The 67,922-nt window shown below is 45.1% G+C and overlaps 11 protein-coding genes across 11 annotated transcripts; 5 read left to right on the forward strand and 6 right to left on the reverse strand.

The window, feature by feature from the left end:
• Positions 1–19,370: 19,370 nt before the first annotated feature.
• On the forward strand, positions 19,371–21,233 carry LOC128731495 (uroporphyrinogen decarboxylase). Its single transcript, XM_053824619.1, has 2 exons — positions 19,371–19,498; positions 19,865–21,233. Exons 1-2 carry the CDS (start codon positions 19,490–19,492, stop codon positions 20,918–20,920), a joined length of 1,065 nt encoding a protein of 354 aa, XP_053680594.1. The 5' UTR covers positions 19,371–19,489; the 3' UTR covers positions 20,921–21,233.
• A 204-nt stretch (positions 21,234–21,437) lies between these two features.
• Positions 21,438–22,437, reverse strand: LOC128730312 (60S ribosomal protein L31). Its single transcript, XM_053823353.1, has 3 exons — positions 22,384–22,437; positions 21,848–22,092; positions 21,438–21,788 (listed from the first exon to the last, which is right to left on the reverse strand). Exons 2-3 carry the CDS (start codon positions 22,069–22,071, stop codon positions 21,638–21,640), a joined length of 375 nt encoding a protein of 124 aa, XP_053679328.1. The 5' UTR covers positions 22,072–22,092; positions 22,384–22,437; the 3' UTR covers positions 21,438–21,637.
• Positions 22,438–23,758: 1,321 nt separating this feature from the next.
• On the reverse strand, positions 23,759–25,109 carry LOC128726416 (uncharacterized). Its single transcript, XM_053820228.1, has 2 exons — positions 24,438–25,109; positions 23,759–24,358 (listed from the first exon to the last, which is right to left on the reverse strand). The coding sequence occupies exons 1-2, from the start codon at positions 25,107–25,109 to the stop codon at positions 23,759–23,761; spliced, it is 1,272 nt and encodes a 423-aa protein (XP_053676203.1).
• A 1,474-nt stretch (positions 25,110–26,583) lies between these two features.
• On the forward strand, positions 26,584–33,319 carry LOC128726427 (nascent polypeptide-associated complex subunit alpha, muscle-specific form-like). The gene is made up of 3 exons (XM_053820239.1): positions 26,584–29,938; positions 30,032–30,748; positions 32,361–33,319. Exons 1-3 carry the CDS (start codon positions 26,584–26,586, stop codon positions 33,317–33,319), a joined length of 5,031 nt encoding a protein of 1,676 aa, XP_053676214.1.
• Positions 33,320–38,063: 4,744 nt separating this feature from the next.
• Positions 38,064–44,032, reverse strand: LOC128720363 (protein mahjong). Its single transcript, XM_053814029.1, has 6 exons — positions 42,276–44,032; positions 41,704–42,188; positions 40,465–41,612; positions 40,075–40,365; positions 39,338–39,983; positions 38,064–38,301 (listed from the first exon to the last, which is right to left on the reverse strand). Exons 1-6 carry the CDS (start codon positions 44,030–44,032, stop codon positions 38,096–38,098), a joined length of 4,533 nt encoding a protein of 1,510 aa, XP_053670004.1. The 3' UTR covers positions 38,064–38,095.
• A 1,208-nt stretch (positions 44,033–45,240) lies between these two features.
• Positions 45,241–46,394, reverse strand: LOC128730912 (26S proteasome non-ATPase regulatory subunit 7). Its single transcript, XM_053824002.1, has 2 exons — positions 46,223–46,394; positions 45,241–46,155 (listed from the first exon to the last, which is right to left on the reverse strand). Exons 1-2 carry the CDS (start codon positions 46,392–46,394, stop codon positions 45,311–45,313), a joined length of 1,017 nt encoding a protein of 338 aa, XP_053679977.1. The 3' UTR covers positions 45,241–45,310.
• Positions 46,395–46,956: 562 nt separating this feature from the next.
• On the forward strand, positions 46,957–47,786 carry LOC128730832 (probable 28S ribosomal protein S25, mitochondrial). The gene is made up of 4 exons (XM_053823913.1): positions 46,957–47,093; positions 47,156–47,262; positions 47,331–47,418; positions 47,482–47,786. The coding sequence occupies exons 1-4, from the start codon at positions 46,957–46,959 to the stop codon at positions 47,654–47,656; spliced, it is 507 nt and encodes a 168-aa protein (XP_053679888.1). The 3' UTR covers positions 47,657–47,786.
• Positions 47,726–48,764, reverse strand: LOC128730831 (probable RNA-binding protein 18). Its single transcript, XM_053823912.1, has 4 exons — positions 48,652–48,764; positions 48,529–48,587; positions 48,299–48,419; positions 47,726–48,237 (listed from the first exon to the last, which is right to left on the reverse strand). The coding sequence occupies exons 1-4, from the start codon at positions 48,664–48,666 to the stop codon at positions 47,824–47,826; spliced, it is 609 nt and encodes a 202-aa protein (XP_053679887.1). The 5' UTR covers positions 48,667–48,764; the 3' UTR covers positions 47,726–47,823.
• Positions 48,765–49,523: 759 nt separating this feature from the next.
• LOC128722173 (60S ribosomal protein L21) lies at positions 49,524–50,658 on the forward strand. The gene is made up of 3 exons (XM_053816013.1): positions 49,524–49,565; positions 49,883–50,051; positions 50,169–50,658. The coding sequence occupies exons 2-3, from the start codon at positions 49,923–49,925 to the stop codon at positions 50,526–50,528; spliced, it is 489 nt and encodes a 162-aa protein (XP_053671988.1). The 5' UTR covers positions 49,524–49,565; positions 49,883–49,922; the 3' UTR covers positions 50,529–50,658.
• Positions 50,659–51,799: 1,141 nt separating this feature from the next.
• LOC128720049 (ubiquitin carboxyl-terminal hydrolase 46) lies at positions 51,800–53,410 on the reverse strand. Its single transcript, XM_053813695.1, has 5 exons — positions 53,308–53,410; positions 53,094–53,174; positions 52,237–53,025; positions 52,010–52,153; positions 51,800–51,947 (listed from the first exon to the last, which is right to left on the reverse strand). Exons 1-5 carry the CDS (start codon positions 53,308–53,310, stop codon positions 51,840–51,842), a joined length of 1,125 nt encoding a protein of 374 aa, XP_053669670.1. The 5' UTR covers positions 53,311–53,410; the 3' UTR covers positions 51,800–51,839.
• A 449-nt stretch (positions 53,411–53,859) lies between these two features.
• Positions 53,860–57,357, forward strand: LOC128721597 (eukaryotic translation initiation factor 3 subunit B). The gene is made up of 4 exons (XM_053815366.1): positions 53,860–54,023; positions 54,255–55,801; positions 56,078–56,396; positions 56,461–57,357. The coding sequence occupies exons 1-4, from the start codon at positions 53,933–53,935 to the stop codon at positions 56,553–56,555; spliced, it is 2,052 nt and encodes a 683-aa protein (XP_053671341.1). The 5' UTR covers positions 53,860–53,932; the 3' UTR covers positions 56,556–57,357.
• Positions 57,358–67,922: the final 10,565 nt, after the last annotated feature.

A 67,922-nucleotide genomic window follows, 5' to 3' on the forward strand; every position in this document is an offset into this window, starting at 1 on the left:
TTTTGGTCGCGAAATCATCCCGTTCGCATCCCAGCAAGCCCTCCAATTGGTTGCTAACCACCCGTGAGGTATTCAACCCGCCTACTGCGTGTAAGAGTGTAGCTTTCCATTGCGCAGCATCCGTGCACGGGCTCCGGAAGCCAACAAGGACGCGCCAGAGCGCAACAGAGAGAAAGAGAGAGAGAGGGAGAGAGCGAGATTGCGGCAAATTGCTACATCGAAGGGGAAGCTGGCACTCGCACCGACCGATCCCTTCGGTGTCCTTCCGAAGGGCTGCAATTTTCTCGCCGACCCCTTGATTGCGGTGCCCGACAGGAAGTGCGTCCGGGGTGGAAACACCGCCAATAATGATGGCGTCCGGGGGGCGCATAAATTGCGCAACGTCACAGGCGGCGCAAGTGGCGTACTGCCGGTTGCGGGCAGGATGACGTGGTGTAACAATTTTTAATTGGCTGAAGAAAAAAAAATTGGAATCCCTGAAGGGTCGAAGGGCGCAGCGATCGAGTGTTTCTTTTCAGGGGTTGGCTTTTCCGGTGATTTTTGTTATTTTCCTTTGCGATGGGATAAGGAAGCACGAAGCGAGCGAGCTGGGAGTAATGGCGAATAGCACTCCCTGGGATCCCGGTGTGGTTGGAAGGGTTGGTTGATTCTCCTTTTTTTTTATTATTTACCGAAAGGAATAAAAAAGCAACGAAAGTGAAGCTGCTTTGCTGCAGCTAGCCAATTAAAGCGGCAGATGAGCTGATCGATCTGCGCTGCCTGCAATATAACCCTCGTTCTAGTCTTATTCTTAACCTCCTGTTTCTCAGCCGTAAGGATCGCCTCCGATCGAAGGACACACCGCGGGCGGTCGGGCGATCATTTATCATGTGGCTTCGCGAGCCCGCGAGAAACGAACAAGAAAAGGGCCCTCCAGCAAAAGGATGCGGGTGACAGACCCGCGGAATTCACCTTCCTTCCTATTGCGGTGGAGCGAAAGAAGCGAAGGAACCACGGGAACGCAGCCGATGTTCTTCGATTTGTAACGAATTATAAAACTTCCATCCCACTCCCGAAGCGATCGTTTTGGGGTGAAGGATAATAAAATCATTTGTCGAGGGTCGTAAACCGGCGGTGGAGGGATCATTTCATAGAAAAAGAGGGAATAAAACCACCGACCTTTTGGCCAGCAAGTGGTAATATTTTCAAACATTCTCGCCATCCTGCGAGGAATCCGTATTCTTCTCGATTAACTTTATTGGCCGATAGACACGATGGATGAATTACGATGGAACATTGATAGTTGTTATTGTATATTCGATTTTCCCATCGATGTTTGGTTGCTTTGAAATGTACATTTTATCTATTTTGCTGCACATACTACAAAATAAGGTCGTTTCTTTGAAATGGCAGTTAAATTAGTTTTTTTTTTATTCAAATTAGTAATGTATATTTTATCCCACGTCTTTACATTTGAATGGGAACATCCTATATGAAGCTTCGCTATAATTGCGAATGATTTTATTATCTAAAAATCACACAATTTGTTAAGGAAACTTGTGACATCATTACATCACAGCCCAATTTCTTAGATTCATAGAGGTATGCCTCTACAATAGCTCTAAATTAAACCGTAGTTAAACATCTAATAGGAAATTAATATCCTAGAAATTGGAGTAACATGTGTTGTCCTGCATCCTGTCGGTTGGTTGCTATTTGCATGCTGGCTCCAAACGGCTTCACTTTTTCCCACACCATCTTCTCAACATCCGTCCGATTCGATGCACGAACGATCGTGGACATTTGTTCATCGATCCTCGGGACGTCCATCCCACGGAATCCCACGCTCTCACTCTCGATTAAAGGATGCAGCAATGAAAAAAAACCTTTACATACACATCCCTTTAGCGCATCCTGTCGGACCGGCCGTGTAACGCGACCATATGCATCAACTCCTCGAGATGCACTCCAGCTGACACCTCGACGCGATCGCGTGAACGAACTCGCGATCCCCAAAAGGAAAGGGAAACCCGTCGGCGTGATTTAGTTCGCATCGAGAGGGAAAATCAAACTTCCGGTGCGTCTTCCCGGCCGTTCAATAAAAGTCGCTCCCGTCGTCCAGTTGATGAGCCCGAACCAAGCAACATCTGACGGGATGCAGGACGTCCTGGGAAGCACCATCTCAAGGCTCCCACGCGTCCCAGGCCGATACAGGGAAAGAAAAGGGAAAAGGACACGGAAAGGGTTAAACATGCATCACCCTGCACGCACCCGTTGGCGATTCATTACCCAAACAAGCGGGACCCCGTCGTAACGCATTCGCACTGAGAATCCTTTTTTTTCGTCGAGCCTCAAGAGCAAACAGACACCCGAAAAAGGATGGCCGAGAAATTATGGATATACGTTGGTTGGTTTACCGAGCTGAAACACGAGCACAAAACAAGTCATATTTTGACAACGGGCTGGAATTGAAACGGGCGTAGGATAGAAAAAAAGCCACCCTGGGACCATCAACCTACCCCACACCCGTTCACGGTGTCGCCCGCGTTTGGGTCCTGCGCGATGATGCATCAAGGATGCGCAAGCGAGTCTCGATCCACAGCCTGCCCAGAGAACCAAGTAAACAAAGCGAAACGAGCAAGATGTGCGCTTCGGAGAGCCTGGGAAAAACTCCTTCCAAACACCTGCACGCGATCCTGGCTGTGGATCGGGGTTTGAAACGAAGAGAAAAAGCCTGCCCCGTCATTGCGATTGTGCATTCGAAAGGGAACCGCAATGCATCATTTATAACGAAACGAGAAGGCCAGTGTTTGCGGAGGAGATTTTGTATGGTACCGAAGGGAAAATCCTTTCACCGAAACGCTGGAAACGACAATCGAAGGGAGCTTGTGAAGGGTTCGCGCAGTCCGAAATAGAAAGCCCCGTGGAAAGTGGATGAAAGCGAAAATGCAACCGAAACGTGCGCATTTCAGGTGCGTAACCTCAATAAAACCCTAAGCGGACGCAAAAGAGACACCTCAAGTGGAAGATCACCAAATTGGGGTTCCCTTTTTCTTTCGGGGGAGGTGCGCGCTTTATTTGCACACGACCTGAAAAAAGGGTTTTCGAAGCCATTGTCAAACAAAACGTCCTGTCGGTGGAGTGAGATTTGAGAAGGATTATGTTGAAGCGCATTCAGCGGTCGTTGACCGCACGTAAGACGTTTAGAAGAGTCCCAGAGGGATGAACACGCACACACCTTAAAGGAATTATGCAACGTCTTTTTCGATTGCTTCGATTGGATGGTTATTTCTCAAGAATCTGTTCCGTTGCAGCGTGGTTTGGTTCAATCAAAGCAAACGTTTGTCAACAAACACGATGACGCTGGATCGCTTCTTCGAGCAATTCTTTTCCTATTTCGAGGCTTGTTATCACTCACCGTGGCTGTTTCGTATCGCATCCGCATCCATTCCAGCCGCAGCCATTTGCCGAATCTAACGATGCAGCTGTCACGCAAAGCCACCGCTCGTTTGTGGCCTATTTGTGGCACATACTGCCCTAGTTTTGGCGCCGGTTTCGAGCTAAATGGGATGTTCCGTAACGCGATCCGCAAATACAAAACAGAGAGCGTGAGGAGAGGGCGGAAAAAAACAGCAATTGCCGCAATCACACGATGTGAGGCTGTTTGAGGCCAAAAAAGGCGGACGCCTCAGAACACAAACAGTCGAGTTGTCTGCTGGTAGAAACGGTTTACAACTGGTCCGGATTCGACATCCGGATCGACATCGAGTTGGTGGTTCGGCCTACCTGTGGGGGTGGTGTGGGTGAAAAAAAAGAAAACCCCTTTCATTTTTCCTTCCACACAAAAGCGAGCTCTATGTTCTCGATAGCTCAATGTCTCAATGGTTCGATCGTATCGTTCGATCGCTCTGTTCACGTCGATAGAAACGTCTTCTCCGGCTCTGTCCCTTCGAGCAAACACCGAAACTCGCCTCGCAGCAAGACGGCCAACATGTGCATGCCAAAGCCAGAGTTCATCGACCTACGGTGCCACCCATGCCCACCCTGTGCAGTGCTGCACCTCCGGCAAGCTTCGCTCATAAAGCGATAAAGCAAAAGCAACATCGATGCGTCGAGTCGGTTTTATTTGCTTCCAAAACCCCCCAGCGGGCGATGACGAAAAGTTCCCCCCGGTTACGGTTAACGTTGATAACGCGGTGTGCGTTACGCACAACCGAAAGTGCATCATATTTGCGCCGTCTTCCATTCGCAGCCAGCGCCACGCAGTGTCAAACTTAACTGTCAGTGCACTCGCGTGACGTTTCGGCAGTGTATGGCTGACAGCGTTGATTGCGTGGTTCGTTAATCGGTTGATGGAGCCGATATTTTATGCCTCTTTTTTTTCAGCAACCCACCGGTGCAAATGCAGCGATTTCGATGCCCTTTTTCTTCGCGCGCGCGCGCGCCCCTCTCGGCAGCTGCATTTGACTTTCACTTATCAAGCCGGCCGGTAGGGAGGCGAAAAAAAAAAGGTGCAAACGTGACGCACCGGAATAGGGAAAAGGGCACCACCGTATAACCCCAAAAATGTGCCTACACCATCGACAACTTTCACCGCGGCGCCGGTCATATTCGGCAAATAAACCTCTCCGCGAGCTTGAGGCTAGGTGGAAGGAACAAAATGGAAAGAAAGAAAGAAAAAAAACACGCAACCACAAATGGGCCCTCCCGGAAGCGCTGGCTGGTGGCAGATCGCGACAAATGCTCCCGCACACGTCCTACCTTTGAAAGGATGCCCATTCTCCCAGCTCCCCCTCTTTGGGCGTGTACCCGAGGCGACAACATTATCGTTTATGTTAATGGACCGTCGAAGTGTTGGTGATTATTGGCGCCCGCCCGCCCGGGAGGTAAAACAATGCGAGTGGAAAAGCGTGTATTAAAGCGCGAATATGCGTTATCGCAACCACCCAACCCCGGGGCGGTCACCTAAGTGTTGGCCATTCATTTCCCACTGGACGGAACCAGCCCACGCCCAGGTGGGGTGTGTTGTTTTTAGCAGTGTTTTTGATATGCAAAAATATGCTTCTCCTTTAGGCCGGCCCGGAGCGGCCCTTCACGTAATCGCTGTTCCTACTCTCCCCGGGGCGACCGGAAGTCGGCAACACCGTAATTAACGCACCCGTAATCACAATCCCGCCCCTATTAGCAATACAAATTTCCAACAAGCGGCCTCCTCCCCGAGCAGGTCCTTTGGCCGTCCACGGGTGGGGTTTTCACTTTTTAAGCGCACGACCACACGCCGATGCTGAACTGCTGATAGGAAGGAGAAAGAAAAACAGGCAGTTTAACACCCGTCCTTCGTTTGCCAAATGTAATTAAAATCAATTCGGACTTACATAAATTTTCTCAATCCCTCGAGGGCCAGCGGTTGCCTTTTTTTCACTCAATTTTTCCACCACCACGCGGGTTCTGCTGGTGGAAACGGGCGTTCGATTGGGAAAAGTTTAATTCGCCCACTTTCACCGCCCGTGGCGGTGGGTTCTTTCTCGCGAGAACGAAATTAACCGGCTCGTTTAGCACTCGGTTCACTCGGTTTCTCAAGCGCTAGGTTGTTTTTTTGCTGCTCCGGGTGAAATGATGATCGATTACCAGTATGCCACTGCACTTTCTTTTTTAGCTCGTCGGTGGCATACCAAATCTTTGGCGGTGCTGGCGTTGGTTGGGAATTAATAAAAAAAACAAGCAGGCAGCATCGTGCCACCATCCATGGTAAGGTTGATTGTTTCCCACCGGGTCGTCGCCGTGTGAACCGGGTTTCGATCGGCGGGGTTCTGCAACAACCCGTCGGAAAAAATGCATCCTGGTGGGTCGCGGGTCTGGAGGTTTTTGTTGTTTTTTTTGCGCCACCACCCGAATCGAACGCGAGGAATTGTAGATTGATTATTCGATACGCGACGGCAGCAGCCCGCATCGCAGGCGCAGATATGGCCTTTTTTTCCTCGGGAAAATTGCTTTGCGCGAGATCCCGATGCAGCATGAGGGTCAGTAGGCTATGCGTAGCTTCGGCGTGAAGCACGTGGCGTAACGCAAAACAATTCCTTCCAGCAAGGGGTCGTCGGAGCGCGAGTGAAGATCAGCCGTAATTACGTTCATTGACGAACGATAAATAACCTTCGAGAGATTGGTATTTGAGTAGCGCCAAGCATACCAGTACGTCGACGATAACTAACTCATAATGTAGTACTGCAAGGGGTTATCAGGGCTCATGGAAAAGCTGAAGGCAAGAATTTATTGCAAGAGTATAGATCTTTGTAGCCTGTTGGCATGTCAATGGGCATCTTTAAACAACTTCTTTGAGATCTATTCTTCCATTGATGAAGTATTCGAAGATAACGAAGTATAAGCAGATTATTATGCAGCTGCAATAATTAAATGTTGTTTGAAAACATGGTGTTTTCATGTGTTTCCAAGGCCTTTCCAAAATATGTGAAATTTTCAAACATTTTTTTCGATCATTTCCTAAATGGATATACTCGAATTTGATATGACAAAGGGTGATATGACGAAAGAACTTTGATAAAATAATTGCACATTAAAACGCAATTGTCATTTCTCGCACGATTAGATCTAGTACAGAGCACGAATAATATTAAAAATTTCTCTTCCTTTTCATCCTCGATTCCCTCATTCAGCACATTCATAATACATGCGATTGATGAAAACTTGAACAAATAAGAACAAAAACATGCGCGCAAAATTTGTAATTCAAAAAACCGATCAGCCTAAATCAATCAAACAGCGCTAATGATGGCACAGAGCCCCAAAATGTACGACGATTGCGCTCACCGAGCCTCGAAATGACTCGTTTGCTTCAAATTAGTCGAAAACCCTCAAGATCAACAAAGCAAAACCGAAGGCCACAACCCCCGGCAACAGCTTGTTCTAGTGCAACCCACGACATGTCGCAAATGGAAGGAAGTTTAGAATCGCTATCTGATCGGTCTGTCCCCCCCGGTCAGCTTCAGCCTGTGTTCGCTCAACCGATTCGCGGCAGGTCCAAGGGGATCGTTTTTTTTTCGCTTCACACAAATCGTCCATGTTTCGCTGGCCACACGCAAAATTGCTTCTAAAAAAACAAGCGAATAAAAAAACCAACCCATCGTTCCCAAAATGCCCGTACGCACATGCGCGAATCAAGATCGGAACGAGAGGGAACAAAAAAGGCCAAACTTACGCAGCTCACGTTCGCAGTGCCAAAAACGCGCGCGAAACAAGAAGAAGACGCGAATTTTAAACGGCTTCCTCAACCCCCCATCTCCTTTTTGCTCACACCACCCAGTAGGCGTCTAATTTCCATAATCGCGAACACGTTCTCGGTGCGTACACGCATACTGCTGGCTTCTTGGCGTTTCGCTTTGCGTGCGAAGAGGATGGCGATCGCGCGAAAAAAGTGTCCTTGAATTCACGTTGATGATGATGATGATGATGATGATGATGTTGCCGATGGAGGCCCAAGGCCCGGCCGAGCGGTTGCCGTATCCGGCGAACGAATTCGAAAATGCGCAAAACAAAGAAGCGCGAAAACTCGCTCCACCGGCACGCACACGCACTTGCGCAAACGGAACGTGATCGCGCGCTGCCGCCATCAGGCGATCGTGCAAAAATGGCCTCCAAATCGCGATCGCAACCCCAGCAGGAGGACAGCGGAGGATGCTGCGGGGATGGACGGGTTTCTTCTTGCGCTTGTGTGCCTTTTTTTCTCTCTTCTTCTCTTCAACTTTATTGCACACCCATTATTCGAGCCGGCAGAGGCAACCATCCTTATCGCGCTCGTTGGCCGTTGCGCTGGCGGTTCGCGCTTTTTTTTTATGCGCTCTCTCACTCTTGGTTGTTTTTTTTTCGAATGCCAGAAGTTCTGCCATACGCACCGATCCGTCCCTGGGACGCATTATTAAATTGAAGCAAAAAAAAAGACCACGAGGCAACGAAATACACACCGAGTAAAAGTGCCGCGTATGGTGCTGTGCTCAAGCCGGAATGTTTCTGACGATCGTTTGGGCGTTGTTTTTCATTGCGACTGCTCGCTGGAGCCGGAATTGGGATTTTCGATTCATGGCGCGTTTTCGTCATGCCATTTTATGCGAAATTTTATGCCGAAAAACAAACAGGTAAAGCGTGAACCGAGCATTCGCCGCACAATGGCCACCGGTTTTGACAATGGCGGCGAGTTGCTCTGACATGTGTTAAGTTCGGAGTCGTTACCAGTTTGTTAAAAAGCGGTGGAGTTGAGATTTTGATCGCGCTACTTGATGGAGTACGTCGTAAAATTTAGGGGGGCCGCAAAAATGGCTGCAATAGCCAATTAAATGCGCATATGTTAGATATCTGTCGCTCAAATGTATACTCACAAATCTAAGAGTCTATAGACAGGCTAAACAATATGATTAAGTATGTTTATTATTGCAATAGAGTGTGTTGCAACAAGTGTGATCATCTTTTACTTCTTTTAATAGATTAATTAGCTTATTTTTTTAATACATTATATTATTTCCTTATGAGCTCTAAATGTAAATATCCAGTAAATGATCTACTTTTACAAATAACATTCCCTGACCATCCCTACGATAACAAAAATAATAATGGCTTCTTTTTGTGGTTAGCAGAAAAGACATTTTACATTCCCTCTGAACGTAAGCATTTCTTTAAATTCCCCAAAGCAAAGGCTGCTAAAGGCTTCAGTCAAATCAGCTGAAACAGTCGAAATTTTGACATCAACCCAGCTTCTTGTTGGTAATTAGAGCACGCTGGCGTTCCGGACGATCACCAACCGCCCCGCCAAAGCAACCCACAATGAGATGGCAAATTCGGTGGCCTTACACAAAAACACACACACAATCCTTCCCCGCATGAATGTAGCCAACTGTCTTCTAGTTCGAACTCCGGACTTACCAGAAGCTTAAAGTGCACCAACTGGCAGCCCTAACGGGTGGCGCGTTTAATCGAACCACAGAGCCCTTCATTGTGTGCCATCGTAAAATTTAGCAAAATCATTCCAGCAAACAGCTTCGGGGTTCGTTCTCAGCACAGCACCGGATCAGTTGTATTAGATCGGTTTGGATTGCTAAATTGTGGCCTTATCTCGGGCGAATGACACCGCGATGCAAATCATAAGCCCAGATGTTGGCAATATTTCGTCCCGCTAACGATTATTTCCTTCGGTGGCGCGACGACGAGACCACTCTGTCCCCCGGGGGTGGCTACTTCCGAATATATCCGACATTTTTTCTACCCCATTCTTGGACGTCCTTTGGCCCCCGTTTTGCCGTCTCAACCCACATCCTTTCCATTGCTGTTTGCTTTTTTTTGCTCGGTCTTTCTGTAAGATTACTTTTATGACTGTTTGCTGGTGTTAAACTTATCTTAAGCTCGATTGAATTACTCCACGGCCCGCGGCGGTGTCCCAGCAAACGGCTCCCGTGCAAGCGGTTGTTCACGTGCCGTTTCACGACACGACACTAAAACGGGAAGAAGGCTGAGGGCTATGTACGAGGTACAGCAACAAGAAAAAAAAAGGAAAAGGACGCAAACGGCACGCCAACTTGGTGAAATCGTGCTTGAAGCAACCAACAAAAAACGAGCCCCAAACTCGGGTGCTGCTCCTTGAAGCGATCGTAAATGGACATTCCGCCGCTGGTTTAATCAAACAAACAAACACCGTGCGGGTGGCAGGGGCTGCCCAATGGAGAAGAGGGCAAAAATGAGCTACAAGTCGGGGAAGAAGAAGCAGAAAAAAACGGGCTGGAAGAGCTGAAGCCAAAATGCTATTTGCATAATTTGCGGACGCCGGGCCCCGGGGAGGGCGACATTTTGCGCACGCAAATTTCCCATTATCGGACGAAACAAAGTGGCACTTCATCACACAAAGGGATCAAACCAATAGCGGATGGTCGTGGGAGGCGGGTGGGGTGGTATGAAAATTAAAAAAAAAAAACATTATATACACAACGTACTTCGCAACACAGCAGCAAAGCCGGACTGTGTGGTCAGGCGGGCTCGGTTTGAGGGTGGAATTTTAGGGACTCCCCTAGAATGGGGAGGTTCGATGGGCGATAAAGTGGTCAAAAGGCGCTTGGGAGGGTGTTGGGTGGGTGATGCACCGTGCAGTTTCTGCCACTGCACATTCACGCTGCAGCTTGGTGAAGAGGGAAAAGCCGAAAAAAAGAGAAATAAAATAAAATGAAATAAAAAACGTCAAACTCAACGCCATTTGATGCAACGGAGGAGATATATATAAACGAAAGGTGACCACCGGCTGATGAATCCGCCGATTGGTGCCGCCATTAGTGCGCCATCTTAGCCACCAGGTCCGATCCATCTTTCCGATTCCACCTTTAATTTTATTGCGCACCATTTTTCGCCTGGGAAAGGCCATTCTGATGACCGAAGCTCCATATTGTATGGCGCACCCGATTGGGGGTTGATTTTGTTTCTTCTTCACTTCTCATTCGTTTATACACGGGAGCAACAAAACCGTTTCATCCCCTACAACGAAAAGGGCTGCATAACCATGACGCTTGGCGTGGCATCGAGTTAAGTGCACGATAGCGTAATGTAATTAGGTCTCGTTTTCGCGCGAATGTGCCGCCCTTTAGCTAAGCGTAATGCGCCGATAAGCTAAGCGGGTTTAATAATGTATTAATTGTTTAAAATGAACCGGTGCCCTCATGTGTGGGAAGCCGCTCGGATTCGGTTATCTTAAAACAATCTGCACTATCTAGCCGCGTAACGAGGTGCCTCCCAAAACGGGGACCTGCGCTCATTGAGTAGGTGCATATATATATATATATATATTTTTTTTCTCCCCCATTTAATCCAAAGACGTCTCAGTGCCTTTAAGTCTGCGTGAAAATCTCCTCTGCCAGTGAAATTCCACGGCGTGCAAATCTCTAACCACCGGTGAGGTGCATAATTGCTTACCGGTGGCCTCGCAGGTCTCGAACCGAGTGATCCAATTAAAGTGCGCCCCACGACGATGGCTTTCGAGGCGAACTTTCCATTTGTTTTTCCATCGGTGCACTTTGAGCGTCGTAATTTCGAGTGCCCACTCGGGTGAAGCATGGGTCAACAATTCGCTTTCCTTCCTTGCAGGTCCGTATCGACGCAATTTGGCAATGGTGAAAACAAGTTTTTGCTTTTGGAATCAACAGCCGCATTTTCGCCAAAAGAAAGGCCATATTTTTTGTTGAGAAAAATGCCTCAATATTGATTGTAATTTGTCAACAGTATGATTTCTTACATCACGCAAAATAATTACTCAGCTGTTAAAATATGGTATTTGGTAAAATTATTTAAAAAAATCAAACAAATAGTAATGGTGACCAGAATTACCAGAAATAAAATTACTGTTTTATAATATTTTTCTTGTACTGTAGCATAATCTACATAAGCTCAACAGCTTTATGATAGAAATGCCATAAGTTTTCAATAACATCTGCTACATTTCTATCGTGATTATTATATCCCTTTGGGTAATGTTTTTACTTTATTTTTTCTTTGTTTGAATAATTTGTTGGAATGGATTATAAATTGAACACCATCGCATTCCCAACCATTCTCTACAGTTCTTAAAGGGATGCATTGATGATTTTATTTCAAAAATTGACCAATAAATAATACGTGAAAAATACGAGCTCATTATCTCTAGATCTCCGATAAAAAACCGTATTACACGTTTTACAACATTAACTTGTATTGTATCATCGACTGAAGATGCTCACCAGCATTAGGATGTAAGTATCATCAATTTGCTTAAATATATACCCAATTCGCATGATGGAGATTGCATCTCTATGATCAAGTGATCGTTGGCTGTCCGTTGAAAATGCAATCAAAAGATCAAATCACACAACTCACCACCCTCAGAATGAAAGTTTGCAACAGCTGATTACAACAGAATTGCGGCCCTGCTTAGGAAAGCGCGGCATGCATCGAAGGAAATACTCCCCCAAAACGAAGACAGGCCTTTTTTCAGCACACCACCCAAACAGCGGCTGCAAAACGGCCATGGCCACGCACCTAACATGGAATTAAGGCATAAATAACAACCATAACCGCCACCTACCGGTGCACCGGTGCGCGGAGGCCAAACGAAACGAAAAATTAGCGCCCAAAGTAAGGAGGCCCTTTTTTTTCGGCTGTTGGCATCGGTGTGTTTGTTCGTGGCTTATTTTCCACCCCCACGCCGATCGCGGGGATGACGCTTTGGGTGCGATTTTCGCACCACCCCTAACTACCGTGTAACGCAATAAAACTATATATAAAAAACTTACATCACGGAGAAAGGCTCGCGTTCGCTTTCCATTTTATTTTGCCTCTCACTCCACGTTTTCCTTCGGACGTAATCGACCGCCCCCATAGAGGGGTCCAGAGAAAAGAGAAAAAAAAACACACACAAAAAAACACAAACAAACAACGCCTGTCCAAATCGCAACCCGAGGACTCCGCGACTCGTGTCGACCGGTTGATGTTGTTCCGAAAAGTTTTTCTTTTAGGGGGAAAAAAACTTTACTGGTGGCAAATAAAATCGCAATCGCCATTTCCTTCGCCCCGAGCTGTGCGGGAATGTGGGGATAATTTCACGCCACCAGAAAGGGATGTATCGTTTTATGTCCCACCTCGTTCGAGTATGGGATGGGGGCATTTACATTCCGAGCAAATAATTCCTGGCCGCTTGGTTTACGATTATTACCGCTCGTACACGCCCGCGGGGGCGGGTGCATAAATAATAATCGCTGAATTACGCCCACCCCGGGGGCCGACATTCGCACGGCAAAAGGCGATTTTGCAGTCTGACTTGATCGCGAGTCCGCGTGATTGTTATTGCCGTCGTTACGGTTGTGTTTTCCACTCTCTCTCTCTCTCTCCTTTTCGGACAAAAACCAACCCCCGAGGTGGAAAATTCAGCTAGTCAGCTGAGCCGGCTGGCCTGATTCCCGGTGGAAAATGTAAGACATCGGCTCCGGCAGCAGCCTTGCCCTTGAAATCACCTTCAAACGGAACGAGGTCACTGATCGGATCCGTTCTGGCGCACATGTGCGTGTGCGTAGCCTGGTACGAGGAGTTGGTTTTTCTTTTCTTTCGCTTCCTCTGCACTGTTATTAGGTCGTGTCTCTTCGCCTAATTTTTCGCCTCCCGCCCGAGGTGCTGTCCCTTTTGGGTTGCATTAGGGCTTCAGGTCTCGATCCTCGCTTGGTGGTGCGAGGAGTGGTTTTTTTTAGACCCACGCACACACAGGGAGGAACTCGACGCACCCTCCACCATCTCCGGAACCCGCGCCAGTGACAACCGGAATCACGACGTGCAACGCAATCGAGATTGTCTCTTGTGGAGTCCTTCGCGTCCTTCGTCTGGCGAACCCTAGCTCTAGCTAGGAATAAAAAAACACGTTTAGATGTTTTCCTACGCATTTCCGAGGCGCAGACACCCGTAATCAGGAGAAGGAATGGAAAAACTAGCCGCAGTTTGTCGTATGGTAAACGTTTCAACGAGTTTGATGCTGATAACTCTATCTGCGAACATGTCTTCCATGTGGATGCCTGCAGTTATCTGTTAAATGCTATAATTTTTAAATGAAAAAAAAATCCGGAAAAAAAATGCTCAAATTGTTCCAAAAGTCAAGACGGTAACAAGCGCCACATGTCACCGAAAGGGATGTGCTCCAAGCTACAACGTGATCAGATTCTCGCTTAGATCAAGCTCGTTCGATTTTATATTTTTCATTCCTATATGTAGCAAAACTTTCTGTGATCATATACACACATTTGTGCATTTATCCTGCATAAGTTGGCTGTTTTTATATAGCATTATGTTTTCCTTAAATCTTTGATATTTATAAACCAGAGAAAATCAATGCATGGAAAAATCGATATAGGGCTTCAAACCCTACTAGGAAGATATTGCACAAATGACGTGACATTTGTCCCTTTTGCCAATCGATCGTTTGAAATATGTCGATTACGTTGAGTCGACTTATGCTGTCAAGTTTTTGATGCACTTTCAATTCAATTGCACATTCTGATGCAACCCACGATGAGTAAGAACATGCACCCAAACATCGTCGTTTAATTCTCGTTAACATCGCATAAGCGCTAGCTCGCAGTACCAACGAACCTTTTAGCTATTATTGTTCGAAAAGGCACTGAAAACCCTTGGCCCAACAAAACAACATTCCTCGGGTTCAGCGTGTATCCACCGCGAGACGCCACCGCATCGATAAAGCCACCAACAAAACGGGCTGTCCGAAAGCGGAAACATGATCCCGGAGGATTCGGACACCTCGCGGAGCCCTCGCGAAGGACCGCCTCGAAGACAACGAAAAAGCTTTAAAATAATATCCCGTACACCGCGGACGGGGCCGAATTGTTGCCCTTTTTTCTTCGGACCCTATTTTCTCTCCCGCCTCATTTTTTGGGTGCGTTTGTGTTTTTGCTGCTTTTTTTTGGGTATCCTTCCGGCTCTCAGCCTGGCAAGGGGTTTCGATTTCGTCCATCCGCCCGCCAATCGACCCGTCGCCGCGGTGTTATCTTTCCCCCTTCGGACGCTCGGAGCTGGTCAATAAAATTAATATTAAAATTAAACCTTTTTCTCCCCCCTTTCAGACCCACACTCGCTCCTTGCTTGGAGGGATGTGTGGCATTCCTTGACCGCTTCGCCTGCTGCTCCGTCCTGTGGGTTCGTAGGAAACACGTGTGCGTAAGGATCGATTCATCCCTCGGATGGGATGAAGCCGGACAAAACAAACCCGGCGAATCACGGTCGCGAGCAAGGGGACGCTTTTAGGGTTTATTTAAAACAAAAATGGCCGCTCCACACGCTCACCCGCTAAGGAACAATTCGATTGGGAATAAAAGCGGCTTCGGTTGGGGTTTTCTTCCCGCACATTCGCTGATTAATGGCGATGCTTCTTGGCTTGGGTTGAGGAAAATGCATCGATGCGATGATTTTTCTCCCAGCGATTGCAGCAAAAATTCAGGGCGACACTTTACAACCGGCCCCACGCCAGCCACTCTGTTTTATGGCCACAAATTTCCACGCTCTCGAAATGGCTCGTTTCCAGCGCGTTGCGGCGTCGGATGGCACCGCTTTATTGCATGGAAAACTGGCGCCCAGCTTCAGAGTGAATGCGAAAATAAGCTCGACCGTGCTCTCGGAAACCTCAGGGGGGGGAAAAACACTCCAACGACCAATCCCTCGGCCCCTTTTCGGTCACTGAGTGCGCAAGCTGCTGGTTAAAAGTTAATTAGCCACCGAGCCGAGGGGTGCAGCGAAAAAAAATGCCATAAATATTTACCCAACCAACCAGGTGACAGAGCGAGAGAGAGATAGAGAGAGTTGCAGAAGACAAGCGAGAACCGAGTAAGAGGACAAAACCCCCGAAGGGTGGCGGATGTCGAGCTGGCCCTTCTCAGATTGGAAAGCCCTGCCGGTTTCCCGGGACCGACGAAAGCATTCTGGTGCACCTGCTCGGGCGGGCGATTTGGGACACGCGCGAAAGCGCCGGTTTCCCAGCCCAGGAGAGATGGGCCAAAGGGCCAATTATGATTGCGGTCCGGGAAACCGGGTGAGCTGGAATTATTCCGACCACCGAATGCACCCTGGGACGCGAACGACGATGCAAACGGGGGTTTTTGGTGAGCTTCCAGATGCCGGTTGTGCTAGGGGTGCGAATAATTCGAGACAAGGTCCATTTTGCCATCCACTTGGGGGTTAATTAAAAAGAAATCAACCATCGTCGCATCGAAGAGTGTGTTGCGAGTTGTTCTGAGGTACTTTTTCGGGTGTTCTGTAGAAGATATCCTAGCCGTGGATATAGAGTAAAGAAAGAAATCGAATTTGACTTTAAAAACTCTTCACTAGCCCATGTTTCTATTGTTGCAATTCCGTCGGCTTACAATTTCAATGCGTTAGTTAAGGGGTTCAGGCACGTTGTTTGAGTCGATCCTTAACAAGCTTCAAATACAGTACTGATTTTACCAAACCAACTTCTCAACTATTTCTCTTCACAAAAGAAAAGCTCTACAGTTCTGTTCCAACGATTTTTAGAGTGTCATCACATTGTTGCTCTTTATGAATGGAAACAATTTTGCGAATAATTACAGCCATCATTTTAAGTTTATTATTACCATTAAAATTAATTTTAGGATTATTAATTACGGACTCTGATAAGTTAGTGAACTGCCGATTAAATTAGGAATATCAATTACGAACTCTGAATTAAGAAATTTTATTACGGAGTCTGATAAGTTTTGTGAATCTTCAAATCGACGATCTCAGCTTAAACTTACTTTATTCCGGAACTTTCTCGTTTGGTGTAATTGTGATTCAATGGTGACGAAAATGTGTAATGAGAAACTAGGGATCGAGAACTAGGTTTCTACTCATAGACAAATGTCTGCTAGCAATAGCTAACCTTCCACTGGCTTTGAAAAAAAAATCCCATTTCCAGGAAATCATGCTAAAATAGCAGGCATTGGAAACACGACAACCTACCAATAGAACGCCATTAGTCCGTCCCAACGGCTGCTCTTCGACAAAGGGCTACATTCTTCCGAAGCTAATTTTTTAACCCAAGCAGCTTAGAACTACGACAGTAGCGAAACAAAAAAGAATGCCCATCTCCACTAAATTACCCAACCCAAGGCCTGAATAAAAGCACCTTCCGCGTTTTTTATGCGATGGTCATTTCCTGCGATGTCATCCGTGGGTGTGTGTGCTCGTGTTCTTTTCCTTTCCTTTTTTTGCACACGGATGTCCCTTAATCGCACGTCCCCAAAGGGCCAGTTATTGCGATTGCGTGCGGTTTTTTTTCTGCACCCTCGCGTGGCACAAAACGGAGCGTGTACGAGCTCATTTCAATTTGTGATCAGTCGCCCTTCCAGGCCGAACAAGGAGGGGGCTTTTCCGCGTTTTCCCTACCACCCCGAGGGCCATTCATGGTTTACGAATCATTTTTTCTGCTGTTTTTTTATCTGCCACCGTTGTTGCTGCTTTTGTGATTCACTCGGTCACATTACGGTCGCTTTCTCATTGCAAACATTTCACTCTTTTGCGTCCTTTTCCACGGAACGATGGAAAAGTGCATTCGAGCCACGGCGTGCTCCAGGACACAATGGTCAACCCGCGTGCCGTGTGGACTTCACAACGGGCACTGATAGCAATCATGGATGGACTCCCTCCCCTCCCCCCTTCCTCTACGCTCCTCTACCACTACCGCTCCCCCCCACACCGGGTGAAATGCAATTTAATTGCACCCGGATTGGCCCACCGTGGTGGGGTTGGAAAAAACTGCACCCAAAACGGCAAGCTTTCACAAAGCACAGATAAACATCGGTCAGCCGCCAGAACGCGGGACACCATGGCGTCGGATTGGCGTACCCTTCCGCGTGTCCTTTTTCCTCCCCAAAAAAACCTCCGTTCCGTGGAGCGGTGCAAAACAAATCCTGCCCCTTCCGTTCGGCATGCAACCACGCAATCCACCGGACAGAACCGGTGAAAAGAGACCTGCCGGTCAGATATTGCGCAGTTTTTCACTCTTTCTCCCTTATCCACCTTCAGCCCCCGGGACACGCCGAAGGTTGGAACGGCAGGCAAGGCAGACGTGCTCTCACGTGCTCGTCTCTAATCGCTTTCGAATCGATTTGCGCTGGAGCTGAAAGACCCCCGGACAAGGGGAAGGATCGCCAGGCGGATCCCGCGTGAGGGATCTTCCGGTGGAAAAAAAAAATGGGCGCTCTCTTTGCGCCACACGATTGGCAAATAATTCAACCGTATGAATAAATGAAATTCAATTTATTCCACACCCGCGGGCTGACCTCTCCGGTTGGCCTCCAGTGTGTGTGTGTTTGCACCGAAGTGCTGAAGGGCGCAAGGACTCGCGATTGGATAAAGCTTAGTCAGGCTGGACCGGGTTTTAGCGGGTCTCTGATTTCCAGGAACGGCTTTTAGCGAAATGAAATGTTTGCTGCTCATTATGGTGGCGGCTTGGGGAAAGTTTTTCCGTGAAAAATTTTCATCCCTGCCAAATTCCGCGATGGTCCAGAACGGATGGTCCTTGTCAATGTCGAAAAAGGGGAACGAGTGCAACGAGAAAGGCAAAATACGTTCGATCAATTATGCACACGTTCATTTCCCATGTGTTTGCTGGGCAGATTGCGCGATGAGGTCCTTTAGGGTTCGTCCCTAGCGGCCAGTAAATCGCAAGAATTCCGAAGGCAAAAATCCCAATCGCGTGCACCACACCAGTCATGCATACATGCAGCGATACTGCACCGCCGTGAAGGTGCACCTTCTTTGAAGTTCAATATCGATGCAGTTTGGCGGGACCTTTGATGTCGCCCGGGAGCCGTTGCAGTTTGCATAGCAAACAAGTGCTTAGCGAGGGCCCATGGGGAGGCCAATTTTTCAATTGTAGCTTTGCGCGATAGCGATGGTAGGCTGGATGCGCTTCGTAAATTGCAAACCAATCACCCAATTGGACACGTGGAACGATTCCGCGATTGGCGAATGGTCGGCAGCGTTGATCATTAGGCTGCAATCGAGCTGCGGTTGCATTACACAGCAAATATGCCACTGCAAATAATGTCATTAAATATTTGCATTTATGATACGAATTAAATCGACTGGTGGAAGGGCGTATGGAGAATTGCGCACATATGTGCATTCGCTTGTGCTACAAGACCACTAACTGATTTCTCACGTGTTTCAATGTTTTTTTGTAATGCGCATCAGGTTGATGCAGAGTGCTAGAATTTAAGAAAATATCTTATTTAACACTGAATCTCTTTATATCCGAAAATAAAGCTGATTAAAATAATAACGACAACCTGCACATGATAATCTGGTATACTTTGTCGATAAATAGTATTTTCGTTAGCCTAAAGTCTATAAGATAACAAAAGATAATTTATATTTTATTTGTAAATAGTTTCCTAATTATGCAATTGTATCATGAAAATGCAGTAAAACCATTTAAAATATTCAGTGATGTATTTTTTGAATTAAACTCATATTTTCAACTATAGCTCATTTCGATGAAATTGAGCACGCATCTCTACGTCAGCTGCTGACTAGTCTGTCAGACTACATTTGTCAACAATACGATTACCGGCGTTGTTTAAAGCCGGAAAATGCGTTATTTTTCCATATAAAAATGGATTTTTAGTTATATTCTTTTCGAGGTGACGAAAGAACTCGATTATTTCGTGTGTTGAAATGTAGATAAAAGCTAAAACTAGTCAATCTTTATTACATACCCACCGAAACAAGAGTGCGTACATTCAGCGGTTTTGACAGCTGATGGCAATAAAAAAACTCTGTTTTCACAACATATCTTCCGTTACTGTGAAAGACTGGTGCGGTGTGTTCTTGGCGATTGCAAAATATATTACAACCGACATACAGCTTCTCGACATCACACCGAAGCAGTGAGCTCTGGTGTGCGCTTCGATTCGTTCGTATTATTGGCTGGCTAACAATGAAAAAGGTGCGCTCTTAATTGATAAGGTTCAACTAGACATCATTGAAAACTTTTATTGCCGTCGTCATGGTCGAGTCATTGAAACGTCCCGTCATCGTAATTTTGGGGGTTGGAGTCTTGGTTGGTTTCATCACGGCTTCGCTCATACAGATGCAGCAAGAAGATGGTTCAGTCGAAAAGCGTTTGCCACAACTACTGGAAGCGCAAATCCGCGACGTAAGTGGATACGAATATCAGCACCGCATCAACCGGAACAACAGCCAGTCACCATGGGTTCGATTGGCAGATTACCTTTAGTGATTAATACTTTATGATAATTACCATTAGCGGTTCTAGTTGTTTCTCACGTTCTGATGAATATTTTTTTTTCAGGACTTTCCTCCTCTGATTAATGATAACCTGCTGCGAGCAGCTCGTGGCGAGCCGGTGGATCGTGTTCCGGTATGGGTCATGCGACAGGCAGGCCGCTATCTGCCCGAATTTCAGGAAGTCCGAGCGAAGCATGATTTTTTCACCGTCTGCCGGACACCGGAACTGGCTTGCGAAGTGACGATGCAACCGCTGAGACGGTTCGACTTAGATGCATCAATCATCTTTTCGGATATTCTCGTAATACCCCAGGCACTCGGTATTACAGTTGAAATGAAACCAGGCGTCGGACCCGTACTACCTGAACCTTTAGTCGGACCGGCAGATCTCGAGCGACTCAATCAGACTGGGGCGATTGACCGGTTGAAGTACGTGGGCGATGCGATTACCATGATGCGTCATATGATCGCGGGTAAGGTACCACTGTTTGGATTCACCGGCGCACCATGGACACTGATGGGCTACATGATCGAAGGCGGAGGTAGCCAAACTATGTCCAAAGCGAAAGCATGGCTACAGGATCACCCGGAAGCGAGCCAAAAGTTGCTGAACATTCTCACAGATCAGATCATCGATTATCTCGCCATGCAGGTGAAAGCGGGCGCACAAATAGTGCAGGTGTTCGAATCCAGTGGAGATCACCTTAGCAAAGAGCAGTTCCTCACTGTGTCCTTGCCATACTTGAAGCGCATTCGAGATGACTTGTTGCGCAAGCTAGCGGAAGAAAATGTCCCAGCCGTCCCGATGGTGCTATTTGCAAAGGGTGCAATGCACTCGCTTGCCGAACAAGCTCAAACCGGATATGAAGTGATTGGACTCGATTACACCATCGACCCAGAGGAAGCTCGCAAGCAAGTTGGTCCTAACGTGACGCTTCAGGGTAATCTTCACCCGCAAGATATGTACAAACCACCGGAGGAATTACGGGAGCTTGTGCTCACGATGGTTCGCAAATTTGGCAAGCATCGCTATATCGCCAACCTGGGACACGGCATCACCCCTCAAACGCCCGTTGAAAGCATGACTGTACTGGTACAGGCTGTGCATGATGCTCTATAACGAGAAAATTTCACCATCGTTGGTGCAATCGTGACCTCTCGTGTGCGAGATAGCCCTAAAAAATTATGCAGCATAGGAGCATTTTGTCGAAATAATGACAAAATTATCAGTTCAATAAACATTACAAAATCGCAACACCGCATGTTAGATGTTTGCAGAACGAGATAAAGCAAGGAATAAGCGAAAACAACTTTATCGCACCTATAGACAACTAAACATTGCAGCATTTTTTAAAGATCGCTGTACAGGATGAAACGTATCAATTATCAATGTTAGATGGAGCATTTTCTCTTTTGTTGTTTTTATGCAGGGAGTGGGGCTTTTTGGAAATAAAATATTTACAGTTCAACGAAAAGAAATTCAATGTTTTGATACGATATGTTCCCTTGATTTTTCATTATCACGAATATCCTTCACCTCCTGATGTTCTTTTGAAGCAATAGAAAAATACGATTCCTTCCTGTTTTCATCTCACTACTTTCATCCCATCGATCCACCATTTCAATGATATTCTCTCATAATGAACTGACTACTGTTGCTGAAATTGTCCTTTTCACAACACAACACGGGAGTGCGACGGCTAATTAAACAACACTGAAAGAGCGATTTTGTTTTCCTCTTTTCCGCTCACTTTTTTATTCGCATACACCAACGAACCGGTCGCAGAACGAGGCCTTTGAATATTTACAAAGCTCCGTCCTCGTCCAAACGCACTGTTTAATCTTCAGTCGATTCAACGTTTTCGGTTTGCAGTTCCTTGAACGTAGGCACCGCGACGTATGTGACCAGCGTGTACAGCTTGTTAGGTGAGTCCTCATCGTCGTTACGACGGCGGGAGAGTCGCACGCGTATGCGGAAAGGCGGGTTCCTGCGATTAAACCGTACATTAGAATCAATCATTTTTGACCGCTGTTAACATGGGCTTACCGGATTCCGCGGTGCCAGATGGCCTTATTCAGGCGGGTATCAATACGGACGTCCGTCGTTCCCATCTCCTTCTCAGCGAATTTGCGAACAATCTTGATTGCTCGTGGGGAGCGCTTCTTGTAACCAACCTTGTGCAGGCGTCGGTTCAGGTTAATGGTGCACTCCCGTGTCACCACCTCGTTGATCGCCGACTTCGGCTTCTTCTCACGCTTGGTCTTGGCCATTTTAGAGGTTGCTTAATTAAACTGCAAAAAACACAAGCCACTTCATTAGCACTTCAATCTCGTGTCGATCATTTGGTTTATAACTAATGAACACGTAGGTATAAGCGAAACATTGAGGCACGACGTGTAGAATACCGCTGAAATGTTGACAGTTCCATCAAGCGGTTTCGTACACAACACCAACTTTCGATGCCTTTTTTGCCGTTATCTGCAAGCTTGCAGGTCGGAATTCATGTAACATCATTTGCACCATGTTTTCTATACTGTTTTCACTTAATACCATGTTAATTGAGAGCGAAAAACACAACTTACAGAGTTATTCTTTTAATTAATCAAAATGTGTCCGCTAGCACTCGTCGATGCCGGAAACGAAAGAACGCTTACGTGGAAATTTGACATTGGCTGTCATTTCTATCATCACACACATTTCAAACCATGCGTTCCGAGAAAACGCAACAACTTGAAACGTCAGATGATTTAGATTCAAATTACGTAGCACGTGGATTTACAATAGATTTTTTGTTCCGTTCTTGTAATTTTAAAATCCGTTGTTGCTAACTAAAATTTAAACGGTGGATGGTTCCTTTCATTTTAAGTTTGATCAAGCTGCAGAGGTTACCCGCTATTCAATATAAAATAGAGGATGTGGATTCAAATTGTAAGGTTCCGACTATCATGCTATGGAATCAGGTGATGCATTGTAGCAACGAGAACAGGCATTTATTGTAAAACCAGAAACGTACATAAAGACTACTGTTAATTCTCATCGACAACAGTAACAACACCCTAAGTAATTTGAATCGTTTATAATACCCGTAGACGGATCTGCATCAATTGGAAAACCTATATCAGTCACACTATCCAGATGCTTAGCGTGTTACTGAAAGGAAGTTCGTAACATTATCGTAAATGTTAAAGAGGTAATGGCACGTAAGCTCACCATCGTAGAATCATTTAAATAAACTAATAATAAATAACTAACTAGTTTAAATAGCTACAAATATACACGACTATGATTATACGCCAAACAAATATTAACCACAGCTCGATGGTAAAGAATCTTTCTCCAAAGAAGGAAAGGAGGTAAGAGGAGATAAATTTGTTACTTTTGTGAGAAAAAAATTATTTTTATAACGAAATTTACTTCAAAAAGACAAATTCTGGTAAAAGTTATAAAGCTACAGGTTATATCATTAAGAAAGTAGATTTCAAAACTATGTATGTTCGACTTTTTACGTGAGTAAAGAAACCTTTGATAGGAGAGTTTGATAGGTTGATTTATAAATCATAATGAATCTAATGAGCCTAGAGTATCATAGGACACATTCGGACTGAGAAAGATAATGATCGATTTTGTGGTCTTGACCTCCTTGAGTTATTTCTCTGGCGCTTGAACGCTTGCATCTTGAACCAACGCTGCATGATGAGAGTTTATACAGATTTTTACAGTAATATAGCAGTGTACGAAAAATTAAATCCATCGTATATTTGAACTAGCAGGTGCATCTGTCTTCATCAAGAAGAGCAAAAGAACTACATAATGCCTTGTTATGTGCAATGTTCTCAATCAAAAATAACAACAACCGAAAGACGAAAGAAATGGCAACGCCGCGGTGTGCATTTTCTAATGATCGGCCATAAAACGTTTATTGTTGGTCGCAACATAAATCCGCTCAGGAAGTTAACGCTACAGCGTGCAGCCAGCGGCGGATGGGAAATCGCACCAACTACGTTTTGCGTTCCAGTGTTGCCCGGCCGGACACCGCTTCTCGAAAGCGATCTGCCCAACGCACACCAGATACTTCGAGCAATCGGTATCATGCGCCAGCTCAACGGTCAGGGCCAGATTGTTCCGCGAAAGGCACCGCGGATGCTTATCAATGATGCGGAGGTCTACTACTGGCTCAGGTGCGGCCACATATTCAGGCTCACGTACGATAACTACCTGCGGGATGTTCTGATGCTGCTCGTTCAGCTCCGGTGGGGATGCCTTCTCCTCCACCGGAATGGCGGGATTTGCGTACTGCTGCTCGGCAAGCAATTCCTGTCGTTCTGCTTCGAGCAAGGCCATATTTACACCGTGGATATCGAGCACCAAGCGATCTTCTGCACGAGGTGTTGCGCAGAAAGACATCTCAGCAAACTCGCAACGCTGTTGCTTGTGATCGTACAACAGACTCTTAGGGCAACGTTGAACGATCGCATTGTGGTTACCCATGCAAACGACGTACAGACCGCAATCGTGGGCGACTGGGTAAACCTTCCCAGCCGGTTGATCCCAGCAGACCTGCTCAAGGAGGAAAGAAGGACCGTTCTAATTAATACCAAAGCAAAAACGTTTGTGTTTGATTTTTGAGTGAACCTACGCTCTGGAGGTGAAGTTGTTCGCTTTCCGTCTGTTCTTGTACAGGTGCTACAGTCGTTGGAGCCGCAGTGACGATCGGAAGCCAATTTGAAACCGGTGGTTTTGGATGAATCTCGATCGATTCTACTGCTGGCGGTACAACTACCGGAATCTGTGTAGGTATGGGCAATGGCTGGAGCTCGGGCAACGGCTTCGGCTCTGGCTCTGGCTTGGGCTGCACGGGAACCACTGGCTGCGGTGGTTCCGGAAGGTTTGGTACCATCGGTACGATGTTGTTCGTACCCGTCAGTTCACCGTGCGTGCAAACGGACTGATCGTACGAACACGCGTGCTCTGTGGCGCTGAAGTAGAGCCCGGTCGGACACGGTAGCACCTGCCCGTTACCACCCATATCACAGATAACGAACTTGCGGCAGTCATTCAGGTGAGGCAACACCTGCGCCTCCATACCTTGGCTATAACGGGAGCATCGTGGGTCAACGCTAGCAGTAGCTACCACCGAAACCACGAGGGCCCAAATAAACACGTCCTTTAACATAACAACAGAAGTCGAGCCGATCCACAACCTAACTGCCGTCGGAATGATCTGATTCTCGCAGCAGCACTTTGGCAGCATTTTATAGATCTTTTCCGATCTTTGCTCGGATGTTTTCGTCCACTCTCCGATTGACATTCTTGCTGGCCATCTTGTCCGTAGTACATTCTCCTTTCACAACCGCTGCTTTGTTCGTCTGCTCGTTCCATCTCCGTTTCTCGCACACGATCCAGTTTTCATTCATTGGATCCTTGCTATCAGCAGTTCAAAAATTCGTAATGCATGTTTCTGCACGCTACCAATTGGAGACTTGCAAAAACAACCGAAACAATAGCCAAACATCGGACGCCAATTAGTCGTGACGAATGTACACACTCATAGTGTGTCTGGTATCATTGCGCTCGTGGTACTATTACACCATTGCAAGATAAAACTGGAATGCGTCATTAAGATTGTATCTTCGATGGAGACGCCTACGATTTGAATGCACCAAGATCACACGGCTAGATCACAAATCTAGGAATCTACATGCGCGTTTCCATGCGCAAAAATCTAAATAATAGTATTTATCTATGGATAAATATCTACATTAATCTTTTCCAGCAAATCCACATCTTTAGAGAATTAGGTTTCCAATGTGATGTACATGCCTTGATAATGACCAATGATCTCATCCCAACTGTTACTTGTATGTAAGCAAAACAAAAAGCTAGCGTGGTGCATCAGAACATTTTCAACCAAACGTACACCTTTTGATCCACAAAAGGACTACGGCACTTTGACGCAAATGAAGAAACGCACATTGATTTTGAGGATTCCCCAAAAAGTGCTGATTCCAAATGCTGTTATGAATGCAATTCATGCTTCGTGGTGTAATATTTGCCAATTTCCGAGTTTGATATGATTAAAATACGTCACGAGAGTGTCGTCCTAGTGCCAAAATAATTCACATGCTGACATCATTTAACACCACTATCAAACATCAACGTAAAGAGGAACCACGCATATACAGACGTCGAGGTTGCGCATCTGTGCCTGAGTGGGGGACAATATCCCAGTATCGATGTATACCGATAAAAGGCGAACCTTGTAAGCACCGTGAACATGAACTAGAACTTTGGAATGCCGACAAGTGATAATAATTAAGATAACCAGCGCTGACGGCAAGCTTGTGGTTGAGGGAAAGATTTTGGAACAAAGCAGGGGGGCACTACGTCCGTTACGGGCGGTCTCACCCCCAGGAACTACTGGCCCTCTACCAGGGTCACCGGGGGTAGGAAGAATGCGCTAGAATCTTAGCAGGTCTGATATCGGACGTCGCTTAGCACTACGTTCTTGTAAGCTGTACACCTGCGTTACTTCCTGGTGCCTTGTGCGTCACGCGACAGACCGTAGGCGCCGAAGGACCGAAAGTGGCGCTCCGCTTTGAATGTCGCAATTTTTCCGACACCACAACGCTCTCTTGAAATCCTCGTGTGCGAGGCGGACACATGAAAAGAATCTACCAAGAACGCTGGGAAGGAGTATAAAAATTCTGGTCAGATTTCACTCCTAAGTCAGTCTGTAGTTTGATCAGCTCGAATTCTGGTGACGGACGCGAGCATCCTTACTGATGAAGCATCTCTACCTGGCGGTACTTACTGCCGCCGCCTGGCACCTGGTGCAGGCCCAGGGCCCATGTGTCCCGGGTGTGACCTGTGCCACGTTCAACTGCAGCGTTGACAGTCGGTGCCCGCTAGTGAACCCACCGCAGGGACCAGTCCTGCTGGAACATCCAAACTGCGGCAAATTCTACAAGTGCTCTAATGGTGAAGCTTGCGTGTTCGATTGTCCAGCCAATTTGCATTTCAACCCTGCGATTCTGGCATGTGATTGGCCGGAGCGAGCCTGCTGTGATGCTACCATTCCGTGTCTGCCACAGGATCCTTGCATACCCGGTGTAACCTGTCCTCCGCCTTCGGAGGCACCTCCAGTTCCGACACCTCCACCACCACCAGTACCGACGCCGCCACCACCACCAGTTCCGACTGCTCCTCCGCCGCCAATTCCGACGCCTCCTCCACCACCGGTTCCGACACCTCCGTCACCAGTTCCGACAGCTCCAACGCCACCAGTCCCTGGACCGTGTCCTGGCTGTACGAGCTGTGTTCCGGATGTCCGTTGCCCGATATCGGAGGATCCAAACAACCCGACCATATTCGAACACGAGTCTAACTGCGGCCAGTTCTACAAGTGTGATCTCGGCAGCCGGTGTTTGGTCTCGTGTCCACCCGGGCAACACTTCAGCCGCGTGTTGAGACGCTGCGAGTGGCCCAATGTGGCGTGTTGTGACCCGTCAGTGCAGTGTACGGGAACGAATCCGGGCAACTGCGTCCCAGATGTGCGCTGCCCGATGAATGAGAACCCTAATAATCCCACCATATTCGAGCATGAATCTAACTGCGGACTGTTCTACAAATGCGACCTCGGCAATCGCTGCTCGTTGTCCTGTCCACCCGGGCAGCACTTTAGCCGGCAGACTCGTAGCTGCGAGTGGCCGAACGTGGCGTGCTGTGATCCCATGGTACCATGTACAGGACCGGACAATGCGCACTGTGTTCCCGACGTTCGCTGCCCGCTAAACGACAATCCTAACAATCCGACCGTGTTCGAGCACGAATCTAACTGCGGAATGTTCTACAAGTGTGACATCGGTAATCGGTGCGCGGTGTCCTGTCCACAAGGACAACACTTTAGCCGCGAAACACGACGCTGCGAGTGGCCAAATGTGGCCTGTTGTGACCCATCGGTTCCCTGTACAGGACCGAATCCGGGTGTGACGTGTCGCCCGGATAGCCGCTGTCCGGTGTTTGAAGATCCTTTCAATCCAACGCTTCTGCCGCACAGCACCTCCTGCAGTATGTTCTACAAATGCTCCACCGGACAGGCGTGTGAGATACCGTGCATGGTTGGTCACTTCAGCGTGGCATTGCAGCGTTGCGAAAGGCCAGAAATTGCGTGCTGCGATCCTTCGGTGCCATGCCAGAATCCTTGCATTCCTGGTGTAACTTGTCCTCCAACGGGACCGACACCAGCTCCGACACCGGCACCCACACCGGCACCTACACCGGCACCTACACCAGCTCCAACTCCAGCACCCACTCCTGCACCTACTCCTGCACCTACTCCAGCGCCAACACCAGCTCCTACTCCCAGTCCCGGTGACCCGTGCATTCCCGGTGTCACTTGTCCCCCAGGAGATGCTGGAAACTGCGTGGTTGACGCACGATGCCCAGCATGGAACGGTCCTACGCCAACTCTGTTGCCGCACACAAAGTGCACGATGTTCTACAAGTGCGATAATGGTAGAGCTTGTGAGCATAATTGTCCCGCTGGGTTACACTTTAACACCGCACTGAGTGTGTGCGATTGGCCTACCAGTGCGTGTTGTGATCCTACGGTACCGTGCAATCCTCCCTGTATTCCGGGAGTAACATGTCCACCGACAGGACCAACACCTGCACCGACACCTGTCCCAACACCGGCGCCAACTCCAGCGCCAACACCTGCTCCTACACCTGCTCCAACACCTGCTCCTACACCTGCTCCAACACCTGCTCCAACACCTGCTCCAACTCCAGCGCCAACTCCAGCGCCAACTCCAGCCCCTACACCAGCACCTACTCCTACTCCTGGTGACCCATGCATTCCCGGTGTCACTTGCCCTCCAAGTGATGCAGGAAATTGCAAAGCAGACTCCCGATGTCCACCAAGGAACGGTCCAACACCTACTCTTCTTCCTCACGTCAATTGTGGAATGTTCTACAAGTGTAATAATGGATTCGCATGTGAACATAAATGTCCGGCTGGATTGCATTTCAACACCGCGTTGGATGTATGTGATTGGCCCAGTAGTGCCTGCTGCGACCCCACAGTACCATGCAGTCCTCCCTGCATTCCTGGTGTAACATGTCCACCGACGGGACCAACACCTGCACCGACCCCTGTCCCAACGCCGGCGCCAACTCCAGCACCAACACCTGCTCCAACACCTGCTCCTACACCTGCTCCTACACCTGCTCCAACACCTGCTCCAACACCTGCTCCAACACCTGCTCCAACTCCAGCGCCAACTCCAGCGCCAACTCCAGCCCCTACACCAGCACCTACTCCTACTCCTGGTGACCCATGCATTCCCGGTGTCACTTGCCCTCCAAGTGATGCAGGAAATTGCAAAGCAGACTCCCGATGTCCACCAAGGAACGGTCCAACACCTACTCTTCTTCCTCACGTCAATTGTGGAATGTTCTACAAGTGTAATAATGGATTCGCATGTGAGCATAAATGTCCGGCTGGATTGCATTTTAACACCGCGTTGGATGTATGTGATTGGCCCAGTAGTGCCTGCTGCGACCCCACAGTACCATGCAGTCCTCCCTGCATTCCTGGTGTAACATGTCCACCGACGGGACCAACACCTGCACCGACCCCTGTCCCAACGCCGGCGCCAACTCCAGCGCCAACACCTGCTCCAACTCCAGCGCCAACACCTGCTCCTACACCTGCTCCAACACCTGCTCCTACACCTGCTCCAACGCCTGCTCCAACTCCTGCCCCTACACCTGCACCCACTCCTGCTCCAACACCTGCACCAACTCCTGCTCCAACACCTGCACCAACTCCCGGAGATCCATGCATTCCCGGCGTTACTTGTCCGCCTGGTGATGCAGGTAACTGCATTGCAGACTCCCGATGTCCTCCAAGGAACGGGCCTACACCAACTCTATTACCACATGTCAATTGTGGAATGTTCTACAAGTGTAACAATGGATTCGCGTGTGAACACGACTGTCCAGCTGGATTGCACTTTAACGTCGCATTGAGTGTGTGCGATTGGCCCAGTAATGCATGCTGTGATCCCACAGTACCATGCAGTCCTCCCTGCATTCCTGGTGTAACATGTCCACCGACGGGACCAACACCTGCACCTACTCCAGCGCCAACACCTGCTCCAACTCCAGCGCCAACACCTGCTCCAACTCCAGCACCTACGCCAGCACCTACACCTGCTCCAACGCCTGCTCCAACTCCTGCCCCTACACCTGCACCCACTCCTGCTCCAACGCCTGCACCAACTCCCGGAGATCCATGCATCCCCGGCGTTACTTGTCCGCCTGGTGATGCAGGTAACTGCTTTGCAGACTCAAGATGTCCTCCAAGGAACGGAGCTACGCCAACTCTTTTGCCTCACCAGCAGTGTTCGCTGTTTTACAAGTGCAACAACGGCAAAGCGTGCGAGCATAACTGTCCACCAGGATTACATTTCAATTCTGCGTTGAACGTATGTGATTGGCCCAGCAGTGCGTGTTGTGATCCGACGGTACCGTGCAATCCTCCCTGCATTCCCGGAGTAACATGTCCACCGACGGGACCAACGCCTCCTCCGCCAACACTTCCTCCTCCAACACTTCCTCCTCCAACACTTCCTCCACCAACACCGCCCCCACCGCCTACACCTACTCCAACACCATCGGATCCTTGTATTCCAGGAGTGACGTGCCCACCAAACAACTGTTTCAACGACATGCGCTGTCCGGCTCTTGACGGAGTGAAACCGACTCTGTTCGCACACGCAAACTGCGGCAAGTTCTACAAGTGCTCCAACCGGAAGGCCTGCGAGCACTCCTGCCCACCGGGTCTGCATTTCAATGCGAGGGAGTTCGTGTGCGACTGGCCAGGAAGTGCGTGCTGCGATCCGACTGTACCCTGCAATCCGCCCTGCATTCCGGGCGTTACATGTGCCAGATCGTTCCGGTTCTAGGATGGCTCAAATTTTACGGATCATTCCATTACGACACGCGCGCTGTTCAAAGGAAATGCTCGATTGGAACTGCTTATCAACCTAGCTTAATCAAAACACTATCCAGTATTACTAACAACAATTTGCAATGAGAAACCTTGTATGTATTATGACACTGTTTGCGAAGAATGTATATTTATTACTTAGACTGTAAAACCACAGCACAATGCTAAGTACCAAGGTGCAAGATTAAACACCACAACGGCTCGTTGTGCTGTGTCAGTTATATCGCGCCAAAACTAACCCATGATTAAATGCGAATACTAACCACTATATTGAATAAAGGCAAGTCTACAAAAGATAAATACGATCTTCTTCTCTTCTTTGTTTGAAATATGTATTCCAACTTTGGAAGACCCAACATGCCAGACAGTTGTTTAACGACAAATGCATTTATCGTAGCATAGAGCTAAAGCCTTAGAAGAGCTCACCAGAATCATGCAGCCATTGAGCAGCAACTATGTTCTGCTTGAATCCTTGAAGCTAAAGCTTTGGAAGAACACCAGTGAACCATGAAATCTTTTGACAACAGTTACGTTCTCTTTTGAAGTTTGGGGTTGAACGTCCTGAGAGCGTACACTAAACTTATACAGACTGTGAACAACATTTCATAACGTTTATAGCGTAAAACCATTGTTTACACACACAAAAATATGTATTCTCGGACTTCCAGTATATATCCGTGAAAGATGACAATTATTGTGAAAAGTTTTTGTGAGCGTGATTTGTTCCAAACTACCTTAATAAGTAATAGTATAAACATAAAAAAAGGATAGTTTGTTGGATAACTAAGACAAAAATGACGATGTAGAAATTGTTAATACTGTATTGTTTTGTGCAAATATTCCAAACAAATCCACATGAGAAAATAATTTTAAAAAAATGTACAAAAAAAGCAGTTACTACTGGTATTTATTATTACTTAGGGAACTTAGGGTACAGCATTTATTAATACTAAGGAACTCTTCAATTTTACCACGATAACTAATTTTAAAGGTCTACTCAAAATGAACAATAACCCGGGAATGTTAGAGTGGCTCTATCTCTGCAGAGAAGATACTATCGCATCAAACACGTGCGTCAATAACCTGGTAAAGGACAACTTTAGTACGCCCAAGGATACCCGACATGGAAACACAGTGCTTAGATGTAAAGCACAGCTGAGCGGGAAATAATGGTAAGGCATCAACACATTCTCATGCAGGCACACACTTTCGACCCGATAGGTTTTCTAATTGCAAAAACATTTAAGCTTACCTCACTGCGATGCTATCCGCTGCTGGTGCGACAATCTGATTACTTCCAATTCCGATAAGGCTACATCTTGCTCGTGCCTCGAAGCGTCGTCCTCGCGCGTCTCCCTAGTGTGGTATAGAGTTAGGTATAAAAACATGCGACAGGCACGAGGAGAGCCACAGTTCGTCTCCGGCAGCTTATTACACAGGTCCCACAGGTATTGCTATCGGTTTCAAGCGAGCGGCACACGAAGAACGCGCAAAAAAACAGAGACGCGATGTATCTCGCCCTTTTTCTGGCTGTCACGTGGGCAGCCACCTTAGCCACCGGTCAGCAACCCTGTGACCCATCGGTTACCTGCCCCACGTTCAACTGCCATCCACATCCGAATTGCCCGGCCCGGGACCCACTGTATCCGGTGCTGCTGCCCCACAGCGACTGCTCCAAGTTCTACAAGTGCAACAGCGGCAATGCCTGCGAGCAGCTCTGCCCAGTCGGACTACACTACGATCCCAAGGAGCAGGCATGCAACTGGCCAAATCTAGCCTGCTGCGATCCGAACATTCAGTGCGGTCCACCCGATCCAGGCCAAAACGATTGCGTCCCCAACCCCAACTGTCCGGCTTCATCATCCAAGGCGATCCTGCTGCCACACACCAACTGCGCCAAGTTCTACAAGTGCTCCGGTCCATTCGCCTGCCCGATGGACTGTCCGCCATTGTTGCATTTCAACCCGAAGGAAAATGCCTGTGACTGGCCCGAACGCGCCTGCTGCGATCCGACTGTCCCGTGCGATCCTTGTATTCCTGGTGTCACTTGTCCACCAACGGGACCAACACCTGCTCCTACTCCTGCTCCCACACCTGCTCCCACACCTGCTCCCACTCCAGCTCCTACCCCTGCTCCAACCCCTGCTCCTACCCCTGCTCCAACCCCAGCTCCAACCCCAGCTCCCACACCGGCTCCAACTCCAGTTCCCACTCCAGGACCAACGCTGCCGGATACGCCATGCGATCCTGGTGTAACGTGCCCGTTGAACTGCGTCGCAAATGTGCTCTGCCCGCCACGGGACGGTCCAACGCCGATCCTGCTGCCGAGTACCACCTGCAGTAAGTTCTACAAGTGCCAGACGGGTCGTGCCTGCGAGTTCGATTGCCCGACCGGGCTCCACTTCAACGCCAAGTCGATGGTTTGTGATTGGCCACATCAGGCGTGCTGCGATCCGACTATCGAATGTATCCCGGGTTGCATTCCCGGAGTTACCTGCCCTTGAGGAACTGTTAATGCTGGTCGCACCCGCACGTGCAATGCATTGAACAACAGCGAGCATTGTGATTCCCTAGGAGGCTTAGTATCAATAAATTAGTGCAAAAATGAAATTGAGAACCAGCCTTACCTTAGCGTTTGCCGAATATCCGAGAAAGGTTCGATATAGATCGACGGTCAGGACGGTAGAATGTAGTAGTATCTAAGAGTATCTTACCTGACTGATGATAAAAGATTTTGACACCTGCTCATACAATAGACACCAACTGAATCTGGCCTACTTGTATCATTACTTTCGATCACTGTCCAGCGTCATTTAATTTAAAAAAACGATTATTGCTTTATCCTATACCTCCAAAGTTTTTCTTTTACTTACTGTAAACGACGGGAATATAGTCTTTTTCAATGTTGGCATCAGAGATAGTTTTTTTTAATTAGTATACTTCAGTTTTAGTTTTTTGAATTTGAATTAGTATACTTTGAGGATTTTTGAATTAGTATACTTCAAGCATCATAGTTGAAACGTTCTAACAGTAAAACCCTTACTCTAGTCAACCAACCTTTTGCTTTAATCCCCGCTTTCTGAGTCACTTATTGAACTGCGTGGAGCATTGGGTATGTTGCTGCACTGTTAATAGGAGAGGGGTGGCTAGATAACTTTTTTGTACAAAATTTGTAAATAGTGCAGTCCTCTAACTGCAGTGCAGTGAATTTAGTGTTCCTAAATCATAGGAGGCCATATTTCTTTCCTCCATCAAGTAACAGAAGAAGAACAAAAAAAAATGTCGAAAAACTGTTTGGCTTTAGTAATGCGTATAATAAATTGCGTTTATACTGCTGAACAGTAATTACTAAGTATACCTCTCATAACAATCGTAAATGTTGAGAAATAAAGAGTAGAGATTAGCTGCTACATATTATTCTAATTCGAAAAGAAAGCTTGTACAAGGTTAGGAAATCATTTTTTACATTGTTTGTTTGCTTCCCCAATTTTCCATTTCGTTCCATTCAATTCCATTTCCGCTATTTTTTATTATATACGCTATCAATAATGATTGAAACATTGAGCGTAGTATTTTAAAGGGAAAAAATTGTTTCTGAGATATCAAGATCGTATCTATCGCCAAAATCGCAATACATTCGTTGTCGCTCAATGCACTTACTGAAAGCAGAAATAGTCGTCACCCAAAAATAATCTTACGTCATATGCCCATCAGGAATGGCGCCATTTCCAGTGCCATGGAGAGTGACTAATACATCTATTAATTTCTCGACCCACGCGCTCTCTGCGTTTTCCACACTTTTCCCCCAATGGGTTTGCAATTCATTTCACATGATTCGCATGACCAGCATCGTGATATTGCGAAGAAATTCCGATCTTATTTTTCATTTCAACACTGCGATGACGTCTTCGCAGGTCACTTTCTTGTGATATCGCAGTAATGGACAAACAAAATCAAGAAGCAAACATTTGAGCGTGTTTTATCAACGCGTCACCTTTGTCCTAGAGCAGGAAATATATCTCGACGTCAGTTCGTATCTTTCTTCCGGTACCCGGGCAGGGAGGTTAGCATTTCCAACCGATTGCCGAACGGCGACAATGGGTAGTCTGGAAGCGGTAGAACCCGAACCGACAGCTTGATTGGGGAGATCTTTGCAAAGTTTAACAACACACCGATAACGGACTCGTGTTAAACACCGCCAGGAACGCATGTTGCTGATCGGCGACGGAACACGCCAGCTACGACGTGCTTGGTTGTGCCGGGACGCACGTTAGTAATCATTCATCCTGGGTCAATGTCTGCATGTCTGCACATGCGACGAAACAATTTTCCCAGAAAAGATCAAATCCATTTGACACCTGATTGATTGTGCCACCGGTGGGGTGTTTATCTATTCGAACGGCAGGAAACCATCGATATAAATACCGTCCTGCAGCAGACATCCTACCGTTTATTGTCGCCTCGCGACCGACCCGTAATCATCAGGATTTGTGAGGCGACCCCACGCGGAGGGTAGCGATACTAATTTGAACGTGAACGAGCGTGGCATTCGCTAGAAAACGCGCCATGAGAGTGCTGCTGGTGCTGGTGCTCGGCACCCTGACGGCCGTGAGTGCAACAGGAACGGTTCCCTGGAGCTGCAACCTCTGTCCACCCGGTGCGTGTCGGGACGATACGCGCTGCCCGGTGTTTAATAATCCAAACGAACCGACCTTATTGCCGCATACAAGCTGCACCCAGTTCTACAAGTGCTCGCATGGGCAGGCCTGCGAGATGTCCTGTCCACCCGGTTTGCACTGGAGTCAAGCGTTACGGCGCTGCGAGTGGCCAAATGTGGCGTGTTGCGATCCTGCGATTCCGTGCCTACCCGGATGTCCGGAAGTGTGCCCACCACCACCAGTGACGACGGTTCCTCCACCGATCACCACAACCACGCCGATTCCGACCACCACGACAACACTTGCCACCCCAAGCTCGACCATACCCGACACACCCTGCCTACCGTGTCTTCAGTGCATTCCGGATGCGCGTTGTCCTATGAACGACAATCCCAACGAGCCGACGCTGCTACCGCACGAGAACGACTGCAACCGGTTCTACAAGTGCGCCTTTGGCGAGCGTTGTCCTATGCAGTGCCCGCCCGGACAGCATTTTAGTGCGGGCGGGCAACGGTGCGACTTGCCGCACATTGTCTGCTGTGATCCGTCGGTCGTGTGTCTACCGTTCCCACCACCGCCCGGTGGTCCGTCGGAACCACCGAATCTAAACTGCCGCCCGGATGCTGGCTGCCCGATCGGGGATGATCCGTTCAATCCGATCCTGCTGCCTGTGCCGGGTAATTGCGGGGCGTTCTACAAGTGCCGTACCGGCGATGCGTGTCTTATCACCTGCCCGCCAGGACAGCACTTCAGCCAGGCGTTGCAACGATGCGAACGACCGGATATTGCCTGTTGCGATCCAGCCGTTACCTGTTGTGCTGTGTGTGTGCAGAAGCGCCTCGAGGAGCTCCACCAGCTGATCGGTCTCTAGAAGCGTTCAGTTAGTTGCAGTTACAGCTCCATCGGTTGTAACGAAATTGTCGGATGAAAGTATTTAAACAATCGCTTACTTAACTACCGTGTGCTTACAGTTTGACGTAGCCAGTTAGCTTTGCTCAACTTTATGAAATATATGATTATTCTCCCTAATGTCTGCCTAACGTGTTTCTGGTAGAGAAATTGAGTCGAACATTCGAAGGAAATTTACTCTCAATGTCTCAACAAACGAATAATAATTTAAATTTGCGAGATTTTTTTACTAAAATCATGAGTCGATACTTTTGATAAGATTAAGATTGAATAAATTCCTTAAGATGTTTATTTCGACATGAACTGATAAACGACATAAGAGACAAAGTCGAGTAACAAAAGTGTCACCAACGTTTGCTCAAAATTACATAAACTTATGTTCTTTCAAATACGGTCGTGTTGTTGGTTCCAATGTGGCAGATGATAGCTTTTCAAACTCTACAGACGGTTTGAATTTATTTCGTTAAAAATCCTACTTATATAAATATAAAACATCACTACGGTACCACTGCTATGCTGAACTACGTGTCACAGTTCCCTTGCCGGACTCAATTTGCACACCATGATGGCAGCAAATTGATGATGAATCTTAGGCTTTTTGTACACGGTTGGCTTTTGGGTGTCTTATTTACAGGCTGGAACGCTACTGCATGTAATGAGTAATGTATCTGCTGCCAATGAAAAACCAGGCAAGGTTACTTTTACTCCAAAAGCAATCGCTGGTTTCCAAAAAGAATAGCCAAGCTTTGGAAGTAGCAACTTTATCCGCCAGAAGCCGACCATTTTAAGAAAGGCTGCCTGCGTCCAAATAATATTCTCCGATGAAACAACAGTAAAGGATGCGCAACGCTTTCGAATCTCTCACACGATTCGATTTAAAACACAAACAATTCTGAGCACTTAGCAAATAAATTATATATTGTTTGTATTTGTTTCATAAATAGACTTGAACAATACATCCGAGGTTTATCCATGCTTACGATAGGATCGTTTTTCTTATTATTTCGTAAGAAATTAGTTACCATGAAACGGAACTCAATATTTAGACAAAATTAGACAAACAAAACGAACAGATAATTTGAAAATATAGTTCATTGACTGTTGAAAACACATTTAAAATTAAATAATGCATCTGACAGACTAACTAACAAGATCACATCTGGTACATCTCTATGAATAGTATGACGACAAGGATTCACGTGCTCTGCTGGTTTCAGATGTCCTCCTTGCCGTATGTTTCTGCAAACTGCATCTACTACAGAAAAAAGCTGATAACTATCGCACATGCTCCAGTATTAAAACGATATCATTCTGTAAATCCATATTCCCGAACCCGGTTTCATTTCTTGCCGCAACTTCTTTTAGATGTTTGTTTTTACATATCTTCTTTTATACACCTCGAATATTAAAGCTACTGTACAAGACAACAAAATTCAAACAAAATCAATAGCGCGCTATGTCTTAAACTTGCTCAACGTCCGCATTGCGTGGAGGCTAACGAATGGAGCAATTATGCTGCGCAAACTTGCTGCACTACGAAACCCAGCGTAACATTTCGTATCATTTGCATCATCTGTTTGTTATTTGCCTTTTATTTTAGGAATCGAGCAGAACGGGAAACAACTAGACAAACTCACACACGCAGGCACTCGTTATCCTCGATCAAACTAGCGTAGGGCGCACACACACACGTACGATGCTTTCACGCCGGGTTCAGCGATATCCAAACAGATAATCTTCCACATCCGATGCCGTCGTCCAGGACGAATCATCGGAATCGTCACCGCCACCATCATGTTCCTCATCTTCATCACCATCCTCCTCGTCATTGTTGTTATCACCGTCACCATCGTCGTCGTCATCATCATCGTTATCGTCGTCCTCGTCTCCGTCTTCATCGCTGTTCGACGAAGAAGAACCTGTTTGCAAAAGGTCATCATCATCATCATCATCATCATCATCATCATCATCATCATCATTATCATCATCAATATCTTCATCATCATCATTTAGATCGTGCATTTGAACGTCTTGAGGCACTAAGATTCGCCCCCGCCGTCGCCCACGGCGCTGTCCGCCATTGTTTTCGCCTCTAATATTCCGGAAGACTGTAATGAGTACGTGGGAAAGGTGCGAATGGTTGGTGGATTTTTTGGCGTTCATTCGTATTCAAGAGCTATTGGTTTTGCGTAGTTAAGATTTGCATGTTAAGATATTGATTACGTGCACCCGCAATTGTATAGGAGGGATTCGAGCAAATATATACAAAGAACATGGAAAGGAGAGAAAAAGAGCAAAAATATAAACCAAGCAGTTTTTTCCTTCGCGGAAGGGAAAATATCATTAAAATTACAACCAAAATTTCAGTACAAAAAATGCTACATAATGAATTACAAATCAATATATACATAGAAAAAGAATAATGCATAACACATCAAATGAATTTAAATTTGCAAGAATCGATTAGAACAAAAAAATAACACGTAATCAATAATTGTTCGTGAGTTCCAGTTCAGAAAACCAACTTCTTAGTGTACAAATGCGTAAGAAAAGAAAATTTCTTTAAATTTAAAATCTCTTTAGGACTCTTTAAAGAAACTTTAAATTAAAACAAAACTATGAACTATGAGAAATCTTTAAATTTAATAAAAACTATGATACGAGTCAAAATGAACGAAAAATGAATAACTTTAAATCATACTTTCGTTACCAACAGAAAAGCCATCACATACGCTAACTGAACATGTTCTGGGCCAACCAAAAGATGTTATGTTATACAAAAGGGTTTCAGGGCGAGTTTAAACAAAAAAAAGTTGTGTTTAGCGGGACAGTTGGGGAAGAGTGCCGACGATCTAATTACTTTTCATAGTTTTTTAATGTTCTTAGCGGCAAGAGATTAATTCCCTTTAATTAATCTATTGCCAATTAGACGCATGATAGCGTGTTCTCACTTACCCACAGATTCCGTTTCCGATATAGAATTATCCTCCGAGTTTTCCATCTCCTCGTCCTCTTCATCTTGATCATCGCCGATGTTTTTCTTTCGACCCACGCTGTAGATGCGTACCACCGACTCTTGTACCGAGTTGAACATGCCCTGATTCTCCACGACGGCTATCTGGCTGCCATACCGATTGACGGCTAGGTCAGAGATATTGCGCTTCACGTCGATTGTGGCAATGCTCGAGTAATCATAACTATCCAGCACCTTGAAGCTCGTCTGGTACGCGGCGACTTCCGTCACCTCCGATTCCTCCTTCTCCAGTGTCAAGCCGTACATCACGTTCTGCGGTGAGAACTTCACGTGCGTTTGGTCCAACGATGGCACCGTGCGGAGCAAATGGAACGTCCTAAGGTCCCATACTTCGGTGTTTTCTACGATTTCGAGCCCATTTGGATGAAACACACCCGAAATGTTCTGATTCAGCTTGTCAAACTTGTGAATTTCCTTGCCGGACGTCACATCCCAGAGCACACCGTCTGATAGGATAAGCTCGTCCGTTGGACAGAATGTGGCACGATTTTTCGTGTAATGGTTTGCGATGGCCGGTTCGAATTTCATTAGCTTTTGACCCGTGTGAATGTCGTAGATAGTGACAATCTATAGGAAATTGGAAAAAACATATTTAGTATATAATTATGCACTGTTGCATCCACGATAGAAAAATGAAGCTAGGGTTTCACTAACATACCTCATTGGTCGTAGCCAACACCTTATCGGAGGATAGATTGGCAAACTCCACGTAGTCTTCCTCGTCCCACAGGAGCTTTTGTGTTAACCGATTGTCCTCGAGCGTCCATAGCGCTGATATTGGATATCGCCAAAGTGCTGACGTGAGCAATAACGAGCCGTCTTTGCTGCATTTCGTAGACGCAACGGCCGCCTCGTGACAGCTAAAGCTGTGCTCCTCGTTCGTATCGTTGAGGTTGAAAATTTTTACCTCACCCGATTGCGATCCGATAATCAGCTTCGTACCACATGGCTGTAACAAGCAGATAAATAACGGATTTACAGAATTAGGTTATACCATAACATTAGGTTATTAATCATTCTCTTTCTCTCTCTCTGGTGCCACACATACCGTAAAATCACAGGCGGTAAAGCAGTAGTCCAACTCGGGCGTACGCAGCATTCTGGAGGCGGAAAAGCTCGAATGTACCAATCGGCGATCAAACCTCCGAGAGGTGAATCCCGCTTGCCGGCGGTAAAATCGAGCCGTAAAGTTGTTAGCTAATCCGGACATGCGATTGGGACGCGGATCGGGACACTTGTGGGGTTTAAACAAATCAAATGGAGGACAGGTGGACATCGGATGCTTGCAGAGGGCATGCTGATTCGTAAGGTACTCAGTGATGATCGAGTTTAGCGTTATGCTGTTCGTGGGTGGTGTCGGTTCGGTCGGTAGCGTTTTCGAGGAAGTCGTAGCTAACAGCAGGAAATTCGTCGCGTCGGTAGGACAAATTTGTTTCTGCAACGATCGTTGCGACGTACTCGACGAAGTGGAACGGTTCATATCGGCAGGCGTTGCAACAACCCCATTCGAACCCGGATGGCCATTTTGATTGCTGCAACCATTCGGTCCGCTGTGCTTTTTTATCAGCTTTATAGGCGCAAGCGGTTCCGAGGGATCGATGGAAGGTGTTTCCCCATCAAGTGCCATATCAAGCGTTCCATTCCCGTTGGCATTCACAGATCCGCTGGCACTAGAGGTGGGGGGCGTATTATTGTTCGGGGTTTCTATACTCGCTGCAGCAAGGGCTGCCTGCAGGTTTGCTTGCGCTGTTGTTACGTTGAATGATGAGTCCACCGTACGACTCCTGATTCGCGATCGCTGAATTATGCTTGTGTTAGGCGATCGGAACACGAACGGGGAGTGCAGCGAAGCGGCCGAGCGTGATATGGAAGACGCTGGATTCGATAGCGATAAATGGGGCGCATTTTGCAGCATCGTTGAGCTGAGGCCCGCCTCTTTCAGTAGTGTGCTTGCCGTCTCTTTTAACCCGCTGGTGACAAAGTGTTGATATAAGAGTTGGTACAACTGTTGTTCATTGAATTGTATACGCGTCTGGGCGACCACGTTCGCTTTGTGGATATCCGACAGAGATGTGTCTAGCTGGTTACCGAACGTGTCCAATTTCCCCGATACGCGCTCCATTAACTCCAGAGCATACTTCTGGAACTGCACATGTTCAACCCGTTTTTCCTGCAGTATCGGATCTCGCATTAAACCTACACCAAGCGAACAAAAAATGAAACATTAGTAAACAAGCCGATTTTTTATCTTCAGCATACATCGTTCCAGTGTGTGTATATTGCTTACTTTGTAGCTCCCCATGGACGAAAAGTGGCAGTTTTCCAACGATCTGTCTTACAGTTTCCGATCGGGCCAACCCAGCAAGCGCACGACAGGCCATCCCGCGAATACAATCCGCATCCGTTATTGGCACTTTGATGTGCATCAACGCCAACAGCACCAGGATGCCATTGTTTGAACGAACACTTTCCCAAACCTTCTGAATCAATTCCTCGCTGCTCTTGTTCGGCATGCGCTTTTTCGCCGAGCCGAATCGTGCAACGGACCCGCTTGGCCGATGAATCGGTGCACATACCAAATGCACCAGCAGTGCCAAGGCCGACTTCTGCACCTCGGTATCTGCAACATCTCCGTCGACCGCGCTAAGCAAAATGCTTATTCCAGTGGTTGTTCCCTCATGATAATCGATGGTTTCCACGAACACGTGATGCACGCGAGATATCACGGTGCATACGCTGAGCGCGTCCAGCGCGTAACGTACCGTGTCGCCGCTGGAAGAATACAAGCCATACGTTACGATTAATCTGAACACTTGAGAAACTACTCATTCATGTAAACCTTTGCGGCCGACTACTTACCGTCCACTGTAGCTCCATTCGAATGTCAGAGAAATGATTCTCAGCAGTAAATTAACGCCGCCCACCTTTAGCAGCTCGTCCACGGGTGCCCAGTGTGCTTTCATTGGTAGTAGCTCCTGCAGCGTGGTTATCTGCTGGCTGATCACCTCTGGCGAGTTCTTGACAGCCTTGAATACGGGCTGTGATACGGTGCCGGATGGTTCCTGTTGGCGCGTCACTTGGATGTATTTGTAGTACAGATGGTTTTCGAAGTACTTTTTCAAAGCCACGCACACGTGCCGTATCACCTGCCGCTCAGCTGCCTCCTCATCCTCGTTCATCTGATAGTCATCGGAAACAACTAGCACCGGCAGCACCGCTATCACATTGTACAGCCTCCGGATGCCATCCTGTTTGTCGAACTCGTCCAGAATTATCTTGAACTGGCAACTCAACCCGAAAAACATCGTTGCATGGCAGCGGCCCGAGTCATGCGGGCACGCCAACAGCCAGAGCGCGTACGACACCATCTCGGTGATGATTTCGCGGGGCATTTGACAAATGCGCTCCATGGCATCCTCACAGTAGGCTAGGTAATAGAACGCAATTGAGACACCCGTCGCCGCCAGGCTCGGTCGAGGTATCTTCAGCAACCTTTCCAGGCCACCGTTGGCGATGAATTCAAGCGAAAACTTTTTGTGGCACAACAGCGAGGCAAGATATTTCAGCGCCTCGAACGCCAGACAGGTGTCCTTGGAATTGAGATGTTCGATGTAGCGAAAAATAAGATGCATCGCGTTGTGCTCGAACACGTGTGGCAGGAACTCCTGATACTCGCCCATGGGTGTAAGGTAGTGCAGTATCAACATCTGGCTCGTAGCGATTGTTACAGGGTAAATAGGGATCATGATCCCACGTCTTCCCTTACGTGTGAGTGATATATTTTGATCGTTCTCTTCCAGCTCCATTGAATTATCGTCTATAGGGTTATACAACACCAATACATCATTTTCCATATCCGAAGATCCATTATCGGCTGCTGATAAATCCATGTTGGATGCATCTTCCTGCTTTCCATCCTGCTTTGGAGGTGCTGCCGACGGCGTTGATCCTGGTTCTTGCGCGACGACCTTTGGAGAACTTGCCCTAGACGTTCCAGGCTTCCGGTTTTCGGCAAGCAAATGCTGTTGCTGTAGCTTGTGCAAACGGTTCAACATAATCGGAAGGAGGCGAATATTTTGCTCCCGAAAGCTGACGGCTATCTCTTGAACTTCCATCGCCGCTCCCAGCAATCCAGTCGCATAGCTCTGGAGCGGTTCCGGACTTGATTCGGCCCAAGCATACAGCCGCTTGATCAGATGATCGTACTCTACCTGGAACACGGCCGACGTGTCTAGTCCGGGCATGATGACTAAAATTAATCGACAAGCGGCCACATTTAGCGGATGGGAGCTTTGCTGCACGTTCTGCCGGGTGAAGAAGTTGTCTCGCAAATAATCATTCACAAGCCGCGTCATGAAATGGTCCTTACGGAAGAGCGACTTTAGCATACGGCCAAGCTCGCAGTTGGGATCCGTGCGGGAGGGATGCCTCTCGTCAAATGGGTCCGGGTCTTTCATCATGTATGCTTCGATTTCGGCTTCGAACAACTCCGCCAGTCGAGTTACGATCGGTTCTGGATCGTAGCCCGCTACGGAATGTTTTTCGTCCCATAGCTGAAAGATGCGCGACAAGTCGTTGCCGCTCAATATTTCGGCCTGATCCAACGGCGAGGACATCGTGTACTCAATTTGCTAAGGCAGCTCTTCCAAACATCACCAACACCGGACAAAGCTTATGCTGATGTTTGGGGTTTCACTTTAGTGCTTCCAGCGCAGTTTCTGCACTGGCCCGTTTGACAGATGTCGGGAAGAACTTGTAAATACCACGCGCGACGGGACTACGCACTACGCTTGTTTCTTAACCTCACTTTCGTTTATTACTGCGCGACGGACAGAATAGCAGCTATGGTCTGTCCTTGGGAATACCTACAAGGTGCAATCGCACTTCCTGCAAACAATCGGATAAAGAGAATACCAAAAACGTTAAACCGATAAGCGTGGAGCAACACAGTCATAGTGTTATTAGCATCACGAACATAAACCGAGATAATGAATGACACCGGGTTTCGATGCGATGGACACTTTCTTCCACGATCATGCCCGAAGCTTCTCGTGCGGAACCTAATACAGATTATCCGTAACAGTTCTACTACTCACCAGGCGAAACAATATTGTACGCGAATATACGAATTTCACCGAACCATGTACAGTCCGGTAGAAAATGTGTATCTGCTGCACTTGAAATCACTTCTAAAGCACACGGAACGATATTTAGAACGATTGCTGTCAATGAAACAGCGTATTTATACCACGAATTTGCTTACTTCATGCGGTTGAAATAAGCCCACGCAGTAGACTGTGCATCAACCCTATCAGACGGAATTATTTTATAATGCTATAGCGCTTAGCTGGTCATACAATTGATACAAAAATATTAAATTTAGTAATAAATGATAAGTATAAATGATATAAAATAAGTAATAAATGATATAAAAATAAGTATAAATATAAATGTAAAATATAAATATAAAAATAAGGATAAGTAATAAATGATATAAAAATTAATTTAGTAATAAAAAATTATGCTTTCATGTTTTATTCTAAATTTTAGCAATGAGGAAAACTAAACAATTTTCAATGCTATACGATATAATAATAAAATCATGTAATCAATTTCAAAATATTTCCTACTTGAGGTCAGGAATTCGTAGATTCATACTGCTATAAACTTTTGAAAATATCGCAACAATTAATACGGCAACATTCAAAAGATTAAAAATATACTATAACTGTCCAGCTATATGCCATCTTTAACGTATTTTGGCCTTTGTTCGAGATTCGACATGTTAATAGAATTGATATGTTCTCATTTGCAGTGCTTAGGATCATTTAAATTTCATTTATTTTGTTACTGAAAAAAGTACGCTCCTTAAACAGAAAAATACAACATTAACGTTACTTCTTCTTCTCGTCTTTCACTTTCTCTGCTTTAGCGTCCTCCTTCTTGCCATCTTTCTCACTATCCTTTTTTGTTTTGTCCTTGTCCGACGCAGCATCTTTGCTTTCCTGAGTCTTTTTATCCTTTGCGTCATCGCTCTTCTTACCTTCTTCTGCATCTCGATTCGTGAGCTTATTATTGATCAAGTTGTGCAAAGCAATGATGGATCGTACTAGCGATGCAAGATAAACCACAAGCATCTGATCGTTTGTCTTCACGTACAACGTATCGGTGAAGTTTTCCTGTGCTATATCCGGTAACAGATTCAGGATGTCCTGCAGCTGATACACAATCTGATGATTCACCGGCAGCTGACCATTGCCAACTTTGAGAAGATAATTTTTTATGTCTCGCAGTTGAGCGTTGAGACCTTTCAGACCCAGAAGCTGGTTTGTAATCTTCTGCGAGAGACTGCCAACGGTGGTGTCCTTAATGTCACGCAGTAGATGCTCCACACCTACTTCTTCGGCCTCTTCTGCGCCGATCTCGCTAGGGACGTGTTCAAATGTCTTCGATGTGGGAGACCCATCGTCGTGCACTTCCTCCACAGCGATGTACGCTTCCGTCGGAAGACCCAGATCTTTCGGTTTAGCATCGATTATTACCAGAACTGAATTGGGACAGTAGCGTCTGATCAGTTCATTGATGGCGATATCGTTCTGGCACAGTTTTGGCCCCGTATGATACCAGCCTACAACACGCTCGCGGGCATTCACCTTTTTGAACATGCCGTACATGTTTTCCAGGTAGTCGTGGTCCAAAAACCAGACCGATTTATCTTTGTCATCCTCGTCAAACGGAACTGAAAACAAAAGTGTGAATGTGTTTTGTTCCATTTTCAGACTAGTAGCCATGCTTAATGTACATACCTGCAAAACTGTTCGAAACATCCAAAACACCCTTCGCACGCCAGCACCCAAGCAGAACACCTACAACGCGTTTCTGATTGCCAATCTTGCCCATACGATTGAAATGGTCCACCACGCTGAGCAACACCAGCGGATGCACAATCACTTTGGTAGTACTGAGTTCCGAAGGCATCCTGCAGGTTCGGTGATAGACTTTAAACGCAGAAGATTGAATAAATCCAACAAATATCGGCAGAAACGAATGATATTTGTATCTTCGCAATGACAAAACAAGTTTTTCGACTGACGTCTTATCCCGGTTTTGACTTCCATTTTGACGTTACGAATCCCAAGGTAATGATATGGCAATGATCACTTTTCATCAAGTAGTAACGAGGATGACAGAAATACTATAAAATAGAGAAAGATAACTTTGATTTTCAATGTTTTGAATCGAACGATCCTCTATTTAGTTATATGTCTAGATTAAAAATATATTACTTTGTCTAAACTCAAAGTGCATTCAAATTTCTTACAAAAATTCAGAAATTGATTGGTAGTGAAATAAACAAATGACGGATCTGACACCTAATGTCAACTTTCATGTTTTCCTAAACAAATCAAACCACATTTGAACCATACTCTTACGCAAAGTGTCTACTATTTTTTAATATATATTAAATTATTAACGAGCCAAATAGATTTTCCTTTGATTTTTGCAATAAGTTCAGACCCGCTTTACTTCCGTTTTCAAAATGCCTTTCATGAAAGGTAAAGCTCCGATCAGGAGATCTTTACAATACCTGAATGCCTGCCAACTAATGTTAAAAGACAAAGTTAAAATCTTTAGCGTAAATTACAATACTTACGGTGAACATCATGAGGGAGCCAGGTAGGTTCGAAGAACGCACCTGAAACAACCGTATATAATAACATTTGAGCTATACATTTCAGGGATTTTGTTTTTTGGAACATACCTCAAATACAGTACAAAAACCCAAAGGTGCAAGTGGTAACATTTAAAAATATGACTCCTTCTCCATTTATTCGATGTTATTTTGGTAAGCGCATTTAGATTATCCTTAACATGCGTGATTTATAAACCAATGATTATATTTTCCTCAATTAGAAAACGGGAAACAAATGTTAATTGATATTGATAGTAAAAACAGGCAGGAAATTATTCAACATTTAACTACGGTTGTGGGGAAATCCGAGTAAGTAATATTTGCGAATCTGTTGTTAAAAACATAACGTTTAATTTATCACTCGTTATATAGAGATGTCCTAAAGGCGGAAGCAAAACTTGCTGAGAAGCAGGATAATCCAGCAAACTTTGGTGTTGGTTGTATGAAGCACTGCATTTGCGAAATCCCAGGTCAGCTGCCGTGTCCTGGCGTAGTACCGGTACCAAAGCATATGCGAGGAAAGTTCAAGTATCAAATGAAAGAATAAGATGTCTTGCTAGTGCAAAACTGTCAACTATTGTCGGAGTAAAAGATTTAGCTTACTAGTTCACACATTTCACATTTTTTATTTCTCATCTATAGCAAATAATCCTCTGACTTGTAAGTAATTATTTTAAAATTAAGAGTATTCTCGATCAATCTCACTTTTGGGCCTTATTTATGGCGGTGTGAACTTCTGTATGGAGCGTTTCGGTTTCCGCCGCGGCCGTGGCCACCCATGTGATGTGACCGTTTCATCTTCTGATCCGCTCGCTGCGGTTGATTTATGTTGTACTGGTAGCGCTCGATAATGGGTCGTTCGGAAGTAGTCGACCTGTTGATAACGAGATCGTCGGATCTGCTCTCCAACATTTTTAGCTTAGCTTCGAGGGCTTGTATTTTTGTCTGTTGACTAAGTGGCCCGTTGGCACCTCCTTTGGAACCACCTGCCAGACAAGGAATCTCGATTTTTGGCTTCGCTTTGTCTCCTTCTTCACGGTTCACATGTTTTGCCCATCGTACAACGATCGTTTTCTCTCCAACCATTTTGCCATCCAGCCTGCGTAGGGCAGATTCTGAATCTTCATGCTATAATAGATCCAAGAAGTTATAAGTATTTGAATTCACTACTCAAAGCGGCATGACTTACATTTTCGTAGGTTACAAAGGCGTATCCTCTGGGATAGCCTGCTAGCGGTCCGGAACGATGAAACAGCATGTCGAACTTTTCAATTTTGCCGTATTTTTGCACGATTTTCAGTAGTTGATACCGATTGGTGGCAATTCGGAAAAAATAGGATGAACGGTTAATCGGGGTTTGCTCAGCCATAAAGTTTAGTGAATAATCGCTCTCATGTATAGCCATAGAGCTCTACTTACTCAGTAATTCGACTGTCCAAATTTCCTAGCCAAAGCCTGCGGTCATCTTGGAAGGAGGGCTAGAAACAAAACATGAATATCAATAAACCTGCAGTTCAAAAGAGATTCATTGAATCAAATTACTTCTAAATGATCCATGTCTAAGACAATGTAATTATTTTGTACTGGTTTACGACTGAATTATCTCTGCAAGCTTTTGTGTAGAAAAACACTGAAAGTATCGCTACTGTCAAGCTTTACTCTTTTCTTGAACTTCTAATGAGGTTTCATTTACACAAAGGAAATTATTTATTACGAATTTCAAAACCTAGCTCATGAGATTGTACGAATAAATAACATCCCTCCGAAACACGGAGATATAATAAAATCTAAGGAATGCGCGTCCAACTATTTACACTTATATTTTCAGTCAATTAAATCGTTTGATTTGCACCCACGGTATTGGTAAACAACAGTATCACTACAGAATCGTCATCTATGTTTACAGTACTCATTTTATTGCTCTCAGCTGTGTCGTTCTTCCCATCAATTTAAGTTTCTACGCACAAAATAGCGTCAATCGTTGGGCTTTGTAATCTTCTATATTAATTTAAAATCAAAATCAGCAAAATTCAAAACAAAATTAACAAGATCAAGAATTAAGATTCTTATTTAAATTACATTTATTACATTACTAATTAAGTTCATAAATATTTTTACAGTGTCGATGACGAGTATTTCTACACTAACCTAGTACACCCATAATTCATCAATCATAGTAGTCTATTAATTTATTCTGAACATATTTTTGTGTAAAACATTAATATATTTCAGATATTACCGTCGCATAATTTTTGTCGTTTTTTAAATTCCTTTGTATATTGAAATCTTTCATGGAGCTGCTAAGGGCATAGGAGTGAAAAATCTACGACACAATAGCTGTATTTGAAGCAGCCCTAACTTTTACATTGACAGCCGGATATCAGTGCTGCCACCATTCGTTGACAACAGAGATCACTCAATATTCAACCTTTTCTTCGGCATCCGTGAAGTTGACAGTACGTATCGAGGGAAAAGATAATGTTTTAATCGGTTATTCGTGATTAAATACTGCTTATAGCTCTTTCCGAATGATGTAAATTGTTTGTGAAACATTGTTTTGTTCGATGGTCGTCAAATTCAGTTCCTACTTTCGCTGGGAATGGCTGTGCCACCTTCGCATTTGTGCCGACTGAGCCAAAGCAGTGAATGCGTGCTTGGCCTGTCAAGACGTCTGCGTTTGCCACGAACCGGGAAAACAATCTGGATTTCGTTAACATGCAACATTGTTAGCTGTAATGTTTCTTACCTCTGTTTGTTTCTTATCCTGTTTTAGTTAAGTCGTTTCACAACCGTAAAGCCTACCGACAGTCAACATGACGAACTCCAAGGGTTATCGTCGAGGAACTCGGGATATGTTCTCCCGGGGATTCCGCAAGCATGGCACCATCCCGCTGTCCACCTACATGAAGGTCTACAAGTCCGGAGATTACGTTGATATCAAGGTACGTTGATTAATTGTCAGCACAAACTAATGGAAGAATGAGACCACTTTCATGATCGATGCATTGATGTGGATTGAGATTAATAAAGGAAGTTTTTGTGTCGCTTTCGTTTCTCAGGGACACGGAGCTGTACATAAGGGCATGCCCTACAAGGCGTATCATGGTAAAACTGGACGCGTCTACAATGTCACGAAGCACGCGTTAGGCGTCATCGTAAACAAGCGCGTTCGTGGAAAGATTCTACCTAAGCGCATCAACGTACGCGTCGAGCATGTGAATCCTTCCCGCTGCCGTGAGGATTTCCTGAAACGTGTGAAGGAAAACGACGAGAAACGCCGGGCGATCAAGGCTCGCAACATGCCGAAGTTTAAGGTGTCGCTAAAGCGTAAGCCGAAACAGCCGCGCCAGGCTCAGGTCATCAAGAACCCACCGGAGCCCATCTTCCTGGCCCCGATTCCGTATGAATTTGTGGCTTAAGCTAGTTATTGTCTGCTTGTGGGATGATAAATATTGTGTTATCACGGCTTTGGTGTAGTTCTAGAAAAGAAACAAAAGCTAAGGTTATTTTTTATGAAGTACATCGATAATACAACTCGTGATACTCAAATTGATTATGTGTTCAGTTATTTTGAGTAGACAGTGCAACAACGCACATGAGTAAAAACGTTTCTCTATATCCTCTAGAAATTTCAGGCTTTATAAAATTTAAGGAATTGAGAAAGTTCCACATATTTCTGCATTCAGATTTCTCGATTACGACGAAACAAAGAACGGAATCATATACCATAAGCGTTTTTTTTTTCGAATTTGTATTTCTATCATTATTGGCATTTTAAACATGACTTCACGGCTCATTTCGCGAGTGATTGAGGCAAGATGCTTTTCGTCGATCTTACTAACTTTCTATTTACTCTTGCAAGACTATTCTTCATTATCTTTTATCGACAACGATGAATATTTAAAAGTCCAATTTTTAATTTATTTTGCATGAGTGTTAATTATTGGGCCACCACAAATTCGGTTCATACTGTTAGTTCTTACAAATACTTCTCATTATTTCCGCATGCATCGTTTACCATATGCCAATCTAATGCAGGAGTAGCAAATACACAAAACTACGTGCACACAGGACCATGCTACGAAAACAACGTGCATTATCTTTGTTTTTCTCCTGATTCGACTGTCTGTTGAGGACGTTATAGTTTTCTGCTCGTTTCCTTGTTGTCTGGCCATATTTGTTTGATTAATGTGCTCATAATTTCGTGCAATTTCTTTTGTTTTAAGCATCTTTTCAGTTTAGCGTATGATGTTTCTTTTTTTCTTTGTCCTCGTACCGTATCGATAACAATAAGAATCACATGCTAGGCTAACATCTGAAACGTGTCGAATTGAAATTGATGGCTAAAGAAGAACCCATACTGATCTGGTGTACGTGACTTAACTTTATATACAGGCCATGAGCATCAATATATAATTTCATATTATACATCTAATACAAAATAAATAAATTAACAAAACAAAGTCATTAACTCAACTAATCTAGCGCCCTGTCCTTTGCACTTTTTGCTCTTTGCTGGCTGCGGGCTTATTCGTAAGACAGACGTGCTTTATGCACTTCCTGTAAGCCGATCTATGTCTGTTCTTTGAAAAACTCTGATAACGATCTGCCAACGCGTGCTCCAAAATGCTAGCAAAAACATATAATCAGGTTGTCTATTTTAGACTGTAAAAATAGTTAAAAAGATTGGACACTGATTCGCCGAGCCTCTTGTTGTTCCATCCTAGATTCTACGCACAGTCGCGTGACTGATAAAATAGAATATAACCGGTTTCCGAGGATTTTTGTATGTCCGACGTCAACCCGTAAAAGTCTTCAATGGTGGAAGCTTCAATTTTCTGTAAAACAAAAGCAAGGGTTATAGTTTTTAGCCAAAAATGAATTGAAATCCTGCACTCACATCAACCATATCATCATCAAACAGCAACCAGAAGCCATGGCTTTTTACAATACTGATGTAATGGCCACGGTTTGGACCCGAACCGCAGTGAATGACTACCGCCATAAGATCGTACAACCGGTCCGGGTTGACTGCATCGTCGGACTGCGAAAGAAGAACAAAATTAAATGGCACAAGTTTTGACAACTGAAACAAACCCGCAGTATCGTATCTACGGAGTATCGTACCGTATTGAAGAGCCTCAGTTCGAGTGGGAATACTACTCGATGCGAGACTTTTATGTGTCGATTGTATTGTTCCATGTACTTGAACCGTTTCAAATGCAAGGCCAGTATCATGGGCAGCTTTTTGACGCGCATTCGTTTCTGCGCTTCTTGATAGCTACAACAGTTATCACATTTGAATTTGTTATCACTACACAATGTCTCTGTGTTGCTGAAGCATCGCAAGCAGTGCGTTATGCTGGTGTTCTGATCTACGTCGACCTGCAGGTCGAAGAAATTCTCGTCCTTGCTGCTGACCGTTTCGCAGTTGAGGCAACGTGTCTCACTCGTCAAAATTCCCTGAAATATTTCGTGCACCCACGTCGGTTCGGTACTGTTGCTAGTATTATCCTGAGGGCTTGCTCCATTTGCAATGACGCTTGCACCGGCAGAGCCGTTGCCGGTACCACTCGCTTTACTTCCGGCACCGCCCGCCTTTGCCTGGTTGCGTTCCGCAAGGATGATTTCGTTTATATGGTTAATAAGAAAGTTAAGGAACTCGTGGGCATCCTGCTGCATGTAGTTGTCGAACTCTTCCTTTTCCTTGCGCAACCGAGCGATGAATTTTTTGGGTGCTATAGACCCCACCTTTTTCTTCTGCGTTGCAATGCTGTAGAAGAGGTCAGCCAGGCATGACAGGAGCGTCTCCTTCGTGCGCCTGTTTTTTGCCTTGTATTCTAGTACTTTCTCCCGGAATGGCCGGCAAAAGTAGAGAGCTTGTAGCACCGAATTGCTATAGCAGGTGTTACCGAACTGAAAAAGGCCAGTGATATAAAGTATAGTGGCATAGGAGTCTTTGCTGAATGGGTTTGTTAACTTACATTGACCAGACCGAAGTAATGCTCGTTCGGCGGAAATTGGTCTGACCCGATGTCACGCTCAAGTTGGGAAATATTGGCACCCTGTGAGAAAAATCAAAACACGCCAGTCGTCAGCAGAAAGGTCATTTCAATTACTAGCTTTGCAAGCCCTTATCATAGGAATGCAGCGAAGGGATTCAGTTTAGGAGGGATAGAACAACAACAATCTACCCACCATCCTCTTCCAGTAAGATGCACCATTAAAACAACCTATGCTTTAGTTAACTGAGCACACAAATGATGGATAAGAATAAAAACAATTTATTCATACGAGGTCGTAGAAAAGCGTTTCAATAGAAAATATTTTCAGCAAAAATATCTAGCGCTAGCCACTTTATTGACATTTTCTTTCGCCGATCGTCTATCTCTTTTCTGTTTCTTTTTCGACACGAATCTGTTGTCACCAGTGACAGTGTTGACAAAATCGGAAACATGAAATTTTTCTTATGTGAAACATTGCACCAATTGGAATTTAACAAAAAACTTAGAAATAAAATAATATATATTTAAAGTTGTGCTACTATATTGTTTTCTAGGGTTTTTATTAATAACATTTGAACCTTTCCGCCTGCGAGAATCTTAAAACATTTGATAAAACAATCACCGGAGAATGTCGTTTGTGATATAATTGTCACGCTGACGTTTACGACTTTACGACTGGCGCGCTTACCGTGTTACCAACCGTACGGATTGGACGTCGCCTCTCATTCCTTTCCGGTATCAAGTGTCAAACGTCGCGAATTTTTCCCTGCCGTGCGCTCCGGATTTTCGCTTGAATCGACGAATTTTGGCAGCCCAGGATGGCTAAAAAGAAAGGAGAGGAACAGGACTTCGAAGAGGAACCCAACTTCGATGATCCGGAGGGATTTGTGGACGATGTTTCGGACGAAGGTAGGTTTCATTTGGCCTATACCCCCGCGCTATCGCACCCGACCGATGATGATGCAGATGCCGGGAGCTGCGCTGGTATTGGTTTGTGCATACGTAGATGATTTTTAACGACATATTTGGGCGAAAGCGCTTACATTACTCAACCGGGAGCTAGGTTGATCGGAAAACTGTATATTGTCAGCGACTATTTAAGGATTAGAAAAATTAACGCTTTTTTTGTTCACCTTTCAGAGCTGCTCGGGGATTTTCTGAAGCAAAAACCGTGTGAATCCGATGGCGTGGAAAACGTGATAGTAGTCGATAATATGCCCGTAGTCGGAGCGTCCCGCTTCCTGAAGCTAAAGGGCATTATTGAGAAGATCTTCAAGCACGCCGGCACAATCGTCAATGTGCACTACCCGAAGGATGAGGAAGACAATACCAAGGGTTACGCGTTCATCGAGTACAAGAACCTCGAAAGTGCCGAAGAGGCGGTGAAATCGTTGAACAATCACCGTCTGGATAAGCATTTTACGCTGTTGGTGAATCGGTTTTCGGACTTCCAGAAGTATTCCGACATCCCTAAAGAGTGGTCTCCACCCCAGCCGCAACCGTACAAGGTGCAGAACGATTTGTACAACTTCCTGTCGGAACCGGACGCGCAGGATCAATTCTGCGTTGTTTCGGAAACGGTGCCTGGCTCGGTGCAGGTTCAATTCTGCCAGAACACCCAACCCGAACCGACGGAATTGCTGAAGCGAGAGCGTTTCACTGATACGTACGTGAAGTGGTCCCCGAAAGGAACGTACATCGTGACGTTCCACAAGCAGGGTGTCATCATCTGGGGTGGATCGAACTTCGTGAAAGTGAACAAATTCCCGCACGGTAACGCTCAATTTGTCGATATCTCGCCGTGTGAGCAGTATTTAGTGACATATGGACCGAACGGGCAAAAAATCGTCATCTGGGACATTCGAACTGGAGCCGAGAAGCGAGCCTTCGTTTCTGATGGCATGTCGAACGCATCGATGCTGCGCTGGTCGCATGACGATCGGTACGTGGCCAGATTGATCGACAGTCAGATTCAGATCTACGACACGACCACCTTCTTCCTGCTGGACATGAAGTCCATCAAGGTGGAAGGTATCCGCAACTTCAGCTGGTCACCGACGGATAATATCATAGCCTATTGGGTGGCAGAGGAGGTGGACGTTCCTGCCAAGGTGACACTGCTAGCCATCCCGAAAAAGACGGAACTTCGCACAAAGAATTTGTTCAACGTAGCGGATTGCAAGATTCATTGGCAAAAGTCCGGCGATTATCTGTGTGTGAAGGTCGATCGGTTCTCGAAATCGAAAAAAGAAAAGAAGGACAAAAAGGATTCGGATGTGAAATTCCTGGGTATGTTTTACAACTTTGAAATCTTCCACATGCGCGAAAAGGACATTCCAGTGGATTCGGTCGAAGTGAAGGAAACGATTCTTGCCTTTGCCTGGGAACCGGTAGGATCTAAGTTCTCCATCATCCATGGTGAACCAGCATCCGCTAACGTGAGCTTCTACGAAACTAACAAAGGTCAAGAGCCGGTATTAGTGAAAAAGATGGAGAAGAAGGTTTGTAGCCATTTGTTCTGGTCTCCACGAGGCCAGTTCATTGTGCTTGCAAATCTGCAGATGGGTGCATTCGAGTTCGTTGACACGAACGATTTCTCCATCATGAAGACGGGCGATCATTACCGGGCATCGGAGGTCGAATGGGATCCGACTGGCCGATACGTTGTGACAGGAACATCTGGAAAGGTGAGTGGTTCAATGTGGTACACATATAAATTGTAAATGTAAATTTTGGAGTACCCATTAGGGAACTTTCTTTGAATCATGCCCAGAAAGCTCTCTTAGTTTGACCTCCTATAGCAAACTCGTTGAACAAGTATTTCAAAGGTTTTTAAACCTATCCATCAACTGTCATGTCGTTTTCGGGCGATGCTTGTTCTGTACAGGTTCATGAATGATCAGTTTTAAAAATTTGCTGTCGTGATAGTTGCTTACGTAGTGTTCTTTATTATTTCCTTACAGGCGAAAGAAGACCAGGGTTACTACATGTGGTCGTTCCAAGGACGTATATTGAAACGCGTGAACTTAAAGAACTTTATGCTTTTCCTGTGGCGACCGCGACCACCGACGCTGCTAACGGAAGCCAAGCAGAAGGAGATTCGCAAAAATCTGAAGAAGTACTACTCACAGTTCGAGAGCAAGGATCGTTTGCGAATGACCCGCGCCTCGAAGGAATTGATCGAGAAGCGCGCGAAGTTACGGGAGCAGTTTACCGAGTACCGCTCGAAGCGTGTCAAGGAGTGGGAGGATCAGAAGTATCGTCGTATGCAGTTGAGAAACAGTAAGTGGAGCTCTGTTTACATTGAATTTGTTCGATGTGACATTTTTCTTTTTCCGCTTTCTAGATATCGACACAGACACACTGGAGGCTGATCCAGATAATGTTGAAGAGGAGATTGTTGAAATACTTATTCGTGAAGATACAACCGTTATCGAGTAATCCGTAGAAGGCACTCTCGGCTTCATTAGCCGTCAGGATTCAGTCCTCACGCTGGTGTGACCGCTTTCAAAACAGGAAGCGCTGTCACTCGTTCGAGGATTTTTTACTGCGGTGGGAAGTGCGCAGCAAGCGACGCAAGAAAGCCTACGATATCTAACTCTGGTTTCACATACACACCAACACTCCAAACAACATCTCTTAACTATTTGATTTTTGAAAATCCAACTAACATCTTCTGGGTTGAATAACTAAAAGGATTGAAGGATAGAAGAAAAACATCATTGTGCTTCCTTCTGGCAGTTATACACTCGAAATTCAACGAAAGCCGTTTCGTACTAGTGTGTATGTGTGTGATTGGTGCTCCTGAAAGTGCATCGTTTGGATTTTATTTTTGTTCAATGGTGTTTGAAGATCCTTCATTCATAGCAAGCAAATAAAAGAAGATCACTTTAAGCAACTGCGCATTCGGGAGGTAAAGATCAGATACCAGACTGACATATATAGATAATCGTGATCAGTTTTGTGTGCATTTGTGCAACACATTTGTGAAACCGACTGTTAAAGGTTTTGGAAAGCTGTGGTGTGATACTCGGCAGCATTCGGCACACCTGAAGATCCCTGTTCGTTGTTATTCAACATCGTCATCTTTCAGGACAGCAGCTCCTCGGTTTGATTCAACGTAGCTTAAATAACCACTTTCAAGTATATAGTATCATCAATTGAATCGGAATCTAAACTATTCAGTATGATTAATAATAATAAATATAGTATGCTATTGTATGATTCATCATTGGACAAACAAGTTACTGAATTTTGTGAATATTTATTTCCGAAATTACATCTCTTTAACATTGCTATCTACTGGTACTCGTGTGACATGGCTATCTTGAACCCTTTTCTTAGACATGTTCGGATTTTTATAAAATGAATTGTTCTGAGACTTTTGTACAAAATTCGTTAGTGCGTACGCAAGTTCGCCGTAACCAACCGGAGAAGAGTGTATATCGACTGGGTCGTCTAACCTAAAGCTACTAGGTTATTTCGTAAAAGCTCAAAAAATAAAGACACACATTTATTATATCATAAAGTCTTTACCAACGAGTTCAGTTTTACTTTGTTTGAGTAAAATAATTAGTACTTTGCGAATTCTGTGTCGCCAAGACAAGACGACTATGCGAGAGTCGAGTAAAAAGATAGTGTGTAAAATTTTATAACAATTTATGAAAATAATTCTTCAAATAGTAATATATTGCTGATCGCACGAGAACGTGTAAGCAATCTTGAATGGTTCAATAAATTCGATTGCCGTTCGATCATAGAGCATCATGAATGTATTTGCAAAACAATGTTCAATATTGTATTTTTCAGCTCTAAGCTTTAAGCTATCAATCATCATTTGGGGCGATATATTTTCTTTTGGCATAATTTAATCAAACAGATCTTGCCATCTGACGGCAGTGGGTTTGAATATCATCTGACGTCTCTTCGCTGACTCTGCCGTGTGCGTCAGTAGCCCATGTCAAAGCATTGGGATGTGTGCAATTGTTTTGGTCGGTATTGTTGATAGCAAAGAATAATGTAAATTTTTTGATATAATGCCAAAACATTATAATTTTTTCTAACAGAATCATAATGATATAAGCAAAAGCATTAAGCATAACATCGCAAAACGTAAATCTTTGTGATGCAACCCCTGCGAAAAGCCTTTTTGAAGACGAATTTGTGCTTTTTGTGCAACAAAATTGTGCAAGAGTTTGTGCAAATTGAGCTGTTAGAAAGTGAATATTTAGTTATTAAATGTGTTTTCTCATCATTATTATGGATTTTTATGATATGTTGCGTCCTATCACTTAACTTCTCAAGCTTCCCCAGAAAGTATTAAAAATAAAGTGCTGAAGTGATCACACTGTAGTGTTGTAGCTGCTCATTGATAGCAGCTTCTACTGCATGGTCGAATAATAAATTGTCTTTGTGTAAGAGTGTAGGGCTAACTCGTAAGATATGTTCAAGAGCACATCACGCGTTTCCCTGATATAGTCCGTTATATCACAACGGGAAGAAGCAAAAGTTCTCAACCCGTGCGTGTCACCCGTTTGCCTAGCGTTCCGTTCAGAAAAGGACCCAAAGCCAAGCGTAATCTTTTCCATTTCAGTGCACGTGTAGCGAATATATGTAACCCGTTTGCTGAAAGCCTTTCGTTTCCGTGCTTAACTTATATTACATGATGTGCGAGTAAGGCTTCGATGGTTTCAATGATGCTAACTCCACGCTAGTAAACGCACAAAGCCTCCCGTTTTCGGTGCCATCTAGTTTGTTGTGCAGCGTTCCATTGGATATCGTAGATTATTCAGTACGATAGAGTTTAGTCAATTGGTGGCATAAGTAAAACAGTGCGAAAAAAGTGTATGAGTGTTTAAAGTAAAGCAAAAAGTAAAATCATCACCCCTACCCACTACGGGCAGCATTCAGTTGCCATCAAAAGAGTACGAGAACCGATTAGTGGAAGGTGTTGGCTGCAGGAAATCATCCATCCGACAGGAAGGACTCCGAAAGTCCAGTACGCAAGCTGAATTTACTTATAGCAAAACACATCTGATTGTTTGTTTACTCTGAAGATACTTAAAACTCCACTGCCAGGCAGGTGAGTGATTCGTAAACCATTCATTATTTTCCCATTCGACAAAATTTAACAGCAGACGATACTACGTACTGCGCTCGTTCGACTATACATCGTACGGAACGTAGGCAGTTAATATTACGACGATATTAGGACGACTTTCGACACTGCGCCAACATTTGATTCCTTTTTGACGCTCAGCTCACGCGGTAGACAGAGAGGTTAGGTGCACAATAACGGAACATTGCGTAGCGATGACGACGATGACGACTACGATGACACCACGACACAGTTTGGTTTTACGATATTCCATGTCTACACGCTAACCGCTCCATGACCCGTCGACCGCCGGTGTCCTGCGAATCCGGTCGCAGTTGCGAGCGGCGAACAGCTGACCGGATCATATTCCGGTTTTCTGCCCTTAGAAACAAAAAAAACGCACTCAAACCGCATGCTCTCGACGGTTCGCTGCTGAGAGAGTGTGCTTGGAAGGTCTTTCTGCGATATCTGCACACACTCCCTTTCGATCTGGTACGGGTCATCTTTATTTCCGCGAATCACGGCCACGCTCCTGACCTTTAGCGTAATGCGGGGATGTTGATGTTCGGGAATTGACAACACTTTAAAATGTGCCTTCTGAAACATGCTGTGTTTTTCTCTTATTTTCTGCCACGGTAATTTTGCAGACACGCGGTGAGTTATCAATGAGTAAACGAAACGCGTTTCGCCGCAGTGTGACCAACCATTTTAATACTTTCATAAACCTTACCCGGTCTATTAATAAACCGTCCAATGGGGCGCGACTAATTTCATTGATTCTTGAGAAGTGGGCCGCATGAGCAGAAGATACCCAGCGGGAGCTGGCGACGACCGGATGACGTATATTTAATTAGCGATGTACTGAAATACCAGCACGATGTTACAGATTTTAATCGCAATTTGAGAGCGATCGTCAAAATACCGGCATTAGAGATTATGAGTGAAAGGCTCAAGGCAGCCGGTTTTTGAGGCGCGAATTTTCGCAATTGCTCTGTGGAAAATCACGCCTGAGTACGACGTCTGACGAACACATGTCCTCACGAGCGTTGGATGAATTTATGTTTCGCATTTACAAAGCCGCGATCTTCTTTCAAGGCAGCGAGCCAACGTATTTTGTTTTGAAAATTAACGATATTTTTATGTAAACGATTTTTTTCGCTCACCCGTATTCATCATCCGTTCATCACGATTTAAATAACCGTAGACGGATGGGTTATTGTTATTTTTTTCTTGCGCCTGCAAGTATGTCTTATTCCCTAGGAATGTAGGAGGGATTAAATCAGGCATGAACTTTTCTTTGAACATTTTCGCTTGCAATTCATCATGCTAATTGGTTTGATTGCCGAGGAAATCTATCAGGTTTAACGAAGGCGAACTAGTATTGTGTTTGGTGTTCACAAACATTTCCTTTCATTAGGAGAAAAATAAAAAATATTTCAAGGTAAATATGATCTAAAATCTTCTGATCCCCTTATGTTGACTGTAAGAAATTAGTTATCCTTCATAACATTAACTACCGAATTATTTTAAATAGCTAAGCTTACTCTACATATAATATTTACTATAAAATTCGTATTTTCAAGTAATTCAACTATAAACTAGTGGTCAATTTCCTTTTTTTGTAAGTCTTATGTTTTTTCTATTGAAAATTATCGAAAGGTAATAAAATTTTCAGTAGATTAAGGTTGTATTTTTTTATTTCTAAATAGAATACAAAAAAGAGAAATGGATTGATGAAGATATAAAAAGAATATGACATTGATGAGTAATGGGAGCATTAGTGTTATGCGCCTTTATCCTCATTTCTGCTATTTAAGAGAAACCATATTTGAAACAATAACTAAAGTGATACTAAAGTAAACTAAATGATACTTAAAACCTTTTTATTTTTAAAGGGTTTGAATTCATGATTGAGTTTACTTGCCTCGTAGGAAATTGATCGAGTCATACCTAAAATCATAATAATCAATTGCTTACTCAAACAATGGAAAAGTTCAACGCTCTAATTATGACAAATACATACAAATGTACAATTATGTACACAAACCGTGTCAGGCTTAGATAAGGGATTTGTAAGCTCATGCAATATGATTTTGCTTTATTTCGTTTTGTATGACAAAACGGCCAAATGACCATAACTATGTTGCATCAAATGACTACTACTATCCCAAAATAGCTTTGCATTTGATGATACCGATCATCTCTCTACGGAGAATGCTACGCTATCCACGAGCTCGTAAAAAGCTACGCCTCTCTGGCATCTTATCAGCAAAGGATTGCCTCACGATCCAACATCTTCACCACAGGTGCAAACATGCCCGTACACCCATCGTGCCCTGCAGTATCTTCTTGGTAAATCAAATATCGCTTACAGCCAGCGTTTGCCGCATGTCGCCAGATTCGGAATGTTGCAAGGAAATGTCCGCGACCGGAGACGGAGAGGACAGTAGATGGTTAACTTTGTCGTTAAGCCATTCCTACACGGGGTTGACAGCGACACCGCGCTGACAGCGCCATTTGACAGTGGTTCCGGCAGTGGCCCTAGCTGGAGCCGATGGGATGGAGCTGAAGAAGACGCCTCATAGACATTGCGCTCTTAATCCCGTGTGCAGGCGCTCTCAGCGTTCAGTTTGACATCGTCTCGGACCGCGGTCGAGAAGTTGATAAGCCACACCAGACTCCGTTGGTTCGTCGGTTCGGAAGCGTGCGCCTTTGGTGATCTTACCCGATCGCCGCTCGATCGACCCGCAGTCAATCGAGGCTAAGTGGGAGGCGCGCGTCTCCTTAGTGCACCGATACCAACGACGTGCTCTGCAACTTGACACGATCCTGCGCATGGATCGCTCGTAGTTTTGTTTTATTTTCGTGTGTTAGAGTGCACCGCGTGTGTAGCTTGTTTTGCCTATTTTCGTTATTGACGACTTTATGACAAGATGGACCGTCGTCCATTTCTACGGAATCGGGAGCTGTCGGAGCTGTCTCCTTTGACGCAATCGACCCCGGGCAGTGGTGGCGCACATAGTGGTTCCGCCGGCTTGCCAGGCATGCCGAGGAACCACTCCTATGGTAGCATACTGCCGTACCTGGGCTTCCTGCGGAATTCACTGCGACGATCGGTCTCCTCATCCAGCCAGGTACTTCCGACGCTCTTAGGCAGCTAATCTATGTTCCATCTCATCGTGTTTACATCTCTGCGCTTGTGCAAACAAACAGCGAGCCAGCATTGCGATGAGAACGTGCCTCGAAACCGTACTTTGGCGCTTTAATGTTTGTGTGAAGCAGCAGTACGGTGGAAGTAGCAGTAAGGTTGATTTTCCAGTGGGTGCGGACTTGGGCTGGCGAAAGGAAAAATCTTCATTGTTATATTTTTGCATCAATAATGGAATTTTTCGTTATCGATGGCATTATATTTTTTATTTGTCGTTGAATTGTTATAATCGTAATTGTTGAAGGTGTAAATGATCGATTCTATCATCTCATAGAATGTAGTTCTTGGCTCGTTCAATAACTCACAAATCATATTATTGCAAAATCCAATCACCTTTTAACGAATATAATAACAAACTAACGAATCGCATATCTTTTGATATTTTAGTTATTAGGTAAAAAATGAAATGTTTCAAAATCTAATGACTCCTGGATATAATCTCCATTTCTTTTCATATAAATATAATATTATTCTTCAATCTACTGTTCTTAAAAATCCCCACTTGAGAGATTGTGGTGCGTCTGATCGTGCAATTCGTGCTTAATTTGTGAATGTTTTCCTTAATTTGCGCCATTTTTGACGGTTTGTTTACATGCGCCAACGCCCGTCGTTTGGATTGCTAATTTGTGTCGCACCATCTCCTTGACCCTGGCACGCTTTACATCTTCTGTAGCCTACACCTCGATCGCAACTACAATGGCTTATCATCTACGTAGCGTTTCCGATTGGAAGTATCGGGCGTGAGCGTTATTTATTTTCGCATGATTGCTGCACATGCGACCTACTAAATGGATCGTGACCGTTAATTGTCCGATCCACCGGCTTCATTCTGAAGGGATTACGAAGTAAGTATGTCGAAGACATTTGCAGAGCAGCAAACTGAAACATGCTTACTGCTTGTGTGCATCTCGTGATATACCCACTCGTGCACAATAGACGGCTGCTTCCTTGATATTGACATCAAATGATTCCGCCAAGTTGCATTATCAGGCATCCGGTCTTGGAGAGTGCTGACAAGTGTACCATTAAACACCTCAGAGGTATATTAATAGTATCTCTTACCTTGGCGGCTGTTCAATGCTTTAATGGATAGACAATGTTTCAGTCGCTCTAACACTTTTGAATATTATCTTTTAATGCTTGGAGTGATCAACTTTACACTACCAAGGTTACCTCATACAATCCAAACTCGTTATCCTGCCATTTCTCGTCATAATAAAGTCTTATAATGATTTTCAAACAAATTTCGAATGAACGCTGTATTTGTTTCGAGTTTAGTCCACAAAACTTAACCATTGAAAACTAAAAAATATTACTGAAGTAGCTCAGATACAATCTGAATAAGTGCCGATTTTATAATTTTATTTACACTTTCTCTGATTTTAATTCTAAGTCAATAAATTGTAAATTATTGATGATCCCTGCACATTAATTGCACACCGCAACATACATAACAGAACAGTATATTTGATGTAACGATGTCGTGTGGGAGCATACTGTGGCGAATTTATGTAAAAGGAGTTTTTTGATGAGTAATAGCTGTATGCTTATTTGCATAGCTTATAAAAAGTTCCATTTGGTTATAGTTAAAACAATAATATTTTGCTTTAACGGTCATAGAACTGCAAAACGCTAGGATGAATAACCAAATATACAAATTGAATTACATTGTTATAACACAGACGATTTCCAGATCCCGCAAGCAAACTTGTTTCTCGTGTACCAGTTTACAGGCATCGAATAAACGTTTGATTGTATAACATTAACAATCTTAAACCGGCCGCGTAACTGTGACAAATCCTTCAACCACTATGGCGAGTAATGGTTATAAAAATTCATCAAATCACCGGGACAATGATAGCTGTTTTAATTGTGCTAATTGACTTCCGGCTGTGATGATTAAGTAATTGTTGGTTGCTTAAACGCCTTGCGATATCTGTACAATATTGCTGTATAGCTGTTATCATTGACCAATGAGCTATCAATGCAATTTCGTTGAATGTTGTCGATGTGTTTTGTGGAATTACTTGGAAAATGTAAACAGTTAGAAATAATACTAAAATATATAATAAATTTTTTTGTATGTAGTAGAGTGCATTATTCGGATTGATTTGATGATTGAGTTTCTTTAAACCCCTTATACCGGGGCATCATATTTAACTGCTATACCGATAAAAAGACAAAAGAAATCGATTTAAAGTGCAAATGACGATCCATTTGACTAAAATTAGGTACACTTGTTTTTTCCCCTTTTCAATGAGTGATGTGTTCTAAGTTCACAGGGGACTTCCATACAACTTCCACAAGCAGCTTTATACCGTTTTCTAAAGATTTTGTGGAAAAAATATTATTTCATTTTGAGATGATTATTTGATTTTGAGTAGAAAAAATATTATGTCTCATGCAGAAACCACCCGAGTTAACCTGGGTAAGGTTCTCCATGACTTCAGGGAGTATCTTCGGGTTTCTTGAAGAAACTTCAGACTTACGGCTAAAATCAAAGACTAAGAAATGACCAGCATATATCACACAAAACGTTTCTTATTCACATGAAATGGAAACGGAAAAAATAGGAAGCATGATGGTTAAATAACTTGGTAAAATGTTGGGAGAATCTAACGATCACTAAATAAATACAAAATAGTAGACAGTGATTTCATATATCGCTAAGACATAAAATAATGTTAATTTAAAGAAGAAGAAAGAGAGAAAGTAATAAAATAGAGTGTAAGTCGTTGAAATTATTATAATCGTCTTTGATATTACTGGTTTACTAGAAAATGTTATTATCAATTAAGGGAAAAATTGCCGAATGCATTAGGTGATTGGATAACATTATCTTTCATGAAATCTTTAGTAATGTTCTTTTAACAGACATGCGCAATTGCTGGCCGGTCGAGTAACATATTTTTTGTTGCACAAGCTTGCATTCTAGATGCACTCCTTGTGCGATGAGTATTTTTTTTTTCGTCCGTCGCGAGCTCCGTCACTGAAGCCGTTTTCATCGGAATTCGGTCGGTTCGTTCGTTCGGCAAGATCAGATCGTGGCATCCATGAATAATGCTGTGTATCACTGTGTTCTTCCGTCGCCAGTAGCTCCGGCGTCCAAGTGGTACGCACATTTGTCGCCTAGATAACAGCGGTCAGCTGTTGTGTGACCCGAGGCGGCGATTACATGGCCGGTTGCTGCGGGCTCTGCTATCGGACGCGCTCGTATCATCCCATTGCATCCCGCTTCGCATGCGTATGGGTGTGCGTGCGTTGTGTGACACGCTGTAATAAAAGAATTTTAATCACAGATACCGCCACCGTCCATCGCGGGAGCCGATATCGTTTGGGTTTTTTGTTGTTGTTTTTGGCTTACCTATTTGTTTGCAACGGGCCGACGACGGTGCGTAATATTGTACCGCTCGCGCCATCCGGCTGTCCGTGTCTGGCAAGTGCTAGTGTGCGAGCACTAGCAGTAGACTTCCAACCATGTGGTAACGGTGGCGTGTGCTCAGTTGCCGAAGGTGCACACGATCAGTCGCATCGCACTCGCCGGCAGTAGTGTATCCGTTTGGCTTCGGACGAACGCATCGTGTCTTCGTAAGTTCGATCGATATCAACGCCACTTCCGCGATCGTTCAAAGTCCTGGGGAACAGTAGTGCAGCAAGACAGTACGTCATACTGTGTTGTGGATTGGAAATATTTGCCATCATCGTGATAACGTTTCGGTGCTTAATAATACAAATCAGCTGTCGGAAAGCTACTAGAAGTAGAGAAGAAAAGGATACCTATATGCATAGTGGCATTAGAAGAGAACTAAAAAGAAATTGCGTATTGTGTAAAATAAATGCAGTGTTGTGGCAATTCGTATACACACTGTCACTTCGGAATGTGATTGCGCAGGCGGTCGCTAGTGTTGTTTGAGTAGCATATTGATTTATAGCATTGCAATTGCAACTGCATCTGCATGGAACGTAGTGCTCGATATTTACCCTTAGCCACAGAGTTAACGTGAATTTCTCGGTGGCACGTAACCGCCCGAGTAACACAGGAAGATCCTTTTTGCGCGGTACTAGCTCACGGGTGAAGGTTTGCCACGGTGCACTCCCGCTTGGTGACTCGAGCAAGCGAACAGCGCTTTCAAACAGCAACATGTTCAAGAGCAAGCACCGTTCTACCGGCCACGAGCATCACCACCATCAGCAGGTAAATATAGCACTAGGCGGCTGCATCGATCCGTGGAAGGCGGGCGAAACTGAAGGGGCCGCAAAGAAAAGAGAGAGGAGAAATTTAAATGACATGAAAAATAAATACCATCCCCCAACCCACCGAGACCGATTCCATCGCGCGTTTGAACCGAGTGCTTCAGTGGCTCGAGATAAAATAATGCTTATCTGCCATAGCTCGGCTGGCTCGTACACCCTTTCCGTGAACTAGATGGAAAGCGGCCTCGTCAGAGATGAAAATTATCACGACGATAGGGTAGCCAACCCTTCGGTTCGTTTGAACGTTCAAAGAAGCGCTCACTTGGAAGATGTTCCTACCAGGATGGGTGATGTGGTGAAGTCCAGAATTCCAAAAAACAGGCCAGCAACATCCGTGCAGGTGCACTCATGGTTCTGCAAAAAACAAAAACACGCGAACGGGGCTGGATGTTTGCAAAAAAAAACAAGATGTCACGGTGTGCTGGCCATGAGCCTGGTGGCGTTATCTGGCCAAATCGTGCGATAGTGTCAGACGAAGAGTTGTTGAAGGCTGTTTTGATGGGCTCTCTCTCCTCGATGCATGTCTTATCGTACCCCGTTGGAAATGGTCCTGACGGTTCGCGGTATTTAACCAATTAACATTCAACACTGAATTCGTCGGTTGGTTGGCGTATTTATCGCCGCCCTCTCTAAAGCCTCTAATTAGAGAAACAGCCTATCCACGCACACACACACACGCCGGGCGATCGTCGGTCGATGAAGGGACAATAATTCACACCTCATCGGGTCTGTGGCGTTATCAGGCGAAGGTGTCCGCGGTAGTTATCTCTCTGATTTACAGTCAGCACGATTGCTGCTCCACGTTCGGGTGGGTCGTAAAACGAAACGGGCTTCAAATGGGCAATAAATTTGAACCCATCAAAAGCGAGAGCGAGGTTTGAGAGGTTCGGGTAATTTAATGTATTCTAATTGAGATCCTTCGCAGAAAGGAGTGCGGTTTTGGTGGTGCTGGTTGCTAAATGTATGTCCAATTGATGTCATTTACGCAGTGGCAAAAGCAATTGGATGATCAAAGAAGCATGGAACATCGGATACTACCATTCTGTGCCTTTCGCTGTCGTCTTAGTGGATTTTTTGCTTACTGACTTACTTTACTTGACGTTAGGTTGACAATTTGACGCTCGACATCATTATGCATGTTTCAACACCTTCTTGAACTATTTCTACACCACGCGTCTTTTTTACATCGAAATTATTTTACACATCCTTCAATCTGGTTATCATCATCGTTTATTCTAGGAGATAGCAT

This window comes from Anopheles nili, chromosome 2, assembly GCF_943737925.1.
Source record: "Anopheles nili chromosome 2, idAnoNiliSN_F5_01, whole genome shotgun sequence".
In the NCBI taxonomy this organism is placed as follows: domain Eukaryota; kingdom Metazoa; phylum Arthropoda; class Insecta; order Diptera; family Culicidae; genus Anopheles; species Anopheles nili.

Excerpts from the sequence above, each read along its gene's own strand:
- LOC128730312 (XM_053823353.1), bottom strand. The coding sequence starts at position 22,071 with ATGGCCAAGACCAAGCGTGAGAAGAAGCCGAAGTCGGCGATCAACGAG. Across the intron at positions 21,789-21,847 it reads ATCTGGCACCGCGGAATCCG|GAACCCGCCTTTCCGCATAC; the intron begins GTAAGCCCATGT and ends GTTTAATCGCAG.
- LOC128726416 (XM_053820228.1), bottom strand. The coding sequence starts at position 25,109 with ATGTCAATCGGAGAGTGGACGAAAACATCCGAGCAAAGATCGGAAAAG. Across the intron at positions 24,359-24,437 it reads AACAACTTCACCTCCAGAGC|GTCTGCTGGGATCAACCGGC; the intron begins GTAGGTTCACTC and ends CTCCTTGAGCAG.
- LOC128726427 (XM_053820239.1), top strand. The coding sequence starts at position 26,584 with ATGAAGCATCTCTACCTGGCGGTACTTACTGCCGCCGCCTGGCACCTG. Across the intron at positions 29,939-30,031 it reads GACGGGACCAACACCTGCAC|CTCCAACTCCTGCCCCTACA; the intron begins CTACTCCAGCGC and ends CTCCAACGCCTG. Across the intron at positions 30,749-32,360 it reads CTGCATTCCGGGCGTTACAT|CCACCTTAGCCACCGGTCAG; the intron begins GTGCCAGATCGT and ends TCACGTGGGCAG.
- LOC128720363 (XM_053814029.1), bottom strand. The coding sequence starts at position 44,032 with ATGTCCTCGCCGTTGGATCAGGCCGAAATATTGAGCGGCAACGACTTG. Across the intron at positions 41,613-41,703 it reads CGTCCATGGGGAGCTACAAA|GTTTAATGCGAGATCCGATA; the intron begins GTAAGCAATATA and ends CGCTTGGTGTAG. Across the intron at positions 39,984-40,074 it reads TGTTGGCTACGACCAATGAG|ATTGTCACTATCTACGACAT; the intron begins GTATGTTAGTGA and ends AATTTCCTATAG.
- LOC128730912 (XM_053824002.1), bottom strand. The coding sequence starts at position 46,394 with ATGCCTTCGGAACTCAGTACTACCAAAGTGATTGTGCATCCGCTGGTG. Across the intron at positions 46,156-46,222 it reads TGTTTCGAACAGTTTTGCAG|TTCCGTTTGACGAGGATGAC; the intron begins GTATGTACATTA and ends TTTTGTTTTCAG.
- LOC128730832 (XM_053823913.1), top strand. The coding sequence starts at position 46,957 with ATGCCTTTCATGAAAGGTAAAGCTCCGATCAGGAGATCTTTACAATAC. Across the intron at positions 47,094-47,155 it reads GAACATCATGAGGGAGCCAG|GGATTTTGTTTTTTGGAACA; the intron begins GTAGGTTCGAAG and ends TATACATTTCAG. Across the intron at positions 47,419-47,481 it reads ACGGTTGTGGGGAAATCCGA|AGATGTCCTAAAGGCGGAAG; the intron begins GTAAGTAATATT and ends CTCGTTATATAG.
- LOC128730831 (XM_053823912.1), bottom strand. Across the intron at positions 48,420-48,528 it reads TTGGACAGTCGAATTACTGA|GTATCAACTACTGAAAATCG; the intron begins GTAAGTAGAGCT and ends TGCCACCAATCG. Across the intron at positions 48,238-48,298 it reads CCTTTGTAACCTACGAAAAT|CATGAAGATTCAGAATCTGC; the intron begins GTAAGTCATGCC and ends GATCTATTATAG.
- LOC128722173 (XM_053816013.1), top strand. The coding sequence starts at position 49,923 with ATGACGAACTCCAAGGGTTATCGTCGAGGAACTCGGGATATGTTCTCC. Across the intron at positions 50,052-50,168 it reads GAGATTACGTTGATATCAAG|GGACACGGAGCTGTACATAA; the intron begins GTACGTTGATTA and ends TTCGTTTCTCAG.
- LOC128720049 (XM_053813695.1), bottom strand. Across the intron at positions 53,026-53,093 it reads ATTACTTCGGTCTGGTCAAT|TTCGGTAACACCTGCTATAG; the intron begins GTAAGTTAACAA and ends GGCCTTTTTCAG. Across the intron at positions 52,154-52,236 it reads AACTGAGGCTCTTCAATACG|TCCGACGATGCAGTCAACCC; the intron begins GTACGATACTCC and ends CTTCTTTCGCAG.
- LOC128721597 (XM_053815366.1), top strand. The coding sequence starts at position 53,933 with ATGGCTAAAAAGAAAGGAGAGGAACAGGACTTCGAAGAGGAACCCAAC. Across the intron at positions 55,802-56,077 it reads TGACAGGAACATCTGGAAAG|GCGAAAGAAGACCAGGGTTA; the intron begins GTGAGTGGTTCA and ends ATTTCCTTACAG. Across the intron at positions 56,397-56,460 it reads TCGTATGCAGTTGAGAAACA|ATATCGACACAGACACACTG; the intron begins GTAAGTGGAGCT and ends TCCGCTTTCTAG.